Here is a 72089-nt window from a genome sequence, read left to right on the forward strand (position 1 = left end):
TTGTTTCACAAAGCGACCTTCCATTCCCCTGTCATAAGCAGTTTTATGGTTCATTTTAATTGATACACGGCCATGGGGTCTTTCATTTTCTCGGCGGACGTCCGTATGGTTTGAGGTACAAACTTTCTGAAGTTCGCTTGGTAAGTCACTGGTAAGCGTAATATCTTGCGTGGAAGTAAACTCACTGGCTGTTTGCAGCCTGGAGCACCTCTCCTCTTGATTGCTCCACTCGCTGTGCGTGGTTGATCTGTATCTTCTGCCCCTGGTTTGTCGTACTTGTTTCGTTAGTGTTACACTACGACTCAGTGTGCATCCATTAGTATGGTGGCTCTTGCTGACACAAACTGTATTTACCTTACACAACTTGCCCACTGGCTTGTACTATGTGTGTGTTGTGAATTGATTTAACATGCTGCTCCCCGCGCCAGGTTCTCTGCTAATTACCCTGCTGGGTTTCTTTCTTGTTCTTTCCCCTGCAGAGTGTAAGAGTATCATGGTGAGCTTTCCACTACGCTGAGACATTAACTTTGGAGTTCCTTAACGAAGTTACTCCATATGGTGCTGTTTTTACTGCTTGGATATTAAACCGGCTAGGTAATATTGCAGTTGGCCTAAAACAAAAAAACAAATAAATCAAATCCATTACTTGGTTGCTGTTTTTTTGTCTGCCTGTTTTTCCCACATGGGTCTTCCCTGTTTCTTTGCAGAGGTACTGGGTAATTTATCCCTCATCAGATTCCTCCATGCGGATCACGACATAGCTCTCCAGGGCATCGGACCTCTGCTCCATGGCCTTGCTGGCTTGGCTGAGCATACGGCTTCCCTTTGTGACAGGTGTGATGGTGGCATCCCCCTGGGCATCCGCATACCTCGTGTATGCACTACCTGGGTTTGAGCCACGCGGAGAGGGCGGTGGAGCGCCCTACTGGATGCCTGTTTTGTGTGGTGTTCTCAGAATGCCTGCGCCTGGTGCGATTGGAGGCCATGCACGAGTGGGTCGGCCAGGCTCGGGCTCAGGCTGGGGACGAGCTCCTTCCCTCAGGAGTGGTGCGGGGGCGAGCTGTTCGTCTTTCTACTGGGTCCAGTACCCCTCCCAGGAAGCGTGGCCGGAGCCACCACAGGCAGAGCCCATCTGTTGCCAGGCCTGGACGGGGGCAGGAGTCGGGACCGCTGGGGCCACCTTGATCAGAGGGCGTCAGGAGGTTGATAGCGTCGATGGCGACGGCAGCTTTTCCCTTTTGGCCAGTGATAGGCTGTTCCTGGAGGACGATGCTGGCACTGCTCACCCCTGTGGGCAGGGCTACCAGGCTGACAGGCCATCAGAAGCCTTCAGCAGGGCTTCATCACAGAGCCTACTCACTCAGGTAGCCACTGCACTGGACATCAAACTGGTGGACAGTGATGACTTTCCATCTGTCCCCATCTCTGCTGAGTTCCGCGAGGCGTTGCAGGAGAGCTGGGCCTCTGCCAGGAGGCTCTCTGACTCACAACAGAGACTGGACCATGGAGTTATGTTGCGGGCGTAGTGTCACTCGGCCTCCGGGAGTACCACACCATGATAGCTGCCATGGTCCTCCCGGACCAGGAGATTATAGAGCGGAACCCGCGACTGAAGCCGGGACCCCCCAGGGTCTTTGATGCAGACTTGAAAGCCACATATGGCTCCCTCTGCTCTCTTTACCATAGCCGCTTTACCAACGTGGCTATGCTACTGAGGTCATGCGGGGTGCAGTATGTCCTCCAATACCTTCTGATAACCAGGCGGCGAATGGCATCTCTGCATGTCTGTCAGACATATCAGTGTGGATGACGGATCACCACCTCAAGCTGAACCTCGGCAAGACGGAGCTGCTCTTCCTCCCGGGGAAGGACTGCCCGTTCCATGATCTCGCCATCACGGTTGACAACTCCCTTGTGTCCTCCTCCCAGAGTGCTAAGAACCTTGGCGTGATCCTGGACAACACCCTGTCGTTCTCCACTAACATCAAGGCGGTGACCCGATCCTGTAGGTTCATGCTCTACAACATTCGCAGAGTACGACCCTGCCTCACACAGGAAGCGGCGCAGGTCCTAATCCAGGCACTTGTCATCTCCCGTCTGGATTACTGCAACTCGCTGTTGGCTGGGCTCCCTGCCTGTGCCATTAAACCCCTACAACTCATCCAGAACGCCGCAGCCCGTCTGGTGTTCAACCTTCCCAAGTTCTCTCACGTCACCCCGCTCCTCGGCTCTCTCCACTGGATTCCAGTTGAAGCTCGCATCCGCTACAAGACCATGGTGATTGCCTACGGAGCTGTGAAGGGAACGGCACCTCTGCGTTCATCCACCTCTGGCCTGCTGGCCCCCCTACCTCTGAGGAAGCACAGTTCCCGCTCAGCCCAGTCAAAACTGTTCGCTGCTCTGGCACCCCAATGGTGGAACAAGCTCCCTCACGACGCCAGGACAGCGGAGTCAATCACCACCTTCCGGATACACCTGAAACCCCACCTCTTTAAGGAATACCTAGGATAGGATAAAGTAATCCTTCTAACCCTCCCCCCCCCCTTAAAAGATTTAGATGCACTATTGTAAAGTGGTTGTTCCACTGGATATCATAAGGTGAATGCACCAATTTGTAAGTCGCTCTGGATAAGAGCGTCTGCTAAATGACTTAAATGTAAATGTAAATGTAAATACCTGCAGTCTCACTTGGATGAGGGCTTTGCAGCCTCTACACTGAGAGGGTATTTGGCCGCTATATCTGCCTGCCATGTGGCGTGGATGGACAGGCCAGTGGGGTGCCATCCCTTGGTCTCCAGGTTTATGAAGGGGGTTCGTCGCCTGCGCCCAGCTAGGACGCTCTCAATGGCGAGCTGGGATTTGGATGTGGTCTTGGCAGCTTTGGCAAAGCCGCCTTTCGAACCGTTGGAGTCTGCCTCCCTGAAACACCTCTCTACGAAGGTGGATTTTGTGGTACAAATTACTTCTATGAAGGGGGTGGGTGAGCTCCATGATGAGGGTGGGTGAGCTCCATGCTCTTTCAGTAAGTTCTGAGTGCTACCGGATGGACCCCGGTGGGAGGAGAATATCTCTTCGCCCCAACTCTTCATTCCTTCCGAAAGTTCTGTCAGACAGGCATGTGAACATCCCTTTTATCCTGTCTGCTTACAACCCCCCGGGAGTGGCGGAAGAGTCTGGCCCTCCCTCCTGCATGCTGTGCCCTGCACGGGCACTGGCTGCCTATGTGGAGTGGACACGGGCAGTGAGAACAACAGACCAGCTCTCTGCTATGGTGAGACAGTCCTGGGGGCTGGGTTATCAAAGCAGAGGCTCTCTCACTGGATCATGGACACAATTACGACAGCATACTTCCTGGCTGGCAGGCCAGTGCTGGGATCTGTGGTGGCACAGTCAACAAGAGGTGTGGCTGTATCCTGGGCTCTACTGAGAGGAGTGCCCCTCGCTGATATCGTTGCTGCTGCCAGCTGGGCTTCCTCTTGCACCTTTGCTAGGTACTATTGGGTAAATGTGGCACCTTCCTCTGCAGTTGCTTCAGTGATCCTGGGCATCACCTCCCCTTCCGGGGACTGTGCCGGGACCCACCTTCCACATTGACGGCCCCTGAGTCTCGGTCCCGCTGGGACTTCGCCGCTTGCTGGCCGGGTCCCTCAAGCACCGACTAAATCTGGTACGGGTATACCAATATATTGGAGTGATCCAATATAGTGAAACATAACGAAGGTTACGTATGTAACCACGGTTATGTGAGCTTTATGGATCACTCCAATCCTCTACGGTGCTAGAGGCACCTCAAAAATGATGTAGAGAACGTGTGTCGCGGCCATGGGTTTTATATTTGGGGGCGGACCCCAGCCATGACACAGGTGTACACGGGAGTTAATCTGTAAGTCCTCACCTTGGATGTATCCCTCCGCCGCAGAGTGATACCAATATATTGGACATATCCATATAGCTCACATAACCATGGTAACATACGTAACCTTTGTTTTGTTGTTTTCAGTAGTCCCCTGTTACTGTCAACCCTGTTACTTTATTTGGCACATAGTATAGTAACATTTTAATTCAATGTCTTGAGATAATAAACATGTTTTCCTAAGTTGAACATGTGCTCTTTATGACAGAAAACCATTACAATGAGCCTGTCCTCCTATATCTCTGCCCACAAGCCTCCTCTGGGGGAAAGAAGGACAGGGGACAGTGGGGTGACCATCTACCAACTACCAACTCCTGTCCAGGAGAGCTACTGCTGTGCAGGCTTTAGTTCCAGCCCTGCAGTACACATTAGATTCAGCCTGCACACTCCTGGCATGTCTTAAATTAGGTAGGCCGCAATACACACATTTAGATATATCACAGGGTAAATGTATTGTGTGTGGACATGTATACTGCTGTATTGCCAATACATACTATTCATATGTATTATTATTATCATTAATAATCATTTGTGATTTCTGAGAATGTGTTTGTTTATTTATTTATACTTCATTTTGGGCTCCCGAGTGGCACAGCGGCACTGCATCTCAGTGCTTGAGGCGTCACTACAGACAGCCTGGTTCGAATGCAGGCTGTATCACAACCGGCCATAATTTTGAGTCCCATAGGGCGGCGCACAATTGGCCCAGCGTCGTCCGTGTTTGGCCGGTGTAAGCTGTCATTGTAAATAAGAATTTGCTCTTAACTTACTTGCCTAGTTAAATAAAGGTTAAATAAAAATATTTTAAAAATTCACCATAGTTGGCCCATAAGCAATGTCTCCCAGTGTAGATCTCCCATTTGGACCAGATCTGGCCTGTCTAATGCTTCACATTGCCAGTGTACAGGTAACTGCCAAAATAAAGGAAACACTTCAGTAAATAAGGGATACAAAGTATATTGAAGGCAGGTGCTTCCACCCAGGTGTGGTTCCTGAGTTAATTGAGCAATTTTGGCTACACTCTTAGAATAGTGGACCACAATGGAAACAAGTCTTTGACTTTTTGTGAGTATAATCTTCGTCAATGTATTGGTTGCCTGGTGTGTCTTCTTTATGTATTTTAAATTGTCAAATTACTATTATAAAAAATATATGATAGAGCAATCTGATGCCCATCTGGAAACTCGATAATGTGTTGCGTAACCATTAGTTACAATGCAACATCTGCAATGTATTCGGCCTGGAACCTTCTAGTACCATGTCTTAATGAGGAAGGAAATGACATAAGCCCTGACTACATTTAATATGTATACCACATACTTAGTTCCTGTTTCCATACTGCCAGTAAGTTGTCTTACAAAACCTCTCCACTTCACTCTGTAAGTACACTTGATGATATCTTATAATATAGTGTTTGATAGTATGTTTTTAGTGATGAACAATACACTGAGTGTACAAAACATTAGGAGCACCTGCTGTTTCCATGACATAGACTGACCAGGTGAATCCAGGTGTCACTTGTGAAATCCACTTCAATAAGTGTAGATGAAGGGGAGGAGACGGGTTAGAGAAGGATTTTTAAGTCTTGAAATAATTGAGACATGGATTGTGTGTGTTTGCCATTCAGAGGGGGTATGGTAGTAGGTGCCAGGCTCACCGGTTTGTGTCAAGAACTGCAATGCTGCTGGGTTTTTCCTGCTCAACAGTTTCCTGTGTGTATCAAGAATGGTCCACCATCCAAAGGACATCCAGCAAACTTGACACAACTCTGGGAAGCATTGGCGTCAACATGGGCCAGCATCCCTGTGGAACGCGTTCGAACACCTTGTAGAGTCCATGCCCCGACAAATTGAGGCTGTTCTGAGGGCAAAAGGTGGTGCAACTCAATATTAGGAAGGTGTTCCTAATGTTTTGTACACTGTGTATATTCTGTTAATAATTGATCTCAATGCTACAGTCAGGATTGTAAGAATTAAATGGATTTGAAGCAATAAATGAATAATTATGTGTATACAGTGCTATGGACAGATCTTACCTCATTTGATGTATAAGGTGTAGTAATTCACCAGCTATAGTTGACTACCTTCATGTTGCTAAGGCTGTAGGGTGGGAGATGCAACAACCGCCTTGAGAACAGCACGAAGTGTGTTGGTGGTCTTTCTCTGGTCTGTGGTAGGTATGGTCTCATTCATAACTTTTCAGTAATCATATTTCTCCTATCCTTTGCTATCCAATGTATAGACATTTACAAATTGCTATATAACAATTCACAATAAGTAGCTTCCGAAGGTTTTTCCTGGTGTGCATTGTTCATTTCCTTGTTCATATTCATAGCTGTCCCAAGCAGAACAAATATATTTAAATATACTTAAATTAATATATTTTATTACATTTAAGTATGTCTGTGACAAATATACCTAAGTATATTTAAAATGATCTAAATTGGAGCAATTTTAAAGAAATAAATTACATGTATTTTATTTGCATTATGTATATTAAATACATTTAAATGATCTATTTTGGCACACATTGGCACACATTTTTTGTACTTCAGTATATTCTTAGTATATTAGATAAAGAGCAAAACAAGTACTTTGAATACACCTTAATCAACCCCTGTGTGTTTCAATGGCATAGGCTTAAAGGTAATTCAACACATCAGGTATCCACTTCCTGTCAGAAAATGTCTCAGGGTTTTGCCTGCCAAATGAGTTCTGTTATACTCACAGACACCATTCAAACAGTTTTAGAAACTTTAGGGTGTTTTCTATCCATATATAATAAGTATATGCATATTCTAGTTACTGGGTAGGATTAGTAACCAGATTAAATCGGGTACGTTTTTTTATCCAGCCGTGAAAATACTGCCCCCTAGCCCCAACAGGTTAACAAGAAATTTGGAATGGTTGAAAAGCGAGTTTTAATGACTCCAACCTAAGTGTATGTAAACTTCTGACTTCAACTGTACATGTATTTAGATGTCTTTATATTTTTTCAGTCGTGGCAAGAAAGGAGATACATGGACAGCATATCTAAACCTGAGTCGAGTAAAGGTAAGGAGGGTTCACCTAGGGAGCTCCTACATTGGCGGCACGTAGCCTAATGGTTAGAGCATTGGGCCAGTAACTGAAAGGTAACTGGATTGAATCCCCGAGCTGGCAACATAAAAATCTGTCGTTCTGCCACGGAGCAAAGAAGTTAACCCACTATACCCTGAGAGCTGAAGACGTGGATGTTGATTACGGCAGCCCCCTGCACCTCTCTGATTCAGAGGGGTTGGGTTAAGTGTGGAAGACACATTTCAGTTGAAGGCATTCAGTTGTACAACTGACTAGGTATTTCCCAACACCTCTGAATCAGAGAGGTGCGGGGGGCTGCCTTAATCAACATATTCGGCACCCGGGGAACAGTGGGTTAACTGCTTTGCTCCAGGGCAGAACAAAATATTTTTACCTTGTCAGCTCGGGGATTCAATCCATCAATCTTTTGTTTACTGGCCCAATACTCTAACCACTAGGCTACCAAACTCATCATTTCAAATGCATCTATAACATCTGATACAAGTATTCTATATGTATTAGGTACTACTACGGTGGTAGCAGGTGACCCCTCCTTTAATAATCAGATTTCATAAATGTACAGGGTCCATTTTGACCCAAGACAACAATCCAGACTAAGAATTTACCAAAGGTCAGATCATAATGAATACTAGTATTATATGGACAGAGTCAATATGATCCCAGATCAGCACTCCTACTCTGATGGTGAATTCTCTCTCTCCGATAATCCTTTCTATAATTTCAGATTGACCCCCTGATCTATGATTCGTAGATGTGGGTGAGTGGACTTGCAGATCTGGGACTAGCCTAGCAACAGCATCTCTTCTCAACTATTGGCAAGGATTTATTTGACATCCAATCATCATGAGAGATGCTTTATTCTGCATTAAACACTTCTATTGTGGTCCCTCCTCAATATATTACAGGAGAGGTGAGCACCTATCAGTTCCTGCTGCTGTCCTTCACCCCTCAGTGCAGACTTCTGACCATCGCTTAGGCCAGGAAGAAGTCAGCCAAGTTCATCGCCATGCAACGCACTACTGATTGAGGTAGACTGTAGTTTGAATAGCAACTGACTGACTGACAGGCAGGCAGACACACACACACTCACATTTGACCTTTCTAAATGTAACGTAATAATCGTCAGAAGACGTACAATAGAGAATGATTATATTCCTTCAGGGGACAGAGCTGTAAGGGAGCTGTTGCATGTTTGAAAATGTAGAGAAGTTAATTCTTGAAAACATTATTTTCTATATTAGTTTAGGGTTTATCAAATCCTGACCTGAAGTGTGCCTTTCAACTAATCTATTTTGTTTTCCAACCCTCAGGAGACCATGAGAAGGGAGTAGGCCACCTGACCAACACCATTGCTGTGTGTGGTTAAAACCTCTCTAGGCTAGGCGTGCCGCTAGCGACCCACCTCGACAACATCCGGTGAAATTGCAGAGCGCCAAATTCAAATGACAGAAATAGTCATAACAAACATTCATAAAAATACAAGTGTTATATATCGACATAAAGATTAACTTCTTCTTAATCCAGCCGCTTTGTCAGATTTCAAAAAGGCTTTACGGCGAAAGCATACCATGCGATTATCTGAAGACAGCGCCCCGCTTACAAAAGCATACAAACATTTTCCAACCAAGTAGAGGAGTCACGAAAGTCAGAAATAGCGATAAATGAATCACTTACCTATGAAGATCTTCATCTGGTTGCAATCACAAGGGTCCCAGCAACATAACAAATGGTCATTTTGTTCAATAAAGTCCCTTTTCATATACCAAAAACTCTGTTTTGTTGGCGCGTTTTATTCAGTAATCCACTGGCTCAAAGGTGGTCAAAACATGCAGACGAATAGATCATAATAGTACCGGTAAAGTTTGTCGAAACATGTCAAATGATGTTTATAATTAATCCACAGGTTGTCAATTGTCTAAATAATCGATAATATTTCAACTGGACAATAGCGTATTCAATAGAAAGGAAAAACAACGAAGGGCGCACACAAAGTCACGTGCACAAACCAGTACTGCATGATTCCCCAGTCCCCTGACAGAAAGGTCTCATTCTTCTTCATTTTTCAGAAAACAAGCCTGAAACAATGTCTAAAGACTGGTGACATCTAGTGGAAGCCATAGGAACTGCAATTTGGGCCCTAACCCATTAGATAATCAATAGGCTTTCAATGAAAAACCACTCACATCAAAAAATCCCACTTCCTGGATGGATTTTTCTCAGGTTTTCACCTGCCATATCAATTCTGTTATACTCACAGACATTATTTTAACAGTTTTGGAAACTTTAGAGTGTTTTCTATCCATGCATATGCATATCCTAGCTTCTGTGCCTGAGTAACAGGCAGTTTACATTGGGCACCTCATTCATCCAAACTTCCCGATACTGCCCCCTATCCCAAGGTTAAGTTTGCTGATGACACAAATAGTCTGATCACCGACAATGACGAAACAGCCTATAGGGTGGAGGTCAGAGAACTGGCAGTGTGGTGCCAGGACAACAACCTCTCCCTCAGTGTGAGCAAGACAAAGGAACTGATCGTGGACTACAGGAAAAGGTGGGCCGAACAGGCCCCCATTAACATCGACGGGGCTGTAGTGGAGCGGGTCGAGAGTTTCAAGTTCCTTGGTGTCCACATCACCAACGAACTATCATGGTCCAAACACACTAAGACAGTCATGAAGAGGGCACAACAAAACCTTTTCCCCCTCAGGAGACTTAAAAGATTTGGCATGGGTCCCCAGATCCTCAAAAAGTTATACAGCTGCACCATCGAGAGCATCCTGACCGGTTGCACCACCGCCTGGTATGGCAACTGCTCGGCATCTGACCATACAGAGGGTAATGCGTACGGCCCAGTATATCACTGGGGCCAAGCTTCATGCCATCCAGGACCTATATAATAGGCGGTGTCAGAGAAAAGCCCATAAAATTGTCAGAGACTACAGTCACCCAAGTCATAGACTGTTTTCTCTGCTACCGCACGGCAAGCAGTACCAGAGCGCTACCGGAGATGGTGTTAAGGACCAAAAGGCTCCAAGCCATAAGACTGCTGAACAATTAATCAAATGCCCACTGGACTATTTACATTGACAACCCTCTCCCCTCCATTTGTTTTGTACTCGCTGTTTATTATCTATGCATAGTCACTTCACCCCTACCTACATGTACAAATGAGGTGCAATAGTGATACTAAATGCAGTAGACTATGAAAAGGACATTCTGAGACAACTTAGTGATGATGAATTTTACAAAAGACTCCCAAAGGACCCTACTAATCAATTCAAGTCTCTGATCCATGATAAATTGTAAAAATTGTTGAATGAAGTGGAAATTACAAAGACAGAATATGAGCATATGAAAGTTGACTGCCCAACCACACCTGTAATATACACTCTACCCAAAATTCACAAGAGCATGACACCACCTATACCAGGCAGGCCCATTGTGAGTAGTAATGGATCTCTGACAGAGAATATCTCTACCTTTGTAGACCATTTTGTGAGACCCTGGGTGATCTCCCTCCCCACGTATACTAGAGACTCTATTGATTTGATCAATTTTTACAAATCTGTTGTCCATATACCTGAAAATTCTATTCTGTGTACTTTTGATGTTACCAGTCTATATACTAACATCCCCCATCAGGGCAGTCTAGAGGCCCTCATGTTCTACCTCAATAAACGTCCTCCTAATGCTCTACCCAGCACCAATTGTATTGTGGACTTGGCTGAACTGGCACTACCCTCCAACTATTTTCTCTTCAGAGGAGACTTCTTCCTCCAGACCAAAGGGACAGCGATGGGGAGCACTATGGCTCCTAATTATACTAACCTATATCTAGGAATGTTTGAAAAACAGGTGGTGCTGAATTCAGACCTTAACCCTTTTCTCTCCAATATTCTCCTAATTTGGAGATATTTGGATGACATTTTCTTGATCTATACAGGCACCCAGGAAGAACTTTTGGAAATCCATGCTTATCTTAACTTTATGAATGAACACCTTCACTTCACCATTAACCTCTGGACGGGCTGACATCCAGTTTTAAAATCCTATCGCCATTTGCATAACAATTTTTTATTTTTTTTAAATTCTTCCAAATATAGGACTATTTTATATCGTTTTATAGATACACCTCTCCTGAATCGAACCACGTTGTCCGATTTCAAAAAGGCTTTACAGCAAAAGCAAAACATTAGATTATGTTAGAGGAGTATATCGTAAAAGTAGCCACATAGCCATTTTCCGACCAACCACATGCATCACAAATAACCCAAAAACAGCTAAATGCAGCACTAACCTTTGACAATCTTCATCAGATGACACTCCTAGGACATCATGTTATACAATACATGCATTCTTTTGTTCGATAAAGTTCATATTTATATATAAAAACAGCATTTTACATCGGCGCGTGACGTTGACTATTTTCCCTCAAATGCGTCCGGTGAAACAGCGCTACAATTTACTAAATTACTATTCGAAAACATTTTTAAAATGTAATATTGTCATTCTAAGATTTATAGATTAGCATCTCTTGAAAGCACCTGCAATGCCAGATTTAAAAAGAACTTTACTGGGTAATCACACTTTGCGATAAAAGGGGATGCGATACTCAGAAAAATAGGCAAGCAATACAGGTCAGCGCCATCTTGGAACAATCGCATATCAAATATAGTCTTGTATACAATTGTCAATAATCCCTTACCTTTGATTATATTCATCAGAAGGCACTTCCAGGAATCCCAGGTCCACAACAAATGTATTTTCGTTCGAAAAAGTTAATCCTTTATGTCTTCTTGTTAGCACGTTCTGAAGGCTGCACCAAAAGTACCGTCGTGCGCGGGACTCCTCTCTTACCAAAATGGATTATTTTTTTTATTTAAGTTCGTTCAAACATGTCAAACGTTGTACAACATAAATCTTTAGGGCCTTTTTCAACCAGAGCTCCAATAACATTCAAGGGGGACGATTGCATTGTCTTTCAAAACGTTTCGAAAGGGGAGGGTAGCCAGGGGCGCCGGCGTCATAATTGGTGATGGCCCTCCCCATGTGACCACGTTCCACAGACTCTCATTCTGTCAGTTTTCACAGTAGAAGGATCAAACCACTTTGTAAGACTGGGGACATCTAGTGGAAGCAATAGGAAGTGCTCAATGAACCATATCTCACGGTGTGATTTATAGGCAAAGTGATGAAGTTGAGTCCGCAATTCAGAATTCCACATCCTGTTACGATCTGTCTCGGGGTTTTGACTGCCATATGAGTTCTGTTATACTCAGACACCATTCAAACAGTTTTAGAAACTTTAGGGTGTTTTCTATCCACAAGTATTAATTATATGCATATCCTAGCTTCTGAGTTTGAGTAGGAGGCCGTTTAAAATGAGCACGAATTTATTTCAAAAATCGCTGTAGCGCCCCCTATCCTAGGCGACCGTCAAGAGGTTTTAACTATGACCTATCACAAATCAGTTTTCTTGATGGGATGGTTATTAAGGACAAACATCCCTACAGATCTCTATAGGAAACCTACGGACAGGAATACCCTCCTTAGAGGTGACAGCTTTCATCCACGTCCACTTATTAAAAGTCTACCTATCAGCCAATTCAGTCGTATCAGAAGAATATGCAGCTCTGATGCTGCTTATCAGAGACAGACCACGGACCTCACACAAAGATTAAGGAAAGGGGGGTACAAAGACAATTGGGTAAAACATGCCAATGATCGTTTTGAAGGACTAACACAGTTGGAAAGCTTAAAACCAAGAGAAAAAGAAAAAGCAGAACATGTCCCATCATGCTTTACCCAATTCTCACCATTGGGGAAGGCATTTAAGGACATATAAGGAAGCACTGGTACATTATTGATACTGACCCACAATTGAAACCCATTTTTAAATATCCTCCACGTATGGTTTTTAAAAGACCCCCAAACATGAGAGATACTGTGGTTAAATCTGATTACCCACCAGAGAAAAGGGAAAAAAATTTGGACAAGGTTCCGGAGAGTAATTACAAATGTGGCCGATGTGCTCAATGCAGCTTCACGTACAAATGCAACTCATTTACACACCCCTGCACAGGACAAAGATTTAAGATCAAGGGCCTGATTACCTTCATGTCCACCAATGTTATTTACATGTTGACATGTCCTTGTGGTCTGTCTTACATAGGGAAAACCCATAGAAGCCTTAAGACACGGATCAGTGAGCACCGCAGCAATATACGGACAGGTGAGACAAAAAATCCGGTTGCTGCTCATTTTGTACAAGCTGGACATCCTTTTAGTTCTCTGAGATACATTGGAATAGAAATGGTGAAGATGTCCTGCAGGGGAGGGGACATTGAGAGGAAACTTCTTCAAAGGGAATCTTTCTGGATCCACAGGCTCAACACATGGTCTCCTCTTGGCCTTAAAGAGGAGCTTGACTTGAAAACGTTTTTATAGTTTCAATAATTCTAAATTGTGTTTTTTTTTATCCTAATTGAATTTTGAATGTGTATGTATATTACTATAAATATTTATGACATTCTCTGTGTATGATCATATATTTTGATACATTGAATGTTAATATTGTGAAACTGTTATACATTTTTAACTCCTGTTTCAGGAAGTGATGTTACAGAGTACTGCCCCTATATATAGGACCTTCCACGCCCACCTGGGATATGGATGCCTGTTGAAGACCTAAGGGTCGAAATGTAAATAAATATCACCTGGGAGCATGAGCAGCAGTGTGCGGCGTTTTCCTTTCTTTTTTCCAAATGTTTTATTTCTACAATTTCCAAAAGAACCAAACAAAAACATATTTACTTTTTTACGACACGTGTTTGTGCCGTCATGTGTATTAGTAGCACAATTTCTAACCTATTTGCATTATTTTTCACTTGTATACTAACTTCTCTATTGATGTTGTTTTTAAGTTTTCACAGACTTTTCTTAGTGGATGTACAATCGGCGCAAATTGAATTATGGGGAGTTTCAGGCCCCGGAGTGAACATAATTGCACACTCGTAATGCTGACTAAAAATAAGGGCTGAGGGGCTTACATTGCAAACTTCCCTTGCTTGGCAAATCATTTGGATCACCCCCCAAGATGGCGACGGGGGTTCCCCCAAGGGCATAAGGTGAGGGTAAGTGGGGAAGGGTGTGTCTTTTAAGTGTTTGGGCCGCAGCCTTGGTATTCTCTGAACCAGCTTCATGAGGTAGTCACCTGGAATGTATTTCAATGAACAGGTGTGCCTTGTTAAGAGTTAATTTGTGGAATTTCTTCCCTTCTTAATGCGTTTGCGCCAATCAGTTGTGTTGTGACAAGGTAGGGTGGTATGCAGAAGATAGCTCTACTCGGTAAAAGACCAAGTCCATATTATGGCGAGAACTGCTCAACTAAGGAAAGACAAACGACAGTCCATCATTAATTTAAGACATGAAGGTCAGTCAATACGGAAAATGTCAAGATCTTTGAAAGTTTTTTCAAGTGCAGTCGCAAAAACCATCAAGCGTTATGATGAAACTGGCTCTCATGACCGCCACAGGAAAGGAAGACCAAGAGTTACCTCTGCTGCAGAGGATAAGTTCATTAGAGTAACCAGCCTCACAAATTGCAGCCCAAATAAATGTTTCACAGACTTCAAGCAACATCTCAACATCAACTGTTCAGAGGAGATTGCGTGAATCAGGCCTTCATGGTCGAATTGCTGCAAAGACACCATTACTAAAGGACACCAATAAGAAGAAGAGACTTGCTTGGGCCAAGAAACACAAGCAATGGACATTAGACCGGTTGAAATCTGAGATTTTGGTGAACGGATTATCTCCGCATGTGTGGTTCCCACCGTGAAGCATGGAGGATGTGTGATGGTGTGGGGGTGCTTTGCTGGTGACACTGTCTGTGATTTATTTAGAATTCAAGGCACACTTAACCAGCATGGCTACCATAGCATTCTGCAGCGATACGCCATCCCATCTGGTTTGCGCTTAGTGGGACTATCATTTGTTTTTCAACAGGACAATGACCCAATACACCTCCAGGCTCTGTAAGGGCTATTTGACCAAGAAGCAGAGTGATGGAGTGCTGCATCAGATGACCTGGCCTACACAATCGCCTGACCTCAACCCAATTGAGATGGTTTGGGATGAGGTGGACTGCAGAGTGAAGGGAAAGTAGCCAACAAGTGCTCAGCATATGTGGGAACGCCTACAAGACTGTTGGAAAACTATTCTAGGTGAAGCTGGTTGAGAGAATACCAAGAGTGTGCAAAGCTGTTATCAAGGCAAACGGTGGCTACTTTGAAGAATCTATAAAGAAAAACCCTTGAATAAGTAGGTGTGTCCAAACTTTTAACTGGTACTGTTCATAAAATGTACTTAACAAACTATAGTTTTGGCAAGTTGGTTAAGACATCTACTTTGTGCATGACGCAATTAATTTTTTCAACAATTGTTTACAGACAGATTATTTCACTTATAATTAAATTCCAGTGAGTCAGAAGTTTACATACACTGAGTTGACTGTGCCTTTACACAGCTTGGAAAATTCCAGAAAATGATGTCATGGCTTTAGAAGCTTCTGATAGGCTAATTGACATAATTTGTGTCAATTGGAGGTGTACCTGTGGATGTATTTCAAGGCCTACCTTCAAACTCAGTGCCTCTTTGCTTGACATCATGGGAAAATCTAAAGAAATCAGCCAAGAACTCAGAAAAACATTGTAGACCTCCACAAGTCTGGTTCATCCTTGGGAGCAATTTCCAAACATCTGAAGGTACCACGTTCACCTGTACAAACACTAGTACGCAAGTATAAACACCATGGGACCATGCAACCGTCATACCGCTCAGGAAGGAGATGCGTTCTGTCTCCTAGAGATGAACGTATTTGGTGCGAGAAGTGCAAATCAATCCCAGAACAACAGAAAAGGACCTTCTGAAGATGTTGGAGGAAACAGCTGTTATGCAACTGTTATGCATCTGTTGGTCACAGATCCCTTAAAAAAACGGTAGTCAGTATCTGGTGTGACCACCATTTGCCTCATGCAGTGCAACATAAGATAAAGGATTTAATGTATTTTTCAATACATGTCTCGTGGAAATTACTACCAAGGACTGTCAAACTTAAATGCATCATTCTTTATTATCAGCAAGCTGGAGAGGTTGCAACAAACTTAATGCACCATAGTACACTTCGGTCGGGAGCTCTTTCGGGGCAGTCCCGTTAGTTCTCTTATATACTGCTTACACAGACAAGTTATATTTGCATGATTTACATTATTCATCATTAACGTTTGGTTCCTGCATGTAACTTATAGAACATATTCTGGACGTTCTGCCAAAATGTCTGAGGGGGTCATGACCATCTCCCCCTCACATCTCTACCCAGCACCTACAGGAACCAATGATTGTATGAGACAAGCAGTACAATTCAAGGCTCTCCCTTCAGACAACATTTCCCCCCACACATGAATATACACCTACTAGTGGTGAAACATTTTATTATACATTATTTAATGGATAATATGAGTTAAGAAAATAAAAGATACAGCGCTGAACACCCCCACCCCATCCCACACACAGCACTCCTACTCCAAGACACTTGATACATATGGATGCAGAGCTGCATATTATGCTACACAGGTTACCATGGCAATCAGACTTAGTAAACTGTTAGAGAATGGGAGACATGACTCTTAACATGTTTTCTATTTAAACTTACTTAGGGATCTGGAACCAGTGCCAGAGAGGAGGGAAATGAAAGAAAACGTTTGTGCTTTCTGGTGTTTTTTCAGTGACCCTGAACCAGCAAAGCTCTTTCCACATAGACAGGAGTAAGATTTCTCTCCTGTGTGTATTCGCTGGTGTTTAGTCAGGTTTCCTGATTGACTGAAGCTCTTCCCACACTGACCACAGCTATAAGGTTTCTCTCCTGTGTGTAAGCGCTGGTGTGTAGTCAGGTCTCCTGATCGACTGAAGCTCTTCCCACACTGATCACAGCTATAAGGCTTCTCTCCTGTGTGTATGCGTTGGTGTGTAGCCAGGATTCCAAATTGAGCAAAGCTCTTCCCACACTGATCACAGCTATAAGGCTTCTCTCCTGTGTGTATGCGCTGGTGTGTAGTCAGGTGTCCTAACTTATTGAAGCTCTTCCCACACTGATCACAGCTATAAGGCTTCTCTCCTGTGTGTATGCGTTGGTGTGTAGTCAGGGATCCTGATTGATTGAAGCTCTTCCCACACTGATCACAGCTATAAGGCTTCTCTCCTGTGTGTATGCGTTGGTGTCTAGTCAGGGATCCTGAGTGATTGAAAATCTTCCCACACTGATCACAGCTATAAGGCTTCTCTCCTGTGTGTATGCGTTGGTGTGTATTCAGGGATCCTGACTTATTGAAGCTCTTCCCACACTGATCACAGCTATAAGGCTTCTCTCCTGTGTGTATGCGTTGGTGTCTAGTCAGGGCCCCTGAGTGATTGAAAATCTTCCCACACTGATCACAGCTATAAGGCTTCTCTCCTGTGTGTATGCGTTGGTGTGTAGTCAGGTCTCCTGAATTATTGAAGCTCTTCCCACACTGATCACAGCTATGAGGCTTCTCTCCTGTGTGTATGCGCTGGTGTATAGCCAGGTGTCCTGATTGACTGAAGCTCTTCCCACACTGATCACAGCCATAAGACTTCTCTCCTGTGTGTATGCGTTGGTGTATAGTCAGGTGTCCTGATTGACTGAAGCTCTTCCCACACTGATCACAGCTATAAGGCTTCTCTCCTGTGTGTATGCGTTGGTGTGTAGTCAGGTCTCCTGATCGACTGAAGCTCTTCCCACACTGACCACAGCTATAAGGTTTCTCTCCTGTGTGTAAGCGCTGGTGTGTAGTCAGGTCTCCTGATCGACTGAAGCTCTTCCCACACTGATCACAGCTATAAGGCTTCTCTCCTGTGTGTATGCGTTGGTGTGTAGCCAGGATTCCAAATTGAGCAAAGCTCTTCCCACACTGATCACAGCTATAAGGCTTCTCTCCTGTGTGTATGCGCTGGTGTGTAGTCAGGTGTCCTAACTTATTGAAGCTCTTCCCACACTGATCACAGCTATAAGGCTTCTCTCCTGTGTGTATGCGTTGGTGTGTAGTCAGGGATCCTGATTGATTGAAGCTCTTCCCACACTGATCACAGCTATAAGGCTTCTCTCCTGTGTGTATGCGTTGGTGTCTAGTCAGGGATCCTGAGTGATTGAAAATCTTCCCACACTGATCACAGCTATAAGGCTTCTCTCCTGTGTGTATGCGTTGGTGTGTATTCAGGGATCCTGACTTATTGAAGCTCTTCCCACACTGATCACAGCTATAAGGCTTCTCTCCTGTGTGTATGCGTTGGTGTCTAGTCAGGGCCCCTGAGTGATTGAAAATCTTCCCACACTGATCACAGCTATAAGGCTTCTCTCCTGTGTGTATGCGTTGGTGTGTAGTCAGGTCTCCTGAATTATTGAAGCTCTTCCCACACTGATCACAGCTATGAGGCTTCTCTCCTGTGTGTATGCGCTGGTGTATAGCCAGGTGTCCTGATTGACTGAAGCTCTTCCCACACTGATCACAGCCATAAGACTTCTCTCCTGTGTGTATGCGTTGGTGTATAGTCAGGTGTCCTGATTGACTGAAGCTCTTCCCACACTGATCACAGCTATAAGGCTTCTCTCCTGTGTGTTTAGTCTGGGCTCCTGACTGATTTAAGTATTTTCCACAATCAAAGCAGGTATAAGGTCCCTCCCCTGAATGAGTTCTCAGATGAGATTTCAAGGTTTTAGATGCATGCTCTAGAGTGTGAATTTGCTCATGAATTGTCAAGTCTTGTTCAGCCAAACTCTTCCCACAGTCAGAGCAGCAGTGGTGAGGTTTCTTCCCTATACCTCTATGCTGGTGTTTCTTGAAGTGTTCTGATCTGGAGAGACTCTTCTCTTTCTTGTCAGCATCATGATGTTGTTGAGGCTGTCCAGATGATAAGCCCCTCCCACTAAGAGAGCAACGATTATTGATGTCCCCTGTGAAACAAAGACATTGAATACTTAGGTTTTGCGAATATGGGTCCATAAACAGATGGCCTTCATTTCATGGAAGGACCCTTTTGCGTCCCTTTCATATTTTTCCAGGAGAAATTGTGCACCAGTATTACATTTTAAATCTGTTATTAAATAATATGAATAAAGACTTGCTAAAGTGACAAATTTCTGAATTTTGACAAGTCCCTCCGTCAACCCTGTAGAACTTCTAGAAAGATTTTAACCCAACTAATAAAATCATTTCTCCAAGTTTTACCATCTTTGAGTAAAGTTACAAGCGCAGAATAATATGATTATTGTGAAGTCAATTAATATAAGAGATTGATTTAAATGTTGACATGCTATGAAATAACAATTTCCCTAATAAACCTGTTTACATGGACACATCTGAAATCAGGCTACCTGACGGGACTTTGGCAATTTTCAGCATTTATCAATCAAAATAAACGTTCTACCACAGCGACTATGTTATTATTTTGACGCAGTATAAAGTTTGTATGTGAAAACTATTTCTAAGCTGCATACTTTCAGTTTTTCCTGAACTCACAGGACTCGGGCAAAAGAATTTAGCTGGCGCTGCTTGTGTTAGCACATGCACAGATTAAATACACCTCTATAACTCTGATTAAAGTGTTCACATGTCCTAATCATTCTAAAGATTGCTCAGAAAACCAGGTGTTTTAAAGCTGTATCCTTACTTCGGGTTATGAACTTACACCAATTAAGATAAGCAGAGTAAGGTGTTTACATGACTAATGCCATACTCAGCCTACTGCCATAACTAGTTTAATGTCAAATTATGAGTGTGCATGTAAAGCCCTAGTTATTTGGTTACTTTGACAGTCATTTCTGAACATTATTTATTTCATGTAATTAGTGATTCATTTACATCTGTCCTTCATTTTAAGATCAACCCATGTTTTAATATGGTGAAACGGTTCTCTACATTTTTTGGGGCAAAAGAAACATTGAACGTCAAATCAGATTTTCTGGTTCTAGTCTTATCGATTCTATGGTGTTTTTTATAGAAAACTGAGCAAGTGAACCATTTTATCCAGAAATTGGTATGGTAGAATAATGTTTTTGTGAAGCTAGCATTACATTTTTTCACTCCCCGTGGAACAAAACTAGCTTCCATCCCTGTCATAAGCAAATTTGTGGCTGATTTAAAGGACTATTTTACCAATGTAAACTAGTGGTTTTGTTGTTTTCAGTAGTCCCCTGTTACTTTATTTAGCACATTGGCACTTACCACAGTATGTATTTTCATATAACCTCTTGAGATGGAAAACATGTTTTTATGAAATCGAACATGTGCTCTTCATGAAAGAAAGTTACAATTAGGTGAAATCCAACGTTTTTTGGGGGGGACCAAGTTACACTTCTCAAAATTGGGTGGAACTACCAAATATTTTCATCAATATATAATTTACCAATTAATTGTTACAGAAGCAGACTAATCCACACACCATGGTTCTTACGTAATGAAATCATATCTCCATGTTCCTCTTCTCGTCTCTCAGTTCCACTCTGCCCTGGTGTTTTCCTACAGTCGACCAGAACCAGCAGTAAAGTACGGAGAGGCGGTGGACCTGGGGACTCCTGGAGTGTGGAGGGGGACGGACTAGCTTTGTCCTGTTGGCCACAAGAAGTTTACAGTTGATCATTAAACCAAATATTGTATTAATTCAGTCTGAACCTCTGATTTGGGTGCATCCCTCGAATATCTCCTTTTACCTGAAATGTTCAACCGTTCACTACAACCCACAAATCTAAGAGCATTGGATTGGTGGGCATGGGCTAGTTTCCACCATATTTCTTATACCAGTCATTTCCTATCAAACAACGCGGAAGAGGAGAAGCAAGAGAGATAACTGGGCCCAAAATCTTGCTTCTGGCTTATTTGATCTTATATACATTTTCGTAACGAGTTGGTTGTTAGGAGTGTATTGGTAAAAGTAGGACACGTGACATCCCGGCAACTTTGAGGAATAAAACACTTTGTATGGGAGTAGTACCTGGTCGTCACTAGTTACCACAAACAAAGCCATAAACCACATCCATTTCTACAACTGATCTTTTTAAATGTGATTTTAACCCTAACCTTGAAAACACTAACTTTATGCCTAACCCTAAATGAATAAAAATATGATATAGATGTTCGACATTGTGGCAACTAGTGAAAACACGCATATCTGCCCTCTCATTGGCTATAATGGTCCCACCTGATCTTGCCTCATCCCGATTGCCTTCCAGCTGCGTTACAAACTCAACAACCCTCGGCCCTAAACCCTCAGCCCTTGAATTGCGTTTTACATCCGAGTGTACCTTAAAATGTCCCTTGCCCAAGCGAGGGAGAGTGAAGATCGGAGGCAACGTCCTTGGTGGAAATCTTGAAGTTTAACTTAAAAACAACCAACCTAAAGCTATCAACGTACCTAGTAAGCTAACGTATCTAGCTAGCGTCGTGGAAATATTGGTCCAATAATATTTCTCAGATACCGGAACATTAAATTAAAATAGACTATTACAAAGCCAAGCTGGTCCAAGGATCATCTGACTTCGCCAGTCTCAGCACACTCCTTTTATACAGTGTCACCCTTACTTAGTCACTCCTCTTTATGCAAAATACCCTTTGACATTTCGCCACCATTATCTTTTTGTCTCACTTCTGACTTACTTAAACCCATCTTAGATTATATTGGTGGCATCACCATAGTACATTACAACAACAACAAAAATATATATATATACATATATACACACACAGTTGAAGTCAGAAGTTTACATAAATTTAGGTTGGAGTCATTAAAACTAGTTTTTAAACCACTCTACAAATTTCTTGTTAACAAACTCTTGTTTTGGCAAGTCAGTTAGGACATCTACTTTGTGCATGACACAAGTAATTTTTCCAACAATTGTTTACAGACAGATTATTTCACTGTATCACAATTTCAGTGGGTCAGAAGTTTACATACACCAAGTTGACTGTGCCTTTAAACAGCTTGGAAAACTCCAGAAAATGATGTCATGGCTTTAGAAGCTTCTGATAGGCTAATTGACATCATTTGAGGTGTACCTGTGGATGTATTTCAAGGCCTACCTTCAAACCCAGTGCCTCTTTGCTTGACATCATGGGAAAATCAAAATAAATCAGTCAAGACCTCAGAAAAAAAATGTAAACCTCCACAAGTCTGGTTCATCTTTGGGAGCAATTTCCAAACGCCTGAAGGTACCACGTTCACCTGAACAAACAATTGTATGCAAGTATAAACACCATGGGACCACGCAGCCATCATATAGCTCAGGAAGGAGACGCGTTCTGTCTCCAAGAGATTTACGTCCTTTGTTGCAAAAAGTGCAAATCAATCCCAGAACAACAGCAAAGGACCTTGTGAAGATGCTGGAGGAAACAGGTACAAAAGTATCTATATCCACAGTAAACCGAGTCCTATATCGACATAACCTGAAAGGCCGCTCAGCAAGGAAGAAGCCACTGCTCCAAAACCGCCATAAAAAAGCCAGACTACGGTTTGCAACTGCACATGGGGACAAAGATCGTACTTTTTGGAGAAATGTCCTCTGGTCTGATGAAACAAAAATAGAACTGTTTGGCCAAAATGACCATCGTTATGTTTGGAGGAAAAAGGGAAACGCTTGCAAGCTGAAGAACCCCATTCCAACCGTCAAGCACGGGGGTGGCAGCATCATGTTGTGGGGGTGCTTTGCTGCAGGAGGGACTGGTGCATGTCACAAAATAGATGGCATCATGAGGATGGAAAATTATGTGGATATAATGAAGCAGAGGCCTACAAACCTGACTCAGTTACACCAGCTCTGTCAGGAGGAATGGGCCAAAATTCACCCAACTTATTGTGGGAAGCTTGTGGAAGGCTACCCGAAACATTTGACCCAAGTTAAACAATTTAAAGGCAATGATTCCAAATACTAATTGAGTGTATGTAAACTTCTGACCCACTGGGAATGTGATGAAGGAAATAAAAGCTGAAATAAATCACTCTACTATTATTCTGACATTTCACATTCTTAAAATAAAGTGGTGATCCTAACTGACCTAAGACAGGGAATTTTTACTAGGATTAAATGTCAGGAATTGTGAAAAACTGAGTTTAAATGTATTTGGCTAAGGTGTATGTAAACTTCCGACATCAACTGTACCTTCCTAATACAGGTACATGTCTAGTGGTTCCTGTAAATGATTAACTAATGTGCATGTCCAATGGCCTTCACAAGACCAGGCTAATGGTGCCTATAAATGATTAACTAATGTGCATGTCCAAAAGCCGTCAGAAGACCAGGCATGACCCAGAATGGTTAAGCCTGTATTGACTCAGCTTGCACATACACATTGGTTCTGCTTACACATATACTAATGGTAAACTCCATATCGATTCTGCTGACTACTTCTAAGAAAACAGTATAGGTACTGGAAAATCCCCAACACTAGCGCTCCTACCAGGTAGCTAGCTACAGTTACCCATAGCTGGCTAGCTAGTTTTATAGTTTGGTCATTTATTCCAATACATTTCAGAATTGCACTCCTCACTACAAAACTAAGCCAATTTACCAACACTAATATATATTTTTATAATTGCAAGCTAGCTTCATATTTTTACTGAGATACCGAAAATGCAGGGTGTTGATTAAATGTGACACTTAGCGGCCACCAGATTTTGACAATGTGACTACATTTTGCAATGAATTGTGGGTCATATCAACCCCGCAAGTGACCAAAGTTGTTCACTCGCTCCTTCAAGCTAAATCGAGGGCCAACGTTAGGGAATTGGCAATCAAAGTGCATCCGGTTTCGACGGGGATACATCCAAAGAGGTTCTACCTGAAACTCAAAAGGGTTCTCCTATGGGGACAGCCGAAGAACCCTTTAAGGTTCTAGATAGCACCCTTTTTTTCTAAGAGTGTAGTGCTGCTACGCCCACTCCTCTACAACACTTCAACCGTCCAAATAAAGGGAAAAACAACGTGTTTGGACTGCAGCCATTTATTTTCTTTGTTAGAACGGCCACTTAAATATCTGGTCAAGTAATGGCTAATACGTAAGAAATCAGTGAATGAATGTGAACATGTGCACACTTCATGAGGAAGGAGAGAATTAGGTCATAGTCACAGATTCCTAAACATGATTGAATGGACTGCCTTAAATGTTGCTGGAACAAGTAGGGAGCAGGTCTCGAACCCTCGACCTTCTAGCCCTTAGTCCAGAGCGCTATAGAAAGCCGCAAAAGCATGCTCGAGCGGTAGAGTCGATATCCGCGCTTATAAACACAGGGTCATTACAATACAAATGATATAGTTGTAGGCTACTTAAAAAAAAAAAATGTAACCGCAAATCCGATATACAAAAAAATTATATTATTTAGAATGACGGCCTATGAACAATGGATTAACAACCTTGTTCAGGGACAGATTTTTACCTTGTCAGCTCGGGGATCGGTTACTGGGCCAACGCTGTAACCACTAGGCTACCTGCCGCCCCAAACAGAACTAAACAGGAATGTGAAGGTTCAAAGATGATGAAATCTAGGCCTAGACATTTTATAAAACACAGCGGGCATATAATGTTAAAACCAGACTTACCCGACCCATTGTGGAAGCTGTTTCTTTGTATGATATGAACTGTTCGTCGCTAGCTGTCCTCGTCAACAACTTTCTGTTGTCTTGTTCTCCTTTAAGATTTTATGGCAGACTACACCTATTGGCGTATTGCCGCCACCTACTGTACGGCGGGTGAACAACAAATAAAAATATCCATCCAAAATATTTATATCGTAGGTAAAGAATTCATGCAGTACATCTCTCCATAATTGTGTCAAATCTTCATGATTTTGTTCCATTATAAATCTACTGATGTCTTGCCACAGATTCTTTACATGAATACCATAAAAAAAAGATGCAACACTGTTTCTAGGTGGTCATTACAAAAGATACAACTTGAATGTATCTATTTTTTTGTACTTCTACTTCTCCAATAAGGCATGACATAAGGTATATAGATAGATACAAAATCTTGTTGATACAAGGCAAGTACCGCTCTGTTGTTGAACGGACCAAAACAAAAACAAATCTTTACTACTGTTGAGTGAACAGCGGTAATCGAAGGTAGGTTCTGAGGGTCTTAACATGTTCCTGAATAATAAAGCAACACCTGAGGGAATGGAGACTAAAACAATTGTAAACTCTTCAGGCGTTATAGGGATCTTGTAAAGTGATAAGAATGAGTCATAATGAAGTTAAAGACCTTCTGCATTTATAAGTTGTCTCATATAAATGAAGTGAGAAGCAGATGTGGTTGAGCAGATAATGGATTTAATATACTGATCGACTGAATTCATGAATACACACCTAGTATTGTTGAAACCTTATTCTACATTATACAGTTATTTCATGGATAATAGGAGTTACTGAAATAAGATACAGCTCTGAACACCCCCACCCACCTCAACATCCCCCTCTACACACAAACAGGTTCACTATGACATTTTCCATGATGACATTAAGCCATTTAGATCAAAATGAGAATACATGGATAGGGGACCTGATCCTAGATCAGCACTACTACTCCAACACACTTGATACATATGGATCCAGAGCTGCATATTATGATACATAGGTTACCATGGTAATTAGACTTAATAAACTGTTTGAGAATGGTTGATAGAAAACATCCTGTAAAGAGTAGTCTATTGAAACTTTATTTAGGGATCTGGAACCGGTGCCGGAGAGGAGGGAGATAAAAGATGACACATTTGTGCTTTCTGCTGTTTTATCAGTGACCCTGAATGAGCAAATCTCTTTCCATTGTGGTGGACATTTTAATATTATATTATTCTACTATACTGTTAAATTAGACATACTATACTGTTTTTACTTAGATAATTGTCTATGGTATATGTTACTATTTTACTGAGAGAATTGTCTATTGTTATATGCTAATATTCTTTGCTGATACAGGCTTGTTTTGTACGCTCAGCTCATAAATCTGAGCGTACAGATTTATGAGCTGCTTGGGTGCTACCGCAATATGTGAGCTCCTGTGTTTACAATCGGCAGAAATGTAGCTATGTGGGAAGTGCAGGGAGGAACAGAGTGGTGCCGATATCAGCCATCTTGATCTACACAGACAAGCTAAATTACCTCTTACAACTCTGTTTCCAGTGGCTGTTTCTGCACATCGGCTAACTGTCAAATATAAAAGGATGTACTTTCAATAAAAGGCGAAAGACAGCTCTGTTCATTGAGCTTTCAACACTGACTATTCTTAGTGATGGTTGATTGCTTCATTTTTGCAAATCTTATAATAAATATGTTGTTTGAAGTCTCTCTTTCTATAGAATTTCTCTGACACCACAAAGACAGGAGTAAGGATTCTCTCCTGCGTGTGTGAGCAAATATTTCTACTTTTTAAGAGAAACGAGGCTGGCAGATAGGATTTAGGTCCTCGATCCCTGTTGCTGGCCCACACTCTAGTACATTAGGTGGTGTAATGTACCATAAAGTTGGACGCCAACCACCGATAAACCCCAAAGAAGAATATGTATTTTCACTGTCAGAGTGAGTATCTGGTCAAATCAGTGGAGGTGAACAAGTGCACAGTTTGGGAGGAAGTAGAGATAAATTAGGTAATATGACAGATTTCCAAACATGATATAGTTGTAGACTACTCTGCTGACGGAAAAAATATCCTAACAAGTTTTACAATCATGTTTATTTTTGTCCAGCAGTTTAAACCGAACACAGGAATGTGGAGGATCAAAGATGATGAAACTACACCTAGACATTTATACAAAACAGCAGGCCTTTACTGTTAAAAGGAAACCAGACTTACCGGATCCATCATGGAAGCTATTGTTTTCTTCAGTGTTTCTTACTAAGACAAGAAATGTGTAGGCTACAGTACAGCTACTTTGTTGTCACAGAGTTCAGATAAGGATTAGGGAGTTCGCAGGGGAGAATTCCAGTCTCAAGGCTGCAACTGATGCACCCCTAGACCAGAGCAATCAAACATGTATTTAGATATTCAAGCGCAATTACGTTATGACAGCATAACGTCTCACATCATTATTTAACCAGGCAAGTCAGATAAGAAGACATTTTTATTTACAATGACGGCCTAGGAACAGTGGGTTAACTGCATTGTTAGAGGGCACTACTACAGATGTTTACCTTGTCAGCTCGGGGATTCGATTTAGCAACCTTTCAGTTGCTGTCCCAACGCTCTATCCACTAGACTACCTGCTGCCCCAGGCTAATCTTACTTCAGAAAGTTCCTGGAAAAGATTCTACCTAATCTATACAGATTGAGTAAAACCAAGAAAACGTTCAACAACACACCTTTCACTAAGAATCCTGCTGTCTGCTATCGTCTACTTTTACCTGACAGCAACTTGGAACCGAGTTATATTTGAGTCTAGCTATTCTCAAGGCTATTGTTGCATCTCCCTCCCTGCAACATTAAACATAAAGAGAGACAACAAACACACTTTATAACTGGTGAAAAACTACATCTGATACTTCAATTAAGCAGGAAACACCACTTATTATAACAGATGTGTAGCACTGTAAGACACGTGAATCTCTGTTGATTGTTTAAAACATGTTTCATTCTCAGGACCATGACTACAACATTGAGTATTGGGACACAGGGCAACAACATATCCTGGTCTCTTCTACATAATTCAACTAAACGTTTAAAAAATACATATTTAAAAAAAAAATGTATATGCAATCAGCAATGTAAAACAAAACAAGAAAACATGAAACCACATTTGCATGTATGTTTTACAATGACATTTACATGCAAGCATTCGTTCCACATAACACATCACCAATAAAAAGTAGAATGGTAAGGTATAAGATATTGTCAAGTGTATTTCCAGAGTGAAGAGAGAGGAGTTTGGTAGGAGACCTTACTGGCCGTGAGAGAACAGAAGAGTGTGAGGTCTGTGGTTGACATGACCTATAAGTACTGATGGGCAGAGCTGGCGTCCTGCCCTCATGATGCCTCTTCCAAACAACCAACACATCATTCAATTCACAATAAAATGTGTGAACATCTTTCTGGAGCACACTTAATACACAATAAGGAAAGTTCAAAGATATCACAAATAAAATCCTTTAAAATAAATTCAACAACATAATTTGATGACACTAATAGTCCTATGTCTTCTGTACTTCCGTATGTCCCATCAGCTACACTAAAACCTGGTGAAGGGTTTAAAAATAAATATGTGAACATCTTTTAGGACCAAACGAATTATACAAGAGGACTAAGGTCCTTTTAAAAATGTATTATCAGATTTAAAAAACATAATGAATGTGATAAGCAGACGTTGTTGAGCAGATAATGGATTTAATTTATTGATCTATTGAATACATGAATACACACCTTGTATTGTTGAAACATTATTCTACATTATACAATTAATTAATGGATAATAGGAGTTATTGAAATAAGATACAGCTCTGAACACCCCCACCGCCAACCCACAGCACTCCTACTCCAAGAAGCTTGATACATATGGTTCCAGAGCTGACTCTTTACAACATGTTTTCTGTTCAAACTTTATTTAGACATCTTGAACCGGTGACTGAGAGGAGGGAGAAGAAAGAAAACATGTTTGTGCTTTCTGGTGTTTTTTCAGTGACCCTGATTGAGCAAAGCTCTTTCCACATACACCTTACTCCTGTCTCTCTCCAGTGTGTATGCATTGGTGTCTGCTCAGGGCTGCTGATTGATTAAAGCTCTTCCCACACTGATCACAACTATAAGGCTTCTCTCCTGTGTGTATAAGTCGGTGTTTGGTCACGGTGAAATCTCACGCAAAACTCTTCCCACACTTATCACAGCTATAAGGCTTCCTCCAGCATGAATCCGCTGGTGAATGACCAATTTCTCTGTTTAGTAAAACTCTTCCCACAGTCAGAGCAGCGGTGGTGAGGTTTCTTCCCTACAAGTCTCTGCTGGTGTTTATTGAGACGTTCTGATCTGGAGAGACTCTTCTGGAGAGACGTCTTGTCAGCATCATGTTGTTGTTGAGGCTCCCCTTATGATAAGCCCCTCCCACTGAGAGAGCAACGGTTAGGGCTGTCCCCTGTGAAACAAAGATAATGAATAGCAGGTTAACTGATGGGACCTTGATAAATACAGAAAACTGCCTATCAAAATAAACGTACTACCACAGCATCCATGTTATTTGTGATGAGCATATTTGATTCCGATTTTGGACATATTAAGTTTGTATGTGAAAACTATTTCTAAGATGCATACTTTCAGTTTCCCTGAACTCCCTGCACTCGAGCAAAAGAAGGAAGCTTGCGATGCTTGTGCTAGAACATATGCAGATTAAATATGCCTCTATGAATCTGATGAAGGCCTTTATGTGTCCTAATATATTGAAAAATTGCTCAGAACACCAGGTGTTTTTAACAGCGTCACTTTGATTGTCAACTTAAGCCAATTAAGATAAGCAGAGTAAGGTGTTTACGTGACGAATGCCATACTCGGCCTACTGCCATAGCTAGTTTAATGTCAAATGATGAGTGTGCATGTAATCACACTCATTGTAGGAGAACTAGATATTTTGTTGCTTTGACAAAGTCCTTTCTGAAGATTATTATCAATGTGATTAGTGACCCTCATTTTAAGATCAACCTTGTTACATGCACTGAACTCTCATTTTAATATGGTGAAAATATTCCTTAAAAAATATGTTTTCAAAAGAAACATTGAACGTCTAATAGTCAAATCAGAGTAAAAGCAGGTGAGCTGGTTCTACTCTTTTTATCAAGTTACTGCTTTTTGTGGTGCAAAACTGAGCAAGTCAACCCTCTCCCCATACATAGACATGCTAGAAATGTTTTACAATGACATTTTTTTGTGAAGATTGCATTCAATTGCCACTACTTGTTTCACAAAGCGACCTTCCATTCCCCTGTCATAAGCAGTTTTATGGTTCATTTTAATTGATACACGGCCATGGGGTCTTTCATTTTCTCGGCGGACGTCCGTATGGTTTGAGGTAAAAACTTTCTGAAGTTCGCTTGGTAAGTCACTGGTAAGCGTAATATCTTGCGTGGAAGTAAACTCACTGGCTGTTTGCAGCCTGGAGCACCTCTCCTCTTGATTGCTCCACTCGCTGTGCGTGGTTGATCTGTATCTTCTGCCCCTGGTTTGTCGTACTTGTTTCGTTAGTGTTACACTACGACTCAGTGTGCATCCATTAGTATGGTGGCTCTTGCTGACACAAACTGTATTTACCTTACACAACTTGCCCACTGGCTTGTACTATGTGTGTGTTGTGAATTGCTTTAACATGCTGCTCCCCGTGCCAGGTTCTCTGCTAATTACCCTGCTGGGTTTCTTTCTTGTTCTTTCCCCTGCAGAGTGTAAGAGTATCATGGTGAGCTTTCCACTACGCTGAGACATTAACTTTGGAGTTCCTTAACGAAGTTACTCCATATGGTGCTGTTTTTCCTGCTTGGATATTAAACCGGCTAGGTAATATTGCAGTTGGCCTAAAACAAAAAAACAAATAAATCAAATCCATTACTTGGTTGCTGTTTTTTTGTCTGCCTGTTTTTCCCACATGGGTCTTCCCTGTTTCTTTGCAGAGGTACTGGGTAATTTATCCCTCATCAGATTCCTCCATGCGGATCACGACATAGCTCTCCAGGGCATCGGACCTCTGCTCCATGGCCTTGCTGGCTTGGCTGAGCATACGGCTTCCCTTTGTGACAGGTGTGATGGTGGCATCCCCCTGGGCATCCGCATACCTCGTGTATGCACTACCTGGGTTTGAGCCACGCGGAGAGGGCGGTGGAGCGCCCTACTGGATGCCTGTTTTGTGTGGTGTTCTCAGAATGCCTGCGCCTGGTGCGATTGGAGGCCATGCACGAGTGGGTCGGCCAGGCTCGGGCTCAGGCTGGGGACGAGCTCCTTCCCTCAGGAGTGGTGCGGGGCGAGCTGTTCGTCTTTCTACTGGGTCCAGTACCCCTCCCAGGAAGCGTGGCCGGAGCCACCACAGGCAGAGCCCATCTGTTGCCAGGCCTGGACGGGGGCAGGAGTCGGACCGCTGGGGCCACCTTGATCAGAGGGCGTCAGGAGGTTGATAGCGTCGATGGCGACGGCAGCTTTTCCCTTTTGGCCAGTGATAGGCTGTTCCTGGAGGACGATGCTGGCACTGCTCACCCCTGTGGGCAGGGCTACCAGGCTGACAGGCCATCAGAAGCCTTCAGCAGGGCTTCATCACAGAGCCTACTCACTCAGGTAGCCACTGCACTGGACATCAAACTGGTGGACAGTGATGACTTTCCATCTGTCCCCATCTCTGCTGAGTTCCGCGAGGCGTTGCAGGAGAGCTGGGCCTCTGCCAGGAGGCTCTCTGACTCACAACAGAGACTGGACCATGGAGTTATGTTGCGGGCGTAGTGTCACTCGGCCTCCGGGAGTACCACACCATGATAGCTGCCATGGTCCTCCCGGACCAGGAGATTATAGAGCGGAACCCGCGACTGAAGCCGGGACCCCCCAGGGTCTTTGATGCAGACTTGAAAGCCACATATGGCTCCCTCTGCTCTCTTGGCCGCTTTACCAACGTGGCTATGCTACTGAGGTCATGCGGGGTGCAGTATGTCCTCCAATACCTTCTGATAACCAGGCGGCGAATCGCATCTCTGCATGTCTGTCAGACATATCAGTGTGGATGACGGATCACCACCTCAAGCTGAACCTCGGCAAGACGGAGCTGCTCTTCCTCCCGGGGAAGGACTGCCCGTTCCATGATCTCGCCATCACGGTTGACAACTCCCTTGTGTCCTCCTCCCAGAGTGCTAAGAACCTTGGCGTGATCCTGGACAACACCCTGTCGTTCTCCACTAACATCAAGGCGGTGACCCGATCCTGTAGGTTCATGCTCTACAACATTCGCAGAGTACGACCCTGCCTCACACAGGAAGCGGCGCAGGTCCTAATCCAGGCACTTGTCATCTCCCGTCTGGATTACTGCAACTCGCTGTTGGCTGGGCTCCCTGCCTGTGCCATTAAACCCCTACAACTCATCCAGAACGCCGCAGCCTGTCTGGTGTTCAACCTTCCCAAGTTCTCTCACGTCACCCCGCTCCTCGGCTCTCTCCACTGGCTTCCAGTTGAAGCTCGCATCCGCTACAAGACCATGGTGATTGCCTACGGAGCTGTGAAGGGAACGGCACCTCCATACCTTCAGGCTCTGATCAGGCCCTACACCCAAACAAGGGCACTGCGTTCATCCACCTCTGGCCTGCTGGCCCCCCTACCTCTGAGGAAGCACAGTTCCCGCTCATCCCAGTCAAAACTGTTCGCTGCTCTGGCACCCCAATGGTGGAACAAGCTCCCTCACGACGCCAGGACAGCGGAGTCAATCACCACCTTCCGGATACACCTGAAACCCCACACCTTTAAGGAATACCTAGGATAGGATAAAGTAATCCTTCTAACCCCCCCCCCCTTAAAAGATTTAAATGCACTATTGTAAAGTGGTTGTTCCACTGGATATCATAAGGTGAATGCACCAATTTGTAAGTCGCTCTGGATAAGAGCGTCTGCTAAATGACTTAAATGTAAATATAAATGTAAATACCTGCAGTCTCACTTGGATGAGGGCTTTGCAGCCTCTACACTGAGAGGGTATTTGGCCGCTATATCTGCCTGCCATGTGGGGTGGATGGACAGGCCAGTGGGGTGCCATCCCTTGGTCTCCAGGTTTATGAAGGGGGTTCGTCGCCTGCGCCCAGCTAGGCGCTCTCAATGGCGAGCTGGGATTTGGATGTGGTCTTGGCAGCTTTGGCAAAGCCGCCTTTCGAACCATTGGAGTCTGCCTCCCTGAAACACCTCTCTACGAAGGTGGATTTTGTGGTACAAATTACTTCTATGAAGGGGGTGGGTGAGCTCCATGATGAGGGTGGGTGAGCTCCATGCTCTTTCAGTAAGTTCTGAGTGCTACCGGATGGACCCCGGTGGGAGGAGAATATCTCTTCGCCCCAACTCTTCATTCCTTCCGAAAGTTCTGTCAGACAGGCATGTGAACATCCCTTTTATCCTGTCTGCTTACAACCCCCCGGGAGTGGCGGAAGAGTCTGGCCCTCCCTCCTGCATGCTGTGCCCTGCGCGGGCACTGGCTGCCTATGTGGAGTGGACACGGGCAGTGAGAACAACAGACCAGCTCTCTTCTATGGTGAGACAGTCCTGGGGGCTGGGTTATCAAAGCAGAGGCTCTCTCACTGGATCATGGACACAATTACGACAGCATACTTCCTGGCTGGCAGGCCAGTGCTGGGATCTGTGGTGGCACAGTCAACAAGAGGTGTGGCTGTATCCTGGGCTCTACTGAGAGGAGTGCCCCTCGCTGATATCGTTGCTGCTGCCAGCTGGGCTTCCTCTTGCACCTTTGCTAGGTACTATTGGGTAAATGTGGCACCTTCCTCTGCAGTTGCTTCAGTGATCCTGGGCATCACCTCCCCTTCCGGGGACTGTGCCGGGACCCACCTTCCACATTGACGGCCCCTGAGTCTCGGTCCCGCGCTGGGACTTCGCCGCTTGCTGGCCGGGTCCCTCAAGCACCGACTAAATCTGGTACGGGTATACCAATATATTGGAGTGATCCAATATAGTGAAACATAACGAAGGTTACGTATGTAACCACGGTTATGTGAGCTTTATGGATCACTCCAATCCTCTACGGTGCTAGAGGCACCTCAAAAATGATGTAGAGAACGTGTGTCGCGGCCATGGGTTTTATATTTGGGGGGCGGACCCCAGCCATGACACAGGTGTACACGGGAGTTAATCTGTAAGTCCTCACCTTGGATGTATCCCTCCGCCGCAGAGTGATACCAATATATTGGACATATCCATATAGCTCACATAACCATGGTAACATACGTAACCTTTGTTTTGTTGTTTTCAGTAGTCCCCTGTTACTGTCAACCCTGTTACTTTATTTGGCACATAGTATAGTAATATTTTAATTCAATGTCTTGAGATAATAAACATGTTTTCCTAAGTTGAACATGTGCTCTTTATGACAGAATGTTAAAATTAGGTGAAAAATATTTTTGGACCAAGTAAGACTTTTAAAAACCGGTGGAATGAAACATTCCAAATATCTCTAACGGTCGCCCCAGCGTGAGTTGTTTAAGCACGTGATGTCAGAATGCACTCACTGTTCCAAAATGTGATTATTACGCAACAGGAGAGTTAACACGCGCTGCCTGCTAATTATCTATAGGGTGTAATAATTAGTCCAACATTTGCGAACAACTTCAGGTATGTTCATCCCCAATTTGTTCCGTTTGCTTCTGTTCAAGAAACATTTTAACAGAATTGGCAGAACGAACACATCCCTGATCACGCGTAGATACAATTCACTTTCATAGTAGCCACGATGTATTCCTTGTCGCATCTATGCACCGTTACTTTATCTTTTTCGTTTTTTTAAATTGCCAGCGTCTTGAAGCTAAAATTGGGATCATGTTTACTGTGCTAATGACCATTCCAACAGTAAAGGAGAGCAATGTAGAATACAGTGAACTCAGCAAAAGGAGTAATTTGCCATCTTTATGCACCTCTGCTATTGTTAAAGAAGCAGATTGTAGTCTAATCTACACACCATGGTTCTTACTTAATGAAAACAAATCTCCATCTTCCTTATCTTCTCCTCCTCCTCTCTCAGTTCCACTCTGCCCCAGTGTTTTCCTGCAGTCAACCAGACCCAGCAGTAAAGCAGTACCGGGAGACATTTGACCTGGGGACTCCGGGAGGGCAGAGGGGAACGGGCTAGCTTTGTCCTCTTGGCGGCAAGAAATATAAAACATATTTGGTTTAATGATAAACTATTGTATTAATTTAGTCTATTTGGGAATCCCTAGAATATCTCCTTTTTCCTCAAATGTTCAATTGTTCACTACTTCCCAAAAATCTAATAGCATTGGGTTGGCGGAGGCATGGGCTAGTTAGTTTCCACCGTTTTCATTATACCAGTAATTTCCTTTCAAAACAGAGGAAGAGGCGACTTGTGACTTAATTGATTGAATATATTTTTCGTAATTATTAGGTTGCCACCAACTTTGAGAAAAAATCATGAACTACAAATATTTCACGGCCGGATGAAAAAAAACGTACCCGATTTAAACTGGTTACTACTCTTGCCCAGAAACGAGAATATGCATAGTATTAGTAGATTTGAGTAGAAAACACTCTAAAGTTTCTAAAAGTGTTTGAATGGTGTCTGTGAGTATAACAGAACTCATATGGCAGGCAAAAACCTGAGAAGATTCCAAGCACGAAGTGGCCTGTCTGCGAATTTGTAGTCCTTCTTTTGCTTCTCTATCGAAACTACAGTATCTGAGCTGTTACGTAGCACTTTCTAAGGCTTCCATTGGCTATCTAAAGCCTTCAGAATGCGGATTGAGGCGTCTCCTGTCTCTGGGCAGAGTATGGTAGCTCAGTTTGTCAGTGGTCTGCCTGGTGACTAAGAGATTGGAGATGCGCGTTCACGAGACCATGCTGTTTTTTCTTTCGTCTTTGAATGAATACACTATTGTCCGGTTGGAATATTATCGCTATTTTACGAGAAAAAATACCATAAAAATTTATTTTAAACAGCGTTTGACATGCTTCTAAGTACGGTAAAGGAACATTTTGAATTTTTTTGTCTCGATATGCACTCGCGCGTTACCCTTTGGATAGTGACCTGAACGCACAAACAAAACGGAGGTATTTGGACATAAATATGGATTATTTGGAACAAAAACAACATTTCTTGTGGAAGTAGCAGTCCTGGGAGTGCATTCTGATGAAGATCAGCAAAGGTAATACCATTTTTCTAATAGTAATTCTGAGTTTAGTGTGCCCCGAAGTTGGCGGGTGTCAAATAGCTAGCCGTGATGGCTAAGCTATGTACTCAGAATATTGCAAAATGTGCATTGGCCGAAAAGCTATTTCAAAATCTGACATAGCGATTGCATAAAGGAGTTCTGTATCTATAATTCTTAAAATAATTGTTATGTATTTTGTCAACATTTATGATGAGTAATTTAGTAAATTCACTGGAAGTTTTGGGTGGGAATGCATGTTCTGAACATCACATGCCAATGTAAAAAGCTGTTTTTGGATATAAATATGAACTTGATTGAACAAAACATGCATGTATTGTATAACATAATGTCCTAGGAGTGTCATCTGATGAAGATCATCAAAGGTTAGTGCTTCATTTAGCTGTGTTTTGGGTTTATGTGACATATGCTTGCTTGGAAAATGGCTGTGTGATTGTTTTTGGCTCTGTACTCTCCTAACATAATCTAATGTTTTGCTTTCGCTGTAAAGCCTTTTTAAACTCAGACATTGTGGTTAGATTAATGAGAGTCTTGTCTTTAAAATGGTGTAAAACAGTCATATGTTTAAAAAATTGAAATTATTGCATTTTTTAGGATTTTGTATTTCGCGCCACGTTCTTCCATTGGATATTGATGCAAGAGGTTTTAAAACCAAATACTTTTAAGACTTTTACTCTAGTAGAATTGTGCTGGGTGACTTTTACCTGAGTAATTTTCTATTATGGTATCTTTACTTTAACTCAAGTATGACAAATTGAGTACTTTTTCCACCACTGGATTTTTGTCTATTTTTTACTAGAGAATTACTTGTGAATTAGGTTTGATGCACCCATTGCAAAGACTTGCATAAACAGCTCTTTGTCCAATCTGTGCTGGTAGTGAACAGCAGCTGCCATTATATCAGCAGCGAAAGACCGGAACATTTAATTCCCAGACACTCCCTCAATAGAGATCGGCCTGTTGAGATACTCCCTCTTTGCGCATGTGTTCCAAGTGGCTGCCAGGTAAAAGTAGACGATAGCAGACAACAGGATTCTTAGTGAAAGGGGGTGTTGTTGAACGTTTTCTTGACTTTTATAGATCACGTAAAATGTTATCCAGGAACTTTCTGAAGTAATATTAGGCTACATGAGACGTTTATTTGTTCTAACTTATTTACATTTGGATATTTAAGTAGATGTTTGATTTCTCTGGTCTAGGGGCGCATCATTTGCAGCCTTGAGAATCGAATTTTCTCTCCGCATCTCCCTAGTCATTATCTCTACACTACAACAAAGTAGTCTGACTGTACTGTAACCTACAACATTTCATTCCATACAAAGAAACAACAGCTTCCACAATGGATCGGGTAAGTCTGGCCTTAACAGTATAGGCCTGTGTTTAGTTTATACACGCTGGACAAAAAAAACATGATGGAAAAACTTGTTGGGATTTTTTTTCTTCTTCAACAAAGTACCCTATCATGTTTAGGACTCTAAGACCTAATTATCTCTCCTTCCTCACAAAGTGTTCACATAACTTCACTGATTTCGAACACATTATCCATTATTTGACCAGATACTCAAGTGGCCGCTCAAAGAAAGAAAAGAAATGTCTTCAAAAATGGAAGGCAATCGGAAAAGGCAAGGTCAGGTGGGGCCATTATAGCTAACGAGAGGGCAGATATGCGTTTTTCCACAGAGTCAAACTTCTATTTAGCATTTGAATTTATTTAGGATTAGGCATGACGTTAGATGTGTTGTTAAGGTTAAAATCACATGTTAATAACAATTGTAGAAATGGGCGTGGTTTATGGCTTTGTTTGCGGTAACTAGTGACGACCAGGCACTACTCCCATAGAAAGTGTCCTACTTTTACCAATACACTCCTAACAACCTAATCGTTACGAATGTTATATTCGATCAAATAAAACAGAAGAATCTTGGGCCCAGTTATCCCTCTCGCTTCGCCTCTTCCTCGCTGTTTGAAAGGAAATGACTGGTATAAGAAATATGGTGGAAGCTAGCTCATGCCTCCACCAGCCAATGCTCTTAGATTTGTGGGAAGTAATGAACGATTCAACATTTGAGGGAAAATGAGATATCCTAGGGATGCACCCAAAATCAGAGGTTTAGACTAAATTAATAAAATATTTGGTTTAATGTTAATCAATGTAGAATACTTCTTGCGGCCAACAGGACAAATCTAGCACGTCCCTCCACCCTCCTGGATTCCCCAGGTCAATCGCCTCCCTGTAGTTTACTGCTGGTTCTGGTCGACTGCACGAAAACACCGGGGCAGAGTGGAACTGAGAGACGAGAAGGAGAAGAGGAACATGGAGATATGATTTCATTAAGTAAGATCCATGTGGATTAGATTACAGTCTGCTTCTGTAACAATTAATTGATTTAAGTATATATTGATTAAAATATCTGGTCGATTTTAAGAAGTGTAACTTGGTTTAAAAAAACGTTTGATTTCACAATTTTAACATTCTGTCATAAAGAGCAAGTGCTCAACTAAATAAAAAACAAGTTTCCCATCTCAAGAGGTTACATGGAAATAAATACTATAGTAAGTACCAATGTGCCAAATAAAGTAACAGGGTTGACCTAACAGGGGACTACTGAAAACAACAAAACCGCTGGATTACATCAAATCAAATGTATTTGTCACATACACATGGTTAGCAGGTGTTAATGCAAGTATAGCGAAATGCTTCTGCTTCTAGTTCCGACCATGCAGTAATATCTAACAAGTAATTTAACCTAACAATATCACAACAACTACCTTATACACACAAGTGTAAAGGAATGAATACGAATATGTACATACAAATATATAAATGAGTGATGGCCGAACGGCATAGGCAAGATGCCGTAGATGGTATAGAGTACAGTATATACATATGAGATGAGTAATGTAGGGTATGAAAATAAAGCAGCATTGTTTAAAGTGGCTAGTGATACATTTAATTGCATCAAGATGGCAAGATGCAGTAGATGGTATAGCGTACAGTATATACATATGAGATGAGTAATGTAGGGTAAGTAAACATTATATAACATGGGTAAAATAGTCCTTTAAATCGGCCATGAATCTGCTTGTGACATGAGGAATGGACCTAGTATAGTGCAACAGGGAGTAGCAATTGAATGCAATCTTTAGAAATAAAGTTATTGTTAAAACATTTCTAGCATGTCTATGTCTGGGTAAAAGGGTTGACTTGCTCAGTTTTGCACCATAAGTAAATTGATAAAAAGAGTAGAACCAGCTCACCTGATTTTACTCTGATTTGACTATTAGACGTTCAATGTTTCTTATGCAAAAAAAATGTTTTCAATTTTTTTTTTTAAAGAATAGTTTCACCATATTAAAACAAGATTTCAGTTCATGTAACAGGGTTGACCTTAAATTGAGGGACAAATTTAAATGAATCGCTAATCACATGAAATAAATCATGTTCAGAAATAACTGTCAATGTAACCAAATATCTAGGGCTTTACATGCACGCAAATCATTTCCTATTAAACTGATTATGGCAGTATGCTGTCAAAATGATGAATTGTGTCACTTTAGCAAGTCTTTATTCATCTAAAAAATCGAATTAATCAAATACTCCATGTGTTCTGTATTAAATGATACTTTATTTAATATAACAGAGATTTAAAATGGAATATTGGTGCACAATTATTACCGGAAAAATATCAAAAGGACGCAAAAGGCATTCATTTAATGGAAATACTGATCTGTTTATGTACCCAGATTTGCAAAACTTAATGATTAAATGTCTTTGTTTCACAGGGGACAGCCCTAATCGTTGCTCTCTCAGTGGGAGGGGCTTATCATCTGTGGAGCCTCAACAAAATCATGATGCTATCAAGAAAGAACAGAGTCTCTCCATATCAGAACACCTCAAGAAACACCAGCAGAGACGTATAGGGAAGACATCTCACCACTGCTGCTTTGACTGTGGGAAGAGTTTCGCTAAACAGAAGGAATTGATCATTCATGAGCGGATTCACACCGGTGAGAAACTGTACCACTGCTCTCAGTGTGGGAAGAATTTAGCTGCATCTAAAACCTTAAATTCTCATCAGAAAATTCATACAGGGGAGATACCTTACCCCTGCTTTGATTGTGGGAAATACCTCAATCAATCAGGAGAGAAACCTTATAGCTGTGATCAGTGTGGGAAGGGCTTCAGTCGATCAGGAGACATGACTAGACACCAACGCATACACACAGGAGAGAAGCCTTATAGCTGTGATCAGTGTGGGAAGGGCTTCAGTCGATCAGGAGACATGACTAGACACCAACCCATACACACAGGAGAGAAGCCTTATACCTGTGATCAGTGTGGGAAGAGCTTTAATAAATCAGGACATCTGACTACACACGAACGCATACACACAGGAGAGAAGCCTTATTTATCGCTGTGATCAGTGTGGGAAGAGCTTCAATAATTCAGGACAACTGACTGCACACCAATGCATACACACAGGAGAGAAGCCTTATTTATCGCTGTGATCAGTGTGGGAAGAGCTTCAATAATTCAGGACAACTGACTGCACACCAATGCATACACACAGGAGAGAAGCCTTATAGCTGTGATCAGTGTGGGAAGAGCTTCATTCAATCAGTAGAGCATACTAGACACCAGCGAATACATACTGGAGAGAAATCTTACCCCCGTCTATGTGGAAAGTGCTTTGCTCATTCAGGGTCACTGATAAAACACCAGGAAGCACAAATGTGTTGTTTTGTATCTCCCTCTCCTGCACCGGTTCCAGATCCCTAAATAAAGTTTCAATATAAAACATATTGTAAAGAGTCATCCATCTCCCATTCTGTAACAGTTTACTAAGTCTGATTACCATGGTAACCCGTGTAGGATAATATGCAGCTCTGGATCCATATGTATCAAGCATCTTGGAGTAGGAGTGCTGTGTGTGTGGTGGGGGTGTTCAGAGCTGTATCTTATTTCATTAACTCCTATTATCCATTAAATAATGTTGAATCATGTTTCTCCAGTAGTAGGTGTATATTCATGTGTGAGGGAAATGTTGTCTGAAGAGGGAGCCTAGAATTGTACATCTTCCTTCATACAGTCATTGGTTCCTGTAGGTGCTGGGTAGAGATGTGAGGGGGAGACGGTCATGACCCCCTCAGACATTTTGACAGAACGTCCAGAATATGTTCTATAAGTTACATGCAGGAACCAAACATTAATGATTAAAAATGTATATCATGCAAGTATAACTTGTCTGTGTAAGCAGTATATAAGAGAACTAACGGGACTTCCCCGAAAGAGCTCCCGACCGAAGTGTACTATGGTGCATTAAGTTTGTTGCAACCTCTCCAGCTACCTGATAATAAATAATGATTCATTTAAGTTTGACTTTGGTGGTGGGAATTTCCATGACACGTATTCAATACAAAAACTAATTATGTGAAGGAGATGTGTCGCACTGCATGAGGCAAATGGTGGTCACACCAGATACTGACTACCTTTTTTAAAGGTATCAGTGACCAACAGATGCATATCTGTATTCCCAGTCATGTGAAATCCATAGATTATGGCCTAATTCATTTGAACAGTTTACTGATTTGTTTATATGAACTGTAACTCAGTAAAATCATATAAATTGTTGCATGTTGTGTTTCTATTGTTGTTCAGTGTAGTAATAATAGAAGAAACTAATTGAATAAATGAATGGGGCTACTACTGTTTTAGGTGTTCTGGGTCAGAACTGTTTCAACATGACTTACACCCATCAGAGTATCTGTGCCCCGGAACAACTCTGACTGTCACAGGTAATATCTAATATCTACTGGTAATATATACAGGTAATATACAATATCTACTGGTAATATATACAGGTAATATACAATATCTACAGGGAATATATAATATATACAGGTAATATATAATATCTACAGGTAATATATCATATCTACAGGGAATATATAATATATACAGGTTATATAATATCTACAGGTAATATATAATATCTACAGGGAATATATATCAAATTATAATAATTCACTGGAATCATTCAGAGCTGCAGGTGAATGTGTCTTCCTCCACAGAGGAAAAGAAGAGAACACTGACCTGTAGCACCACCTGTCTTCTGACTGACAACCCCAACCCCACCTACATCTGGTACAAGAACAGACAACATCTCCATGACCCTACTTCCCAACAATACTCTTGTAATACTCTAGTGGTCTGGCGTTACTCTGCAGACAGTTACTCCTGTGCTGTAAAAGACCATGAGGATTTTCTCACTCCTACATTGTGTGAGTCTGGACTCACCTATAATAATCATCTTAAGTATCAATCATTAAGAGCTGTGGACCAATAGTAGAACATGTGGATAATAACACTAGTAAAAAGTATATGGTATAATATACAAGGTAGAAAATGGCTGATGGTACGTTAACTTGTTATACTGTTTTAGAATTATTATTTTTTTTAATCCATTTTAGAATAGGGCTGTAACGTAACAAAATGTGGAAAAGGTCAAGGGGTCTGAATACTTTCCAAATGCACTGTATGTGTCTATATTTTTTATTCATTTTAAATGAACCAGTTCAATACATCTAAAACACTTGAAAATCATCTCATTATCGTCTGAGGAATACATTCAGATACATTTTGTTTCAGGTGTTTATGGTCAGAGCTGTTTGAATGTGACTTACACCAAGAGGAGTATATGTGCCTTGAAGGGGTCAACAGTGGACATTACCTGCACGTATAGACATCCCAGCTGGAATAACGTCACAGAAGTATCCTGGTTCAACAAATGGGAGTCTGGAGTTACTACAGATCTAAGCCAGGACACAGAGTATGCAGGTCATGTGAAGTACCATCAGTGTTATAGTCATGAGAATAAAACAGAGGGATTTAAAAAAAAAAATGTAACCTTTATTTAACTAGGCAAGTCAATAACGGCCTACCAAAAGGCCTCCTGCGGGGACGGGGGCTGGGATTTTTATATATATATATATATATATATAAATAAATATACAACAAAGCACACTTCACGACAAGAGAGACCTAAGACAACAACATAGCAAGGCAGCAACACACGACAACACAGCATGGTAGCAACACAACATGACAACAACATGGTAGCAACACAACATGGTAGCAGCACAAAAGACGGTACAAACATTATTGGGCACAGACAAAAGCACAAAGGGCAAGAAAGTAGAGACAACAATACACCTCGTGATGCTTCTCCATGGTTGTTATTCACACTGAACTCAGAAACTACGACAACAAAGTGTTGACAAACTGTCTGTGTGAGCTAATAGGTTTGTGCCTAATTTAATAATATTCTTTTGATGTGTGATTGTGTTGCAGTGATACTGGGGCAGGATGGCTGGAGTGTGACTTACACCCCTCAGAGTATCTGTACCGTGAAGGGGTCAACAGTGGATATGTCCTGCTCTTACACATATCCCAGAGGTCATACAGTCACAGAGACATCATGATTCTATAGATGGTATGGTGTGAAACCTCAGAATGATGATCGTGTGGAGTACTATGGGGACAGAGTGAATAACTGCACCCTGAGAATCACAGACCTGAGAAAGAGAGACTCAGCTGAGCACTGGTTCACATTCAAGACTCAGATCATACAAGGTCATGTCTTTCAAAGTGTGACAAGTGAGAGATATTCTGGAAGTCCTGGAGTCAGGCTGTCTGTCACAGGTACACTATTTTGTAATGCTTCATCAGTTACATTAAAGCCTTTGGAAATCTGTTTTAATTTGACATTATACAGTACATTAGGAATGACAGTATGTATGTAATATGAATGTCTTGTGTCATTTCATTACAATTGTTGTCGTTTGTTGTTTGTTTTTAATCACAGGCCCGAAGGCAAATGTTCCAACAACAGTGACAGAGGGACAGAGAATGGCATTGACCTGAAGCACCACCAGTACTCTGACTGACAACCCCAACCCCACCTACATCTGGTACAAGAACGGACAATGTCTCACCAACCCAAATACCAAAATAACTACCTGTACCTAGACCCCGTCAGCAGTGAGGATACAGACAGATACTCCTGTGCTGTAAACGGCCATGAGGATCTCCTCTCTCCTGTAGAGACTCTCACTATGTGGCCTTTTGGGTGTATATTGTGGCTCCCCCTTCTCTCTCTCTCTCTCTCTCTCTCCCACGTCAGGTTTTACAACTGTCATAAATACCTGGGAGAAACTGCCATGCAGTATTGAGGGAGAGAGTCTACCAGAGCAAAGAGCTTCTCTTTGTTCAAAACTCCTAATCCCCAAAATGGGAGAACTAAACAATTTCTATTTTTGAGAATGTGGGAATGGTCCGTGGACATTTAAAGAACAATCCTGTCAAAGTTGTTTGACACACAACTATATCTCTTAATGTGTACATTTCCCAGCTGTCAGGCTTACATATAAATATTGTGAAACGTATGTGATTAAACATGAAACTATTTGTGAAAAGATGTAATGTGATGTTAACCTTCTAAATGAGAGTGGTTTTCATATAAAGATTACAGTTGAAGTCGGAAGTTTACATACACCTTAGCCAAATACATTTAAACTCAGTTTTTCACAATTCATGACATTTAATCTTAGTAAGAATTCCCTGTCTTAGGTCAGTTAGGATCACCACGTTTCTTTTAAGAATGTGAAATGTCAGAATAATAGTAGAGAGAATGATTTATTTCAGCTTTTATTTATTTCATCACATTCCCAGTGGGACAGAAGTTTACATACACTCAATTAGTATTTGGTAGCATTGCCTTTAAATTGTTTAACTTGGGTCAAACTCATTGGGTAGCCTTCCACTAGCTTCCCACAATAAGTTGGGTGAATTTTGGCCCATTCCTGCTGACAGAGCTGGTGTAACTGAGTCAGGTTTGTAGGCCTCCTTGCTCGCACACGCTTTTTCTTTTCTGCCTACAAATTTTCTATCTGATTGAGGTCAGGGCTTTCTGATGGCCACTCCAAAACTGGCATAAAAAAGCCACACTACGGTTTGCAACTGCACATGGGGACAAAGATCGTACTTTTTGTTGTCCTTAACCTGTTGGGGGTAGGGGGCAGTATTGACACGGCCAGATAAAAAACGTACCGATTTAATCTGGTTACTACTCCTGCCCAGTAACTAGAATATGCATATAATTATTGGCTTTGGATAGAAAACACCCTAAAGTTTCTAAAACTGTTTGAATGGTGTCTGTGAGTATAACAGAACTTATATGGCAGGCAAAAACCTGAGAAGATTCCTTACAGGAAGTGGCCTGTCTGACAAGTTGTTGTTCATCTTGGCTCTTTTTATTGAAGACTGAGGATCTTTGCTGTAACGTGACACTTCCTACGGCTCCCATAGGCTCTCAGAGCCCGGGAAAAAGCTGAATGATATCGAGGCAGCCCCAGGCTGAAACACATTTACGCTTTTGGCAAGTGGCCGATCAGAGGACAATGGGCTTAGGCGCGTGCCCGAGTCGACCCCATGCTTTATTTTCTTTCGTCTGTTTACCTAAATGCAGATTCCCGGTCGGAATATTATAGCTTTTTTACGAGAAAAATGGCATAAAAATGGATTTTAAACAGCGGTTGACATGCTTCGAGGTACGGTAATGGAATATTTAGAATTTTTTTGTCACGAAATGCGCCATGCTCGTCACCCTTCTTTACCCTTTCGGATAGTGTCTTGAACGCACAAACAAAACGCCGCTATTTGGATATAACAATGGATTATTTGGGACCAAACCAACATTTGTTATTGAAGTAGAAGTCCTGGGAGTGCATTAAGAACACCAAAGGTAATAACATTTTTCTTATAGTAAATCTGACTTTGGTGAGTGCTAAACTTGCTGGGTGTCTAAATAGCTAGCCCTGTGATGCCGGGCTATCTACTTAGAATATTACAAAATGTGCTTTCACCGAAAAGCTATTTTAAAATCGGACATATCGAGTGCATAGAGGAGTTCTGTATCTATAATTCTTAAAATAATTGTTATGCTTTTTGTGAACGTTTATCGTGAGTAATTTAGTAAATTCACCGGAATTTTGCGGGGGGTATGCTAGTTCTGACCGTCACATGCTAATGTAAAAAGCTGTTTTTTGATATAAATATGAACTTGATTGAACAAAACATGCATGTATTGTATAACATAATGTCCTAGGTCTGTCATCTGATGAAGATCATCAAAGGTTAGTGCTGCATTTAGCTGTCTTCTGGGTTTATGTGACATTATATGCTAGCTTGAAAAATGGGTGTCTGATTATTTCTGGCTGGGTACTCTGCTGACATAATCTAATGTTTTGCTTTCGTTGTAAAGCCTTTTTGAAATGGGACATTGTGGTTAGATTAACGAGAGTCTTGTCTTTAAAATGGTGTAAAATAGTCATATGTTTGAGAAATTGAAGTAATAGCATTTCTAAGGTATTTGAATAACGCGCCACAGGATTCCACTGGCTGTTACGTAGGTGGGACGATTTCGTCCCGCCGGCCCTAGAGAAGGTAAGCCATTTTGCCACAACTTTGGAAGTATGCTTGGTGTCATTGTCATTTTAGAAGACCCATTTGCGACCAAGCTTTAACTTCCTGACTGATGTCTTGAGATGTTGCTTCAATATATCCACATAATTTTCTTTCCTCATGATGCCATCCATTTTGTGAAGTGCACCAGTCCCTCCTGCAGCAAAGCACCCCCACCAAATGATGCTGCCACCCCCGTGCTTCACGGTTGGGATGGTGTTCTTCGGCTTGCAAGCCTCCCCCTTTTTCCTCCAAACATAACGATGGTCATTATGGGCAAACAGTTCTATTTTTGTTTCATCAGACCAGAGGACATTTCTCCAAAAAGTACGATCTTTGTCCCCATGTGCAGTTGCAAACCGTAGTCTGGCTTTTTTATGCCAGTTTTGGAGCAGTGGCTTCTTCCTTGCTGAGCAGCCTTTCAGGTTATGTCGATATAGGACACGTTTTACTGTGGATATAGATACATTTGTACCTGTTTCCTCCAGCATCTTCACAAGGTCCTTTGCTGTTGTTCTGGGATTGATTTGCACTTTTCGCACCAAAGTACGTTCATCTCTAGGAGACAGAACGCGTCTCCTTCCTGAGCGGTATGATGGCTGCGTGGTCCCATGGTGTTTATACTTGTGTACTATTGTTTGTACAAATGAACGTGGTACCTTCAGGCGTTTGGAAATTGCTCCCAAGGATGAACCAGACTTGTGGAGGTCTACAATTGTTTTTCTGAGGTCTTGGCTGATTTCATCTGATTTTCCCATGATGTTAAGCAAAGAGGCACTGAGTTTGAAGGTAGGCCTTGAAATACATCCACAGGTACACCTCCAATTGACTCAAATTATGTCAGTTAGCCTATCAGAAGCTTCTAAAGCCATGACCTCATTTTCTGGAATTTTCCAAGCTGTTAAAGGCACAGTTGTCTTAGTGTATCTAAACTTCTGACCCACTGGAATTGTAATACAGTGAAGTATAAGTGAAATAATAAAGTGAAACAATTTTTGGAAAAATTACTTGTGTCATGCACAAAGTAGATGTCCTAACCCACTTGCAAAACTATAGTTTGTTAACATGAAATTTGTGGAGTGGTTAAAAACGAGTTTTAATGACTCCAACCTAAGTGTATGTAAACTTCCAACTTAAACTGTAACTAGTCAGTGGCCACACCCCCGTGAGCCTAGACATCACATTAGGCGTCATAAAACCGCCCCTTCTTCCACAGACTATAAAACCCACTTCCTACAAAATATACATTAAGTCAGAGAACGCCAGGACGTCGTCCACACGTTGAAATGGCTACGACTCTATAGGCCAAGGTAACCAGAAAAGCATGGAACGGTGGCTACATTGCTAGAAATTGTTAAACTCTGAGACTATCGATTCACTACAGAAGGAGCAATTTCTAGATGACACGAATTACTAGTCTGCAGCTAGTAATTACATAAACCTAGAACGAAGAATACCGACAACCGCCAAAGCATCTATCTATGAGAACATTTCCGAATGGTACTATGAAGTATCCATTGTAACCACCAACAACCAAGAAAGACATCGTGACTTCTGGGTAAGTTAACCTGTTGGGGATAGGGGGCAGTATTTGCACGGCCGGATAAAAAACGTACCCAATTTAATCTGGTTACTACTCCTGCCCAGTAACTAGAATATGCATATAATTGTTTGATTTGGATAGAAAACACGCTAACGTTTCTAAATCTGTTTGAATGGTGTCTGTGAGTATAACAGAACTCATTTGGCAGGCCAAAACCTGAGAAGATTCCAAACAGTAAGCGCTCTCTCTGACTATTTCTTGGCCTTCTTGATCATCTCTAACCAAAACAGGGGATCTCTGGCATAACGTGACATTTTCTAACGCTCCAATAGGCTCTCAGAAGGCGCCAGAACGATGAATGGTGACTTTGCAGGCCATGGCTGAAAAACAGTAGCGCATTTGGATAGTGGTCGATCTGAGGACAATGAGACTAGAGGCGCGTGCATGAGCCGACACCATGTTTACTTTCTCTCTCTTTGAACGAAAACAACGACTCCCGGTCGGAATATTATCGCTTTTTTACGAGAAAAATCGCATAAAAATTGATTTTAAACAGCGTTTGACATGCTTCGAAGTACGGTAATGGAATATTTTGAAATTTTTTGTCACGAAACGCGTCGGGCGCGTCACCCTTCTTTACCCTTCGGATAGTGTCTTGAACGCACGAACAAAACGCCGCTATTTGGATATAACTATGGATTATTTGGAACCAAACCAACATTTGTTATTAAAGTAGAAGTCCTGGGAGTGCATTCTGACGAAGAACAGCAAAGGTAATCAAACTTTTCTAATAGTAAATCGGAGTTTGGTGAGTACCACACTTGGTGGGTGTCAAAATAGCTAGCCTGTGATGGCCGGGCTATGTACTCAGAATATTGCAAAATGTGCTTTCACCGAAAAGCTATTTTAAAATCGGACATAGCGAGTGCATAAAGGAGTTCTGTATCTATAAATCTTAAAATAATTGTTATGTTTTTTGTGAACGTTTATCGTGAGTAATTTAGTAAATTCACCGGAAGTGTTCGGTGGGAATGCTAGTCACATGCTAGTCATATGCTAATGTAAAAAGCTGTTTTTTTATATAAATATGAACTTGATTTAACTAAACATGCATGTATTGTATAACATAATGTCCTAGGATTGTCATCTGATGAAGATCATCAAAGGTTAGTGCTGCATTTAGCTGTGGTTTGGGTTTATGTGACATTATATGCTAGCTTGAAAAATGGATGTCTGATTATTTCTGGCTGGGTACTCTGCTGACATAATCTAATGTTTTGCTTTCGTTGTAAAGCCTTTTTGAAATCGGACAGTGTGGTTAGATTAACGAGAGTCTTGTCTTTAAAATGGTGTAAAATAGTCATATGTTTGAGAAATTGAAGTAATAGCATTTCTAAGGTATTTGAATATCGCGCCACGGGATTACACTGGCTGTTGAGTAGGTGGGACGCCCATAGAGGTTAACCAGAGACTCTGATGAACTCTTCAGGACGATCTAGTGTTTTGAACGGAGAGACAACAACAACAGCGTAAATATGTACATTGAAATTTCTTTCAGAATGACGTGACATTCATGTGCAAAGTATTAGCATGTCCATAAGCACAATTATCAACTAACTGTGTGTGTAATCCATTTTGTCTTTCCCGCTCTTTCTCAGTCCCCACCCCTTTCCTTTGTTACCAAGCCATCGTAGCGGCTTCGTCTGCTAAGGACTTTTTCTTTGTATCACGTAGTAACCAAAATACCTACTGTTTGTGTGTTATGTAATTCTGTGTCATTATTTAGTTAGTTAGTAAATAAATAATTAAGCCAATTTGTATATCGCTGATTCATGATATAGGCTAGGGTTTGTGCAGATATTCAAGTGTTTGCGACGTTCAGTAATGAGAACTGATGAGGTAATAATAATACATTCATGAGAATGACTAATCGATAAGACATGAAAATATCTAAAGAGTTATATTCGGGAAATTGACACTCCATAAACAAAAATTTTCCATGGTGCTCCGACTTCCTAGTTAATTAAAATGTACATGATTAGTTTAATCATGTAATAATAATTACACATAGAGAATTGATTTGATAAAATAACAGTCTTCACATTTAATGATAGTCCAGAAACGACACCACTCTCCTAAAGAGACTCTCACTGTCAGATGTAAGTACAATACATATATATAATCTCACTGTAATTTAATTCTAGTATTATACTTTGGTTACACTGTGTGTTTATTTGTATGTCATTCCCAACACTAGATGGCTCAAAGAGAGTGTCAGTATCAGTCAGTCCTTCTGGTAAAATAGTGGAGGGCAGTTCAGTGTCTCTGACCTGCAGCAGTGATGCCAAGCCACCTGTAGACAAATACACCTGGTCGAAGAGGAACATAACCTCACCAAAAGCATCAGGATAGAGTTACAGCATCACTAACATCAGCTCTGAGGACAGTGGAGAATACTACTGTGAGGCTGAGAATACAATTGGAACCCAGAAATCTAGACCTCAATTGATCATTGTAGCCGGTAAGATTATTTTTTATTTAAATCTATATGATAACATTCAAATCATTCTTTATACTTTAGGGGAACAAGCTTCTGTTAGAATGCATCTGTAGGAATCATAGTGGTGCTTCTGGTTCTCATCCTCTGTCTCTCTGGCTTCATGTGGTTCAGGTGAGCATCTTTCTAAGACTTATCTTCCACTTTATTATTTTCATTTGATATTAACTTGATTGCTATTCAATGATTTATTGATTGATTTGTTCAATCATTTCATTATTTAAAACAGAAAGAAGGCCTCCACATCCACCTATGTCACAAGGGACACAGCAGACGATGGACAGGTGAGTTAAGATCACATAGTATTTTATTAATTAAAGCTCCAGCAGCACTACACCCTGGTTACACCTCCACACCTGGTGACATTAATTTACTACATCACTTCACCCTGGTTACACCTCCCCACCTGGTGACATTAATTTACTACATCAGTACACCCTGGTTACACCTCCACACCTGGTGACATTAATTTACTACATCACTACACCCTGGTTACACCACCACACCTGGTGACATTAATTTACTACATCACTACACCCTGGTTACACCACCACACCTGGTGACATTAATTTACTACATCAGTACACCCTGGTTACACCACCACACCTGGTGACATTCATTTACTACATCACTACACCCTGGTTACACCACCACACCTGGTGACATTAATTTACTACATCACTACACCCTGGTTACACCACCACACCTGGTGACATTAATTTACTACATCACTACACCCTGCTTACACCTCCCCACCTGGTGGCATTAATTTACTACATCACTACACCCTGGTTACACCTCCACACCTGGTGACATTAATTTACTACATCACTACACCCTGGTTACACCTCTACACCTGGTGACATTAATTTACTACATCACTACACCCTGGTTACACCACCACACCTGGTGACATTAATTTACTACATCACTACACCCTGGTTACACCACCACACCTGGTGACATTAATTTACTACATCACTACACCCTGGTTACACCACCACACCTGGTGACATTAATTTACTACATCACTACACCCTGGTTACACCTCCCCACCTGGTGGCATTAATTTACTACATCACTACACCCTGGTTACACCTCCACACCTGGTGACATTAATTTACTACATCACTACACCCTGGTTACACCTCTACACCTGGTGACATTAATTTACTACATCACTACACCCTGGTTACACCACCACACCTGGTGACATTAATTTATTACATCACTACACCCTGGTTACACCTCCACACCTTGTGACATTAATTTACTACATCACTACACCCTGGTTACACCTCCACACCTGGTGACATTAATTTACTACATCACTACACCCTGGTTACACCTCCACACCTGGTGACATTAATTTACTACATCACTACACCCTGGTTACACCTCCACACCTGGTGACATTAATTTACTACATCACTACACCCTGGTTACACCTCTACACCTGGTGACATTATTTACTACATCACTACACCCTGGTTACACCTCCACACCTGGTGACATTAATTTACTACATCACTACACCCTGCTTACACCTCTACACCTGGTGACATTAATTTACTACATCACTACACCCTGGTTACACCTCCCCACCTGGTGGCATTAATTTACTACATCACTACACCCTGCTTACACCTCTACACCTGGTGACATTAATTTACTACATCACTACACCCTGGTTACACCTCCACACCTGGTGACATTAATTTACTACATCACTACACCCTGGTTACACCTCCACACCTGGTGACATTAATTTATTACATCACTACACCCTGGTTACACCTCCACACCTGGTGACATTAATTTACTACATCACTACACCCTGGTTACACCTCCACACCTGGTGACAATAATTTACTACATCACTACACCCTGGTTACACCTCCACACCTGGTGACGTTAATTTACTACATGGATATCGTGAAGCAGTTCTCCAAAATCTCAGGTTTGGCATTAAATCTTTCCAAATGTGAGATGTTTGTTTTGAAAGGAGCTGTCAATCCAGCAGATTGCAACATCTCTGAAAAAGATACTGTAACCTACCTCGGTGTTAAGATCACCAAAAATCTTAAGGCTGTGAATGATCTTAATTTGAACCCTGTGACTGAATCTGTCAACAAAAAAATTATCCTTATGGTTAGGGAGGGATTTAAGTCTTCAAGGAAGGGTGCTTTTATCCAAAGCTGAGGGGCTATCTCGTGCATCCTATCTTTTCTCATCTATTGACATTCCCAAATCCACTTGCTGTACCTTAGATAGACTTTAGTACAACTTCATATGGAAAAACAAGCCACATAAGATAAAAAGAGATGTTACCACCAACAGGGCTTGTGATGGCGGTCTAAATGTCTTAGATTTCACTCTCTTCAATCAGATATCAAAGGTCAACTGGATTAAAAGGTACATAAAAAATCCTCATAGTTTCTGGAATATTATACCTCATTTTGTTTTTCAGAAGTTCGGAGGGCTTAATTTTTTACTACAATGTCCATATATTGTGGGTAAACTTCCTGTGAAACTGGCAGATTTTCACAAGCAGGCTTTAATGTGCTGGGCTTTGTTGTATAAACACAACTTTTCACCTCATAAATGTTTTATATGGAACAATGGGTCGATATTACATAGAAACAAGATGTTATTTAACCATAAATGGTTCTCGAAAAACATTGTCCTTGTCAGCCAATTAGTTAATATTAGTGTGAATCTATATACATGGAGAGAATTTATTGAAAGATACAACTTTGAGGTTTCAAGCAAGGAATATGACACTGTTATTAAAGCTATACCTAGTGGGATAAAAACTTTACTTCAGAATAATGCATATTTTGGAATATCTCCGATTGTAAGCGATATTCAGGTGAATGGCATTGGTCTACTAGATACGAAATTCAACAATCGTTTATTAAGGGATATTTTCTACAGGAAGTCTATTCCCTCTGCGATATTTTATTGGGCTTCATCGTTTGATGTAAACTGGCGCCGTGCTTGGCTCATTCCACACAAATTTATGGTGACCAATAAAGTAAAGGAGATCTTCTTTAAGATAATCCATAGATTCCATCCGTGTAATAGCTTGATTTCTAAATACACTGCTCAAAAAAATAAAGGGAACACTTAAACAACACAATGTAACTCCAAGTCAATCACACTTCTGTGAAATCAAACTGTCCACTTAGGAAGCAACACTGATTGACAATAAATTTCACATGCTGTTCTGCAAATGGAATAGACAACAGGTGGAAATTATAGGCAATTAGCAAGACACCCCCAATAAAGGAGTGGTTCGGCAGGTGGTGACCACAGACCACTTCTCAGTTGTTATGCTTCCTGGCTGATGTTTTGGTCACTTTTGAATGCTGGCGGTGCTTTCACTCTAGTGGTAGCATGAGACAGAGTCTACAACCCACACAAGTGGCTCATGTAGTGCAGCTCATTCAGGATGGCACATCAATGCGAGCTGTGGCAAGAAGGTTTGCTGTGTCTGTCAGCGTAGTGTTCAGAGCATGGAGGCGCTACCAGGAGACAGGCCAGTACATCAGGAGACGTGGAAGAGGCCGTAGGAGGGCAACAACCCAGCAGCAGGACCGCTACCTCCGCCTTTGTGCAAGGAGGAGCAGGAGGAGCACTGCCAGAGCCCTGCAAAATGACCTCCAGCAGGCCACAAATGTGCATGTGTCTGCTCAAACGGTCAGAAACAGACTCCATGAGGGTGGTATGAGGGCCCGACGTCCACAGGTGGGGGTTGTGCTTACAGCCCAACACCGTGCAGGACGTTTGGCATTTGCCAGAGAACACCAAGATTGGCAAATTCGCCACTGGTGCCCTGTGCTCTTCACAGATGAAGCCGGTTCACACTGAGCACATGTGACAGACATGACAGAGTCTGGAGACGCCGTGGAGAACATTCTGCTGCCTGCAACATCCTCCAGCATGACCGGTTTGGTGGTGGGTCAATCATGGTGTGGGGTGGCATTTCTTTGGGGGGCCGCACAGCCCTCCATGTGCTCGCCAGAGGTAGCCTGACTGCCATTAGGTACCGAGATGAGATCCTCAGACCCCTTGTGAGACCATATGCTGGTGCGGTTGGCCCTGGGTTCCTCCTAATGCAAGACAATGCTAGACCTCATGTGGCTGGAGTGTGTCAGCAGTTCCTGCAAGAGGAAGGCATTGATGCTATGGACTGGCCCGCCCGTTCCCCAGACCTGAATCCAATTGAGCACATCTGGGACGTCATGTCTCGTTCAATCCACCAATGCCACGTTGCACCACAGACTGTCCAGGAGTTGGCGGATGCTTTAGTCCCGGTCTGGGAGGAGATCCCGCAGGAGACCATCCGCCACCTCATCAGGAGCATGCCCAGGCGTTGTAGGGAGGTCATACAGGCACGTGGAGGCCACACACACTACTGAGCCTCATTTTGACTTGTTTTAAGGACATTACATCAAAGTTGGATCAGCCTGAAGTGTGGTTTTCCACTTTAATTTTGAGTATGACTCCAAATCCAGACCTCCATGGGTTGATAAATTGGATTTCCATTGATTATTTTTGTGTGATTTTGTTGTCAGCACATTCAACTATGTAAAGAAAAAAGTATTTAATAAGATTATTTCATTCATTCAGATCTAGGATGTGTTATTTTAGTGTTCCCTTTATTTTTTTGAGCAGTGTATATACTTGATGTTACCAATGAATGCAGTTTCTGTGAACTAGAAACTGAATCTATTGAACACTTATTCTGTGATTGTTTATATAGTGAAGTGTTCTGGACTGATGTAAAACTATATCTTGGCCTCAAATTGCATACAACCATTGAAATTTCTAAGTTTGACATATTATTTTACTACACTGATTCCACAATTGAACGTGAGTATGTCATAAATCTCTTTATTTTATTAGGAAAATGTTTCATACACAAATCAAATTTATGAAGAAAAATACCCTTTTCTTATTTTTTTTATCTGATTTGGAAAACTATTTAGAGTTTAAAACATATACAAAACAACATTTTTAAAAAATGTATTCGCCATAGGTCTGTATTTGATATAATGTGGAATAGTTATTTTTATTTTTTTTCTCATTTCTTAAGAATCCCTCTGGCTGTTATGTTTATGTTCTGCATGTTACTAAAATAAAAATTTAATAAAAAAAAAAAACCCTCTCCTAGTATTTCTGTCCACCATCTTTGCTGAAGAAAGTCTAACAGTCACTAGTGCAGCAGCCTCCCCTGGTCCTAGTGCCGGCCCGGTAAGAAGTTTAAGATGCGATGGAACGGTTGATGAAAAAAATAAATCACAGAAAAAATATATTGACTGATATTGATTTATTTAGGGGGGGTTAATTAATATTTTAGGCCTAGCGGCGTCAATGATTACTACCCTTTAACTTTTTGTCTGAAAATTAAATAAACATTTTACTCAACTGCGTTACCCACTCCAGTCAGCAGATGGCGGTATGGGACTTTAAGGCAATGCTGTTGGTGTGACGTATAATCTCGTGGACGGAACGCTTCTTTCAACAGCAGCAACAGTTAGTCAGCCACCTCGGTAGCTTTCTAGCCAAAATAGTCGAACCAATAAAGCTCTTTAGACGCTTTAGTGTATATTAGCCACTGTGTTTTCAACCCATTTCTGTCGTCTAGTTAGTCATCCGATTTTATTTCATATTTACTTTGTTGTTGTTATTAGTCAGCTAGCGGGCTGGTTAAGTTAGCATTAGCCTAGCTAGCTAACATCTCCGACCATGAGTTCACTAAGCTACTCTCGTCCTGTTAAAGAAGAGGAGGTCTGCTGGACGGAGAAATAAACTCCTGTGAAAGAGGAGGAGGAAGAGGAGGCTGTTTCAGTAAAAAAAGAAGTAGAGGGTGAGGCTGTTACCGTGAAAGAAGAAGAGAAAGACGTTTCAGTGAAAGAAGAGGAAGATGCGTTCAGAGTGAAAGAGGAGGAGGGGGAGATGACTGTTACATCGAAAAAGGAGGAGGAAACTGAATATCTGGTCCCGGATTCCCAGACGCAATTTAAGACATCCAATGGTTCGGACGATGGACTTAGCCATAAGATGTTTTTGAGAAACAGGGCTGTGATTAACACTAGTAAATACTGTCTTAAATACAGAGGCACAAACTCTGCAGTTGTTGATCTGATGTGTGGCATTAAAGGAGAAATATTAAATTGCTACATCCATATTTGGACTTTTAAATTATTTATTTATAGCCATTGATTCTTGAAGAATATAACACATGCCTCATGAGCTTAGTTCAACTGTTGTTCAGAACCCCAAATAAGCTTTTTTTCCTCCAATATTTAGAAACAGTGTACATCAACACTGTATCGCCTCAACATGGTTAAAACTATAATGTTGATATCATGGATGGTCGGTCCTTGCATCCATAGGTCTGTCAATGAATTTGCGACCAGTTACATTTCTCCAGCCCCATCCATCATCTTATTACCAAAACAGTGGTGGGATTACAGCTTTGTTATTGTTTGAACTGCAGGTTGGTTGATTGATTGTTGTGTGGCTTTTTTAAAGGGACAACCTAGTATATAAACAGCAACTAAATGGCTGAGACTTGGTTTGGTAAACAGCTGAGGGATTGGGGCTGGAGAAATGTAACCACTCTCAAATTCATAGGGACCTCGTCAAGAAGTTCAGACATCTTGGCGTAACAGTTATAAGGTGTTGGCTTGACAGTCACTGGACCCAGGTTTGAGTTCAGCTCAGGGCAACCCCCTGAATTCACTACACTATGAATACAAGGACTGGCCATCCATGATGTCATAATGATAGTTTAGCCAGCTTTCTAGGCTATATAGTATATTCTAGAATTCATCCATGATGTCATAATGATAGTTTAACCAGGTTTCTAGGCTATATAGTATATTCTAGAATTCATCCATGATGTCATAATGATAGTTTAACCAGGTTTCTAGGCTATATAGTATATTCTAGAATGCATCCATGATGTCATAATGATAGTTTAACCAGGTTTCTAGACATTATAGTATATTCTAGAATTCATCCATGATGTCAAAATGATAGTTTAACCAGGTTTCTAGGCTATATAGTCTATTCTAGAATTGCCAGTGTAGATTTCCTGTGGAGGCAAATTATTAGAGCTGTTGATAAGTCATTTGTATAATATTCAGCCAATTTATTTTCATGCCATTACATCAATATAGCCCAACCAGAAGAGAAGAAACTCTTCCCTAACAACCTCGTCCTGCTGGCCTTCGTAAATTCTTACGTTGCTGGTAATAGGCTACACAAGCAGTCGGCAACCTACATTTGGAGGGCAAATTTATCTTACCCTTTATACTGATCTGCGTGCCAGTTATGATTTTAATATGCACATTTTACTGGAATAGTTTCATTTAATTGATAATAGTATCTGAAAATCATTGTCTGTGATTAATCTACATTCTATCTAAATCTAATAAAAAATGATACAAATCTAAAAGTAACTTTTATTGCCATTGCCAACTATGTAAAAATGCCCTACATAAAGCCAACAAATAAAAACATTGCAAATAAATATCCTATAAGTCACATGGCCTGTCTACAACGAATTTGAAACATTGTATGAAATATTCTCGGCCCTCAGTTTCCCGCGCCAGTGAGTTTGGGACAGAAACAGCTGTAGGCTATTTGTGAAAGGGATAAGAATTAATCAGGTATTTTGACATTTCCACTGGATCAGCGCATTACATTTTTCCCTTTCGTGCCGAGTGGTTATCGAAAGGGCGAGAGCTGGAAATATTTTTCAAATACTTTAAGGAACTATTCTTATTTGCAATTGATTTTGATTCGATTTTGTTTACTTGCTGTTTGAGGTGAAGGGATTTTTTTTTTGAGAAGCTCTACAGCTCATTTAGTGGTGGTGCGTTAAGACAATCAGAAATACTATCAGACATCCCCAAATGGGCACATTTATAGGCCTACATTTGTGCGCAGGTCAGGTAGACTAATCCTACTTCTATATGTGTAATCAGGTGCCCGTCCTTAGTCAACATTGACAGGAGTGTTTCAAACAAAAGACAATTAATAAATTGACAAAACTGACGTATATTGCGGGGTCAGGCCTGGGTGGTCTGCCATGGGCCGTTTCATTTAGTATCCGTTTGGGTCGGCATGGGGAATGATTGTATTTCCCCATAGTATGTTGTACCGAAGTTGACTGACTGAAAGGGAGTGTAACTTTATGACTGTAATTACTCTTCCCTGAAGGAGGGATACGAGGTTCAACACCTGTTTGGCCCCGCCCGTTCCTGGGCTTGGTGAAGAGCGATATTAAATTGAATATGACCTAAGGCTCATATTTCTGTGTTTATTATATTATAATTAGAGGTCGACCGATTAATCGGAATGGCCGATTAATTAGGGCCGATTTCAAGTCTTCATAACAATCGGAAATCGGTATTTTTGGACGTCGATTTGGCCGATAATAAAAAAATAAATAATAATAAATAATATTATTAGACCTTTATTTCACCTTTATTTAAGAACACATTCTTATTTTCAATGACGGCCTAGGAACGGTGGGTTAACTGCCTTGTTCAGGGGCAGAACGACAGATTTTTACCTTGTCAGCTCGGGGATTCAATCTTGCAACCTTACGGTTAACTAGTCCAACGCTCTAACCACCTGCTTTACATTGCACTCCACGAGGAGCCTGCCTGTTACGCGAATGCAGTTAGAAGCCAAGGTAAGTTGCTAGCTAGCATTAAACTTACCTTATAAAAAACAATCAATCAATCATAATCACTAGTTAACTACACATGGTTGATGATATTACTAGTTTATCTAGCCTGTCCTGCGTTGCATATAATTGCTTAGGTACACGTTGCTCCAACCATAAACATCAATGCCTTCCTTAAAATCAATACACAAGTATATATTTTTAAACCTGCATATTTAGTTCATATTGCCTGCTAACATGAATTTCTTTTAACTAGGGAAAATGTGTCACTTCTCTTGCAAACAGAGTCAGGGTATATGCAGCAGTTTGGGCTGCCTAGCTTGTTGTGAACTGTGAAGACTATTTCTTCCTAACAAAGACAGCCGACTTCGCCAAACGGGGGACGATTTAACAAAACCGCATTTGCGAAAAAAGCACAATCGTTGCACGACTGTACCTAACCATAAACATCAATGCCTTTCTTAAAATCAATACACAGAAGTATATATTTTTAAACCTGCATATTTAGCTAAAAGAAATCCAGGTTAGCAGGCAATATTAACCAGGTGAAATTGTGTAATTTTGCGTTCATTGCACGCAGTCAGGGTATATGCAACAGTTTGGGCCGCCTGGCTCGTTGCGAACTAATTTGCCAGAATTTTACGTAATTATGACATAACATTGAAGGTTGTGCAATGTAAGAGGAATAGTTAGACTTAGGGCTGCCACCTGTTAGATAAAATACGGAACGGTTCCATATTTCACTGACAGGAAAAACATTTATTTCGAGATGATAGTTTCCGGATTCGACCATATTAATGACCTAAGGCTCGTATTTCTGTGTGTTATTATGTTATAATTAAGTCTATGATTTGATAGAGCAGTCTGACTGAGCGATGGTAGGCAGCAGCAGGCTCATAAGCATTCATTCAAACAGCCCTTCGCAATGCATTGCGCTGTTTATGACTTCAAGCCTGTCAACTCCCAAGATTAGGCTGGTGTAACCGATGTGAAATGGCTAGCTAGTTAGCCGGGTGCGCGCTAATAGCATTTCAAACGTCACTCGCTCTGAGATTTGGAGTAGTTGTTTCCTTTGCTCTACATGGGTAACGCTGCTTCGAGGGTGGCTGTTGTCGATGTGTTCCTGGTTTGAGCCCAGGTAGGAGCGAGGAGAGGGACGGAAGCATACTGTTACACTGGCAATACTAAAGTGCCTCTAAGAACATCCAATAGTCAAAGGTATATGAAATACAAATCGTATAGAGAGAAATAGTCCTATAATTCCTATAATAACTACAACCTAAAACATCTTACATGGGAATATTGAAGACTCATGTTAAAAGAACCTGTTGGGGCTAGGGGGCAGTATTTTCATGGCCGGATGAAAAACGTACCCAATTTAAACAGGTTACTACTCTGGCCCAGAAAATAGAATATGCATATTATTAGTAGATTTGGATAGAAAACACTCTGAAGTTTCTAAAACTGTTTGAATGGTGTCTGTGAGTATGACAGAACTCATATGGCAGGCAAAAAACCTGAGAAAAATTGAATCAGGAAGTGGGAGAAATTAGAAATGTAGTTTTTATTTTGAATCCCTTGAAAACCTACAGCGACATAGGATTTACGTTGCACCTCCTAACTCTTCCATTGGCTGTCAACAATCTTTAGGAACTGGTTTCATCCGTCACCTGTTACCGGGCAGAAAATTGTGGCTCAGTCAATCACTGGCCAGTCTGAGGACAGGTGTCTTATGACGCGCATGCACGTGACTTCGTTGTTTTTTCTTTTTCTTCTGGGATGAATACCTATTGCCCGGTTGTAAAATTATCGCAATTTTACGCAAAAAAATACCCTAAAGGATTGATTGTAAACATCGTTTGACGTGTTTCTACAAACGGTAATGGAACTTTTGACCATTTCGTCTATGGATTTGCGTCCATGCCACGTGGCATTGTAAAGTGTTCTGGATGGGTCAACAAAACGGACGTATTTGGACATAAATGATGGACTTTGCAGAACAAATGAACATTTCTTGTGGAAGTGGGTGCCCTTCCGAGTGCATTCCGCCGAAGATCAGCAAAGGTAAGAAAATATTTCGAACATATTTGTAGAGATTTGTTGACGCCGTGGTTGTAGGCTAACTGTATAGCTTAGCATTGAAGGCTAAGTTCTGTACTCAGAATATTGAACAATGTGCTTTTTCCGTAAAGTTATTTTGAAATCTGACAAAGTGGTTGCATAAAGGAGTAGATTATCTCTAATTCTTTAAATAACTGTTATAAATTTTGTCAACGTTTGAGTTCTGTAAATGTATGTGCCTATTCACCGGAGGTTATGGGGAGAAAACATTTTCTGAACGTCACGCGCCAATGTAAAAATTGGGTTTTTGGATATAAATATGAACTTGATCGAACAAGAAATGCATGTATTGTCTAACATGATGTCCTAGAAGTGTCATCTGATGAAGATTGTCAAAGGTTAGTGCTTAATTTTAGCTGTATATCTGGTTTTGTGATGGCTATCCGTGCTTGGAAAATGGCATTTTTTTATTTTTGCTAATGTGCTATGCTAAAATAATCAAATGTTTTGCTTTCACCGTAAACTTTTTGAAATCGGACAATGTGATTGGATTAATGAGTAGAGTATCTTTAAAATGCCGTATAATACTTGAATTTTAATTTTGAGATATATATTTTTTGGAATTTCGCGGCGTGCTATCTCACTGGTTGTTGTCCAACCAATCCCGTTAACGGGATTTTATCCTCTAGAGGTTAAAAGGAACCACCAGCTTTCATATGTTCTCATGTTCTGAGCAAGGAACTTAAACGTTAGCTTTTTTACATGGCACATGTTGCACTTTTACTTTCTTGTCCAACACCTTGTTTTTGCATTATTTAAACCAAATTGAACATGTTTCATTATTTATTTGAGGCTAAATTGATTTTATTGATGTATTATATTAAGTTAAAATAAGTGTTCATTCAGTATTGTTGTAATTGTAATTATTACAAATAAATAAATAAAACATTCGGCAGATTAATCGGTATCGGGGTTTTTGGCCATCCAATAATCGGTATCGGTATCAGGGTTGAAAAATCATAATCAGTCGACCTCTAATTATAATTAAGTCTATGATTTGATATTTGATAGAGCAGTCTGACTGAGCGGTGGTAGGCAGCAGAAGGCTCGTAAGCATTCATTCAAACAGCACTTTCCTGCGTTTGCCAGCAGCTCTTCGCAATGCTTGAAGCACAGCGCTGTTTATGATTTCAAGCCTATCAACTCCCAAGATTAGGCTGGCAATACTATAGTGCCTATAAGAACATCCAATAGTCAAAGGTATATGAAATACAAATGCTATAGAGAGAAATAGTTCTATAATAACTACAACCTAAAACTTCTTAACTGGGAATATTGAAGACTCATGTTTAAAGGAACCACCAGCTTTCATATGTTCTCATGTTCTGAGCAAGGAACTTAAACCTTAGCTTTTGGCACATATAGCACTTTTACTTTCTACTCCAACACTTTGTTTTTGCATTATTTAAACCAAATGGAACATGTTTCATTATTTATTTGAGACTAAATAGATTTAATGATGTATTATATTAAGTTAAAATAAGTGTTCATTCAGTATTGTTGTAATTGTCATTATTACAAATATATATATAAAATTGGCCTATTAACTTCTATAGGGTATGTGGGACGGTAGAGTCCCACCTCCCCAACAGCCAGTGAAATAGCAGAGCGCCAAATTCAAAACAACAAAAATCTCATAATTCAAATTTCTCACACATACAACTATTATACACCATTTTAAAGATAATCTTCTCATTAATCCAACCACACTGTCCAATTTCAAAAAGGCTTTACGGCGAAAGCATAGCATTAGATTATGTTAGAACAACACCTAGACAAGAAAAACCACAGAGCCATTTTCCAAGCAAGGAGAGGCGTCACAAAAACCAGAAATATAGCTAAAATGAATCACTAACCTTTGATGATCTTCATCAGATGGCACTCATAGGACTTCATGTTACACAATACATGTATGTTTTGCTCGATAAAGTTCATATTTATATCCAAAAACCCCATTTTACATTGGCGTGTAATGTTCAGAAATGTTTTGCCTCCAAAAACATCCGGTGAATGAGCACATCAATTTACAGAAATACTCATCATAAACGTTGATAAAATATTCAACTGTTACTCAAAGAATTATAGATACACTTCTCCTTAATGCAACCGCTGTGTCAGATTTCAAAAAAGCTTTACAGCGAAAGCACACTTTGCAATAATCTGAGTACGGCGCTCAGCCACAAAACCAAACCCGCCATTTTGTGGAGTCAACAAAACTCAGAAATAGCATTATAAATATTCACTTACCTTTGATGGTCTTCATCGGAATGCACTCCCAGGAATCCCAGTTCCACAATAAATGTTCATTTGTTTCGATAAAGTCCATCCTTAATGTCCAAATACATCCTTTTTGTTTGCGCGTTCAGTCAAGTAATCCAAATCCACTGTGCTCGCGCAGTTAGTTTAGACGAATAGTCAAAAAAGTTATATTACAGTTTGTAGAAACATGTCAAACGATGTATAGAATCAATCTTTAGGATGTTTTTATCATAAATCTTCCATAATATTCCAACCGGACGATTCCTTTGTCTTCAAAAAAGAAAAGGAACACAGCTAACTCTCACGGGAGCGTGCGCCACTGAGCTCATGTCATTTTCTCAGTCATCTGATTCCAATGGCTCTTATTCTCTCCCCATTAACAGTAGAAGCATGAAACAACGTTCTAACGACTGTTGACATCTAGTGGAAGCATTAGGAAGTGCAAAATGACCCCACAGACACTGTATATTGGATAGGGAATCACTTAAAACTACAAACCTCAGATTTCCACACTTCCTGGTTGGATATTTTCTCAGGTTTTTGCCTGCCATATGAGTTCTGTTATACTCACAGACATCATTCCAACAGTTTTAGAAACTTCAGAGTGTTTTCTATCCAAATCTACTAATAATATGCATATCTTAGCTTCTGGGACTGAGTAGCAGGCAGTTTACTCTGGGCACCTTCTTTATCCAGATGTCAAAATACTGCCCCCTACCCAAGAGAGGTTAACTTCTTGGTAATCCCTTAACGGGATTGATTTGACAACACCCAGTGAAATAGCAGCGCGCCAAATTCAAAAACAGAAATACTCATAGTAATAATTCACAAATCATACAAGTGTTATACACCGGTTTAAAGATTAACTTCTTGTTAATCCAGCCACAGTGTCAGATTTCAAAAATACTTCACGGCGAAAGCAAACCATGCTATTTTCTGTGGACAGCACCCCATCAAACATACACATGAAAATCATTTTTCAACCCGCCAGGCACAACACAAAAGTCAGAAATAACGATATAATTCATGCCTTACCTTTGAAGATCTTCTTCTGTTGGCACTCCAATATGTCCATTAAACATCACAAATGGTCCTTTTGTTCAATTAATTCTGTCGTTATATCCCCAAAATGTCCATTTATTTGGCGCGTTTGATTCTTAAAATACACCGGTTCCAACTCGCGCAACATGACTACAAAGTATCTAATAACTTACCTGTAAACTTGATCTAGACATTTCAAACAACTTTCCTAATACAACTTTAGGTATTTTTTAACGTAAATAATCAATAAAATTTAAGACGGGATGAACAGTTCAATACCTGACGAAAACAAAGTGGAGCGAGCTTTCAGGTCACGCGCCTCTAACAAACACTACACTTCACTCGACCCTCGTTCTGAACAGGGCTACTTCTTCATTACACAAAGGAAAAACATCAACCAATCTCTAAAGACTGTTGACATCCAGTGGAAGCGATAGGAACTGCAAGCAAGTGCCTCATAAATCTAGTTACCAATAGAAAACCCATTGAAAAGACTGACCTCAAAAATTATTTTTCCTGGATGGTTTGTCCTCTGCCTGCCAAATAAGTTCTGTTTTACTCACAGACATCATTCAAACAGTTTTAGAAACTTCAGAGTGTTTTCTATCCAAATCTACCAATAATATGCACATTCTAGCTTCTGGGCCTGAGTAGCAGACAGTTTAATTTGGGCACACTTTTCATCCGGAAGTGAAAATACCGCCCCCTAGCCCGAAGAAGTTCATCGGTATCGGCTTTTTTTGGTCCTCCAATAATCGGTATTGACGTTGAAAAATCATAATCAGTCGACATCTACTATGTTATTGTTTGGTGAAGTTATGGGTCCTACAGTAGGTCTATGTTATTGTTAGGGGAAGTTATGGGTCCTACAGTAGGTCTATGTTGTTGTTAGGTGACGTTATAGGTCAATTTGTTTTAACACTTAGTGTACAAACCCTCAATGTCAGGCTGATGGCAAAGCTAGCTAAAGAGCATTTTACTGGTTGAAGTGTTTTTTAAGTATCAAGCAGTTGATTTGCGACAGTAACACAAACATATTAAGCAGGAGATTCAAGCGAGCCTTACAATTATAACCTGTAAATGGAGGCTATTTTTGCTGTCAGCCTATGAGAACTCCCCTGAGTTTTCCCCCACGGTGGTGAATTAGTGAATAGACACAGAGCTTAATGTGAGTTTCCTTGAGTAGCACTCCTAATCTTGTGCTGTAATATTCAGAATACATTGTGAAAAACTAAAATCTTTACTCATCATTTTTGTTCCAGGCAGATATACATCATCCATAAATACCGGTATCCTCATTAGCAGGGAGGAGTTTCTTCAATCAAATTACGTGTGCATCGCGCTCGTGCTGCAATTTTAGCAAACACAGAAAGGGGCCTATATTGGAGACCAAAAGTCGTCTGGCACACTGATTAGAGTTTCAACAACTTGAATAACTTATTTCTAGTTACTACTAATGTGAAAACAAGACAAAATATGACTTTTGTAGCAAACTTGACTGTCTTAATTGTCAAATTTAACAGACGTCAATTGTTGTACAACTTCATGGGTACGCTCTGGGCATCACCTTTTACCTGAAATAAACAGTGGATTTCTGCTGTTGTGGGACTTCAACCATCTGTCTGACTTTGTTGTTCACACAGGAGAGAGACGGGACTATCGTGGATCTTCTGGGGAGCCTCAACAACATCATGATGCTGACGAGGCAGAGAAGAGTCTCTTCAGATCAGAACACCTCAAGAAACACCAGCAGAGACCCACAGGAAAGAAATCTCACTGCTGCTCTGACTGTGGGATAAGTTGCAAATATTCATCAGAACTTAAAATACACCAGAGAATACACACAGGAGAGAAACCTTATAGCTGTGATCAATGTGGGAAGAGTTTTAATCGGCTACACACCCTGAAATCACACCAGAGAATACACACAGGAGAGAAACCATGTAGCTGTAATCAATGTGGGAAGAGTTTTACTCATCTAAATAACCTGATAGTACATCAGCGGACACACACAGGAGAGAAACCTTGTAGCTGTGATCAGTGTGGGAAGAGTTTTATTACATATAGCCAGCTGATGTTACACCAGAGAACACACACAGGAGAGAAACCTTATAGCTGTGATCAATGTGGGAAGAGGGCCAGCCAGCCTGAAATCACACCAGAGAATACACACTGGAGAGAAATCTTATAGCTGTAATCAATGTGGGAAGAGTTTTAGTCAGCAAAACAACCTGATAGTTCACCAGAGAACACACACAGGAGAGAAATCTTATAGCTGTGATCAATGTGGGAAGAGATACTCTGATAAAATATCTCTGATTAAACATCAGAAAATACATGAAGGAGTTGTTTCATGATTCAATGTAGAAAGTTTTAACATTGTAGAAGGAGTATTTTAATGATGTCACAATATCGAATGTTTTAACATTGTAGTAGGAGTATTTTAATGAATGTCAGAATATAGAACCCTTAACGTTTGCCCCCTGTTCTATTGATTTCAGCATGATATGGATATTAACCTCAGGGGAACGATCCAAGCTCTGAACTGAAAGAGTACTATTTATGAGATTTAACAAAAAGTGACTAACAAAAAAAGAGTTGTGTTACACTTACCACGTTGGTGACCCACTTGAATCAAAATGCAACACTTCAAAATGTAGCTAGCTGTTTTCTACAAATTGTCCTCTAACCAGTGTTCACATTATTCCCAGATTCCGTGTGGTTTTTGAGCTGTTAGTTTTAACAGGACGTGCAACCTCATCTTCCTCCTCTCGGCACAATTGATTTCAACATGATATCAATGAGTGATGACAAATAAGTGTTGCGTTCCTTTGTTTAGTGACCCCTACATTTAAATGCATCACTCCAAAATGTAGCTAACTGTCTTCTGCAGGTTGTCTTCTAACCAGTGAGGTAAAAGATATCTCCCATTTCCATGTGTTTTTTTAGTTGTGTTCATTTCAACAGCATGTAGAACTGATTTCCCCCCCTAATCAATATCAGTGATTTATTGCTACTTGTCAAAACAACAGCGTTTTTGGTGCTTGTGCAGTTTATAAGGTGCTTGTTTAAAAAAAAATACAAGTAATATGATTATTGTGGCAGATATTTGTGTATATTGTACATTTTATGTTTAGGTTTTCAATATATCACAAACTGTTTCTGCATGTTGGTTATTGATTTGAACACGTTAAAACTGTGTTTTGACATTGGGGCTATCCCACCTAGCAAAATGTCATTGAAAATAATAATATGTTTCCTCTTGAAATCAGACATGTCTGTGGTAAGGACAACTTGGTTGCTGATTGTCTCATGGGTTGGCAGTCAAAAAGATTCGTGTTTTGCGTTTAGCCAGTGCGTTGCCATGGATCACAATTTATTTTGACTGCACGTTTTTCCATATTGTAGATCAGTTTTGTTTGAGATCTAGTAGCTAGTGAGTTTTAGGAAGGAGTTCTAGAGGCTAGTGAGTTTTATTATTTTTTTATTTTTTATTTAGAAATGTGTGTTTTCTTGTTTTTAATTGTTGACAGCCAGTAGACACCATGTTTATATTGTAGAAGGTGAAGCATTGTAGTTGATTATAATGTGAAGTGGAAGTTGTTTTCTGTTGGTGGTGAGCAAACTCGTCCAACAAAAATTAGGATATATTTGTTGTCTTAAGGGGGAAGGTGTTACAGGCTTTGGTTTTTCCATTTATGTTTTGAGGTTGGACTTTAGCACGTATAGCTCGTTAGCACGTAGGGCGCACTGATTGGTGTCACCTCGTTAGTCAATGTGTTACACCTGTGCTGGCTTGTCCATCTCGTTAGTGGGAAGGCGTTTCACCTGAGCTGGTCCAGGTTCTATTTAAGAGTGTCTGGCCCAGTGCTCCAGTTGTCTTGATAGATGTGGAGAGTCAACACCTTTAGTTGTGCTACCTTTTTTGGTTTGCTTCCTGTCTTTAAGTTTGGTGTGGGTTTTTCTTTTGTTTGCCTCTTCTTGGGCAGATTTAGTGGGTCTCATGGTGGTTGTCTTTTAGGTCCCAGTTGTTGTTACTAGTCAACTTTCAGTGGACACCCCCATAGTGTCTATCAGAACCCCTCCTAAAACCCCACCTGTTTAGTTGTGGTTGTTGTCAGTGACTCTTTGTTAGTTCCCTCTTTCCTGCTGGGGAACGTAACAACAAACAATGGAGTAAAACAAGCTTATATTTTGGGTTGGGTGTTGCATCCAATTGTTAGTATTTTAGTTTTTATAGCATCCAGTTCTTGTTGATTTCCTTAATGTTCATTAGTCTTTCAGTTAATATTCTGTTTGCTGTGTGTGTTTTTATTAGTTTTTTTTCTTCTGTGAAACGCACTGAAATGTGCTGTTTAATTAAAGCTTGCTTTGATTTGAACATATTGCAAAATAAATGAACCCAATGACCGACCAATCAACAGACTCTTGGTCAATCTTAGTATGAAAAACAGTATAAATTCAGTGTATCTTCCACTATGTCAGAATAGTGCATGGTATGTAAATTTAGTATCACTTTTCAACCAACAGTGCATTTGTTGAAAATGAAAAAGTTGAATTCAACAATACGTCAAAGGATTCAACTACTGAACTGAAACTAACAAATGAATCAAACAGATCAATCCCACTTTTCCAGCCTGCCAAAGGCGTGGTGGAGTGGTAAACACCACCCCCGGCTCTACCAGGGGCTTGAGGTGGTCTCCCATTGCTCTGCTTATGTCATGTTCTGTGGCCTTGCTGTTCCATTTCTTGACTGCCCCTGCAACACAGAAACACATTTAGTCATATAAACCACTCAGGGCCGGTTTCACATAAGGCTTAAGCTTACTCTGACTAAAATGCTTGTTTGAGCTGTCTTAACTCAAAGCGACTAGCACAGACTTATCTTAAAATAGTCGCAGATTTAGCCTGTTCGGGACTAAACAAAGCCGATTGCAAGAGGGAGGATTAGAGCTACTCCAGGACTAAATGGAAGCTTAAATTAATTTTTCAAAGAGGCAGGTTTAACTTCTGCTTAGTGCTGTTTGTGAGGGAGCCTGTGTCACGTCCTGACCAGTAAAGGGGTTATTTGTTATTGTAGTTTGGTCAGGACGTGGCAGGAGGTGTTTGTTTTATGTGTTTCGGGGTTTTTGGTTAATGTTCTATGTTAGTATATTTCTATGTTCGTTCTAGTCATTCTATTTCTATGTTTAGTTTATTGGGTTGACCTTCAATTGGAGGCAGCTGTTCCTCGTTGCCTCTAATTGAAGGTCTTATTTAATAGGGGTGTTTTTTCATGGGTTTTTGTGGGTAGTTGTTCCGTGTGTAGCTGTGTGCATCACAGGACTGGTTTTCGTCGTTGTGTTTGTATTAAGTGTTTATTTTGGTTTTCATCTGAATAAAGAAGATGAGCATACACATTCCCGCTGCGCCTTGGTCCCATCTTTACGACGAACGTGACAGAACTACCCACCACCAACAGACCAAGCAGCGGGCCCAGGAGGAGCAAGGATCCTGGGCCAGGGAAAGAAGGGAGTGGAGGACATCATGGACATGGGAGGAGGTAATGGCAGGGGACAAGACCCTGCCATGGAAACGGGTGGATATAGCGAGGGAGGAACGGCGACAGTATGAAGCACGAGAGGCACCCCCAATAAAACATTTTGGGGGGGCACATGGGTAGTTTGGCTGGGCCAAGGGTGAGCCCTAAGCCAATTCCCCATGCTTATTATGGGGAGCAGCAGATCATGAGAGCGCTGGTCTATGCGGAAGTGCGCACGATCTCGCCCATGCGCACGCACAGTCCGGTGCGAGCGATTCCAGCCCCTCGCAAGTGCCGTGCTAGAGTGGGCATCCAGCCAGGTAGGAGTATGCCTGCGCAGTACATCTGGCCACCAGTACGTCTCCTAGGCCCAGGCTACCCTGCGCCTGCTCTACGCACGGCAGCCATCAGGCCTCAGCACAGCCCAGTTCGCCCTGTGCCAGCACTCCGCCCGTGCAGGGCTACTGTGACTACCCAGCCAGGACGGGTGGTGCAGGCTGTGCGCTCCAGACCTCCAGTGCTTGTTCATGGCCCTGTGTATCCAGTTCCTGCTCCTCGCACTAGCCCTGAGGTGCGTGTCTCCAGTCTGGTAGCTCCAGTACCAGCCCCACGCACTAGGCCTCCAGTGCGTCAGCCCAGTCCAGTTCGTCCTGCTCCTCGCACTGGCCTTGAGGTGCGTGTTACCAGTCTGGCGCCTTCAAAGCCAGCCCCACGCACCAGGCCTGTAGTGCGCCTGTCCAGTCCAGAGCTTCCGGCGACAGTTCCCCGTCCAGAGCTTCCGGCGACAGTTCCCCGTCCAGTGCTTCCGGCGACAGTTCCCCGTCCAGTGCTTCCGGCGACAGTTCCCCGTCCAGTGCTTCCGGCGACAGTTCCCCGTCCAGTGCTTCCGGCGACAGTTCCCCGTCCAGTGCTTCCGGCGACAGTTCCCCGTCCAGTGCTTCCGGCGACAGTTCCCCGTCCAGTGCTTCCGGCGACAGTTCCCCGTCCAGTGCTTCCGGCGACAGTTCCCCGTCCAGTGCTTCCGGCGACGTCCTACAGTCCGGAGTTTACAGAGACAGCCCTACAGTCCGGAACCGGCGCAGCCAGAGTCGCCCTACAGTCCGTAACCGGCGCAGCCAGAATCGCCCTTCAGTCCGAGGTCTCCAGCGACGCGCCTTAGCCTTCAGCGGGGGTGGACAGGTTAGGTTGGGGACTAAGGCCTGAGCCACCTCCATAGTAGGAGGATTGGGGAAGGGGGGGGGGTGTAGCACAAGAACCGTCGGTGACGGTGGTCACCCTCCCTTCCCTCCCTTTAGTTTGGGATTATTTTTGTTTTGGGGTTTATTTTTTTGTTTGAGGTGCATCTGGGGTCTGCACCTTTGGGGGGGGGGTACTGTCACGTCCTGACCAGTAAAGGGGTTATTTGTTATTGTAGTTTGGTCAGGACGTGGCAGGGGGTGTTTGTTTAGTGTGTTTCGGGGTTTATTGGGCAATGTTCTATGTTAGTCTATTTCTATGTCTGTGTCTAGTTAGTCTATTTCTATGCTTAGTTTATTGGTTTGACCTTCAATTGGAAGCAGCTGTTTCTCATTGCCTCTAATTGAAGGTCCTATTTAATAGGGGTGTTTTGTCTATGGGATTTGTGGGTAGTTGTTCCATATGTAAGCTGTGTGCCTTACAGGACTGTTTTTGTTTAAGTGTTTGTTTTGGTTTTCTTCGTAAATAAAGATGAGCATACACTTTCCCGCTGCGTTTTGGTCTACTCCATACGACGAGCGTGACAGCCTGGACTTGTAATATCTAAATAAAGACCAACATGCACTACAGAGGCCAACCAGACCAGTACTTGTGGATGGGAGTAATCCATTAAATTACTTTGAGACCGCTTT

General features: G+C 41.6%; 2 protein-coding genes and 2 long non-coding RNA genes across 6 annotated transcripts in view; 3 read left to right on the forward strand and 1 right to left on the reverse strand.

Moving 5' to 3' along the window:
* Positions 1-5255: 5255 nt before the first annotated feature.
* LOC123730805 (uncharacterized) lies at positions 5256-8579 on the forward strand. Its single transcript, XR_006762239.1, has 6 exons — positions 5256-5292; positions 6012-6085; positions 6912-6966; positions 7718-7750; positions 7899-8021; positions 8304-8579. It is a non-coding gene; the product is annotated as an uncharacterized lncRNA (long non-coding RNA).
* A 7531-nt stretch (positions 8580-16110) lies between these two features.
* LOC106598845 (zinc finger protein 271) lies at positions 16111-27005 on the reverse strand. 3 transcript variants are annotated; one of them, XM_045708647.1, is made up of 3 exons: positions 26907-27005; positions 20524-20677; positions 16111-19024 (listed from the first exon to the last, which is right to left on the reverse strand). In XM_045708647.1, exons 1-3 carry the CDS (start codon positions 26916-26918, stop codon positions 16695-16697), a joined length of 2496 nt encoding a protein of 831 aa, XP_045564603.1. In that variant the 5' UTR covers positions 26919-27005; the 3' UTR covers positions 16111-16694. The 3 variants fall into 3 exon arrangements, with proteins under 3 accessions (XP_045564603.1, XP_045564611.1, XP_045564592.1); XM_045708655.1 differs by lacking the exon at positions 26907-27005 and adding an exon at positions 24659-24786; XM_045708636.1 differs by lacking the exon at positions 26907-27005 and adding an exon at positions 24659-24786 and having other exon boundaries at positions 20512-20677.
* Positions 27006-36711: 9706 nt separating this feature from the next.
* LOC106591322 (zinc finger protein 271) overlaps positions 36712-72089 on the forward strand; it is a 518091-nt gene continuing 482713 nt past the window's right edge. Inside the window, exons 1-2 of the mRNA XM_045708627.1 lie at positions 36712-37295; positions 38125-38282. Coding sequence (XP_045564583.1) covers positions 38270-38282 — 13 coding nt within the window. The 5' untranslated portion in view covers positions 36712-37295; positions 38125-38269. The remainder of the gene's footprint in view (positions 37296-38124; positions 38283-72089) is intronic.
* Positions 43531-44422, forward strand: LOC123730808 (uncharacterized). Its single transcript, XR_006762243.1, has 2 exons — positions 43531-43649; positions 43813-44422. It is a non-coding gene; the product is annotated as an uncharacterized lncRNA (long non-coding RNA).

The sequence above is a fragment of the Salmo salar genome, chromosome ssa02 (genome assembly GCF_905237065.1).
Source record: "Salmo salar chromosome ssa02, Ssal_v3.1, whole genome shotgun sequence".
Classification (NCBI taxonomy): domain Eukaryota; kingdom Metazoa; phylum Chordata; class Actinopteri; order Salmoniformes; family Salmonidae; genus Salmo; species Salmo salar.

Coding starts and splice junctions, on each gene's coding strand:
- LOC106598845 (XM_045708636.1), bottom strand. Junction 19,025..20,511: donor TTCATTACGTAAGAACCATG/GTGTGTGGATTA, acceptor TTTGTTTCACAG/GGGACATCAATAATCGTTGC.